We start from the raw sequence: 68,390 nt of genomic DNA, 5'->3' as shown, positions 1-68,390 counted from the left end.
CACCCCCAGCCTTCCTGCACCTAGACAGCCAGGAGCCTGGGGCAGAGATGGAGGGCACCCACAGGGCCGTTCTCACTGATTGCCGCAGACTGACTGGGAGAGCCGTCTTGGGGATGGAGGGGCGTCTCCCGCAGGGCTGCAGCTGGGGGTCCTTACCGGCGGGGGCCCCGGCGAGGGTCGCAGCCGGGGCGCGCAGCGCAGGCCAGGCCCAGGGCAACCAGCAGCAGCGGTGGCGACAGCATGGTGGGCACACGCAGGCGGTGGAGGCGCCGTGATGTGGCACTCGGGCCCGGCGTCCCGACGCTGCTGCGCGGCTCCACGGCCGGGCGGAGGGGGGGGGGCGGGGGGGCTCCCTCAGCGAGGAGCGCAGGAATCGGGTTACAGTGGGCAGCACCAGAAACCGGAGAAGGAATCCCGCCGCGCTGGCTCCCCCTGGGAGGGCGACCTGCCCGCGCAGAACCGGCCTCTCCCCACGGATCGGCGCACTCAGCCCCAAATTCTTGGCTGACCTGACCCACCTGAGAGCCCAGGTGTGGACAGAGGAGGCGCCGGAGCCAGAGGCAAGCGAGTGTCCCCTGCCTGCCCTGCCCTGCCCTGCCCTGCCCTGCCCTGCACACCGAGAGGTGCCTTCCGAGGAAGATTCCAGGTGGGAAGAGGCAGGCCAGCTCCGCCAGGGGCCACGGAGCCTGGGTGGTGGGTGGCACTCTGCCATGGCGGCCGGACCCAGCCAGGAGCTGAGCCAGGGCTCAGGGTCCTCACACACCCACCGAGGGTGAGGGGGTTCATGCAGGGAGGGTTCACAGGACTTGGGTCTGAACCCTAGACCTCAGCCACCACAGCCATGACCCTAGCCCTCTCCCCCTTGGTTATGGTGGGGCGCGGTGCAGGGGTGTCTGAGGCAGGAAGGGGTGTCTCAGGTAGGAAGGTGTGTTTCTTTCCCAGGTCAGCCTTGGACTGTGACCCCCTGCCAACACCCCCCGTGTAATGTAGCGGGGTGTGTGTGCGGGGGGGGGGGAGTCATAGGTGTGCACCATGCACAGTTATGGTGATTTGAGGCCGGGCTGGCAGCAGCTCTGGGGGTGCCCCGGGGAGAAGAGGGTGCCGGCATGGCCTCCAGACCTGGGTGCCAAGACCAAGTGGGGCTCCCTCAGCGGCTGCCCCACTTCCCAAGCCCAGGGCTCTGGGATGGGGGAGTTGGGGTCGCATGCAAGGCGTGGGCAACAAGTAGAGCAATGAAGGAGCCCTTTGTCCTGGCTCTCAGCAGGGCGGGGCAGCAGGTGGGCGGGGCAGCAGGTGGGCGGGGCAGCAGGTGGGCGGGGCAGCAGGTGGGCGGGGCAGCAGGTGGGCGGGGCAGCAGGTGTTAGGGCAGGGCAGCAGGTGGGCATGCTGGCTGGTTTGGCTGTTGGCTTGGTTGATGGTTTGTTTCCTTCCCTCCCTTCCTCCCTCCTTCTCTCCCTCTCTCCTCTCCTTCCCTCCCTCTCCTTTCTTTCTTTCTTTTTCTTTCTTTCTCTCTCTCTCTTTCCTTCCTTCCTTTCTTCCTTCCTTCCCTCCCTTCCTCCCTTTTTCTTCCTCCCTCCCTCCCTCCTTTTCTCCTCCCTCCCTCCCCTCTGCCCCTCCTCTTTCCTGCACTGCTGGAGGTAGAACCCAGGCCTTGCTCAGGCTAGGCCATCCCTCTTCCAAGCCTCCCCACCCCCCTGGCCCTTAACATTTTCAGCCGCTTCCCGGCTATGTGCCCACAGTTACTGTCATTTCTAAAATAATTTTACTTGAGTCACATGTGGTGATTTACTTGCTGCCCCTTTCAGGGAGCCTGAAGACTCTGGAGGGCGCCTGGCTGGGTGGAGAAGAGCGGGCAGGCCCACTCCTGCTGAGCCCTGTGGTTTCTTCCAGGAGGGGAACCGGCCGGCCGGCCGTGGAGCTGTAGATGTGCTGCACACGCAGGCTCCGTTACCCTTGAGGGGCCACTGTGAGGCCCCAACAGAATGCGCCATGGGCGGGTGCTCAGTCGTACAACCCACCCACGTTCTGCAGGGGACACATGCGTGTGTGCACACAGATACATCAGCAGACACCACACACACAGATCTGCTCACCTGTGTGCACACATGCACACCATGCAAGTGTGCAGATGCACACACTTGAACACACACACACACACACACACACACACACACACACACACGGGCTCTGGATGGTTGGAAGGTTCCAGAACCAAGCACAGCTGGGACACTTCACTTCCCAGGACAGTGGCTCCAGCACGCTCTCCGAGCTCCCGGCTCTCTGTGAGGTGTGACATGTCGGCTCCTGGGATGACGGACGGGCCCTGCAGCGCTGGCCCCGGGGGCAGACCCTGCCTCTCACCATGGTCCATGGCCTGCCATCTTTCCCTGCCTTTGCCTACTCCAAACCTTGGCCTGGGTTCTGGCAGCTGAGTTGCTGGTGGGTAAGGCCACCCAGGGGCCGCCAGGGCTAAGGGTTCCAGACCACCCAGCTTCTTCACCTGGAGCTCCTCCCGCAAATTGCTCAGGTCTCAGAGTGGGAGAGGGGAAGGACTGGGCTCCGGTGGGCGGAGCCAGCAGGGAGGGGTGGGGCTGGGCTCCGGTGGGCGGAGCCAGCAGGGAGGGGAGGGGCTGGGCTCCAGTGGGAGGAGCAGCAGGGAGGGGAGGGGCTGGGCTCCGGTGGGAGGAGCAGCAGGGAGGGGAGGGGCTGGGCTCCGATGGGCGGAGCCAGCAGGGAGGGGAGGGTCTGGGCTCCGATGGGCGGAGCCAGCAGGGAGGGGAGGGGCTGGGCTCCGGTGGGAGGAGCAGCAGGGAGGGGAGGGGCTGGGCTCCGGTGGGAGGAGCAGCAGGGAGGGGAGGGGCTGGGCTCCGGTGGGAGGAGCAGCAGGGAGGGGAGGGGCTGGGCTCTGGTGGGCGGAGCCAGCAGGGAGGGGAGGGGCTGGGCTCCGGTGGGAGGAGCAGCAGGGAGGGGAGGGGCTGGGCTCTGGTGGGAGGAGCCAGCGGGGAGAGGAGGGGCTGGGCTCTGGTGGGAGGAGCAGCAGGGAGGGGAGGGCCTGGGCTCCGGTGGGAGGAGCAGCAGGGAGGGGAGGGCCTGGGATCCGGTGGGCGGAGCCAGCGGGGAGGGGAGGGGCTGGGCTCTGGTGGGAGGAGCATCAGGGAGGGAGGGGCTGGGCTCTGGTGGGAGGAGCCAGCGGGGAGAGGAGGGGCTGGGCTCTAGCGGGTGGAGCCAGCAGGGAGGGGAGGGGCTGGGCTCTAGCGGGTGGAGCCAGCAGGGAGAGGAGGGGCTGGGCTCCGGTGGGAGGAGCCAGCAGGGAGGGGAGGGGCTGGGCTCTGGTGGGAGGAGCCAGCGGGGAGGGGAGGGGCTGGGCTCCAGTGGGCGGAGCCAGCAGGGAGAGGAGGGGCTGGGCTCCGGTGGGAGAGGCTGGCAGGGAGGGGAGGGGCTGGGCTCCGGTGGGAGAAGCCAGCGGGAAGGGGAGGGGCTGGGCTCCGGTGGGAGGAGCCAGCGGGGAGAGGAGGGGCTGGGCTCTAGTGGGCGGAGCCAGCAGGGAGGGGAGGGGCTGGGCTCCGGTGGGCGGAGCCAGCAGGGAGGGGTGGGGCTGGGCTCCGGTGGGAGGAGCCAGCAGGGAGGGGAGGGGCTGGGCTCTGGTGTGAGAGGCTGGCAGGGAGGGGTGGGGCTGGGCTCCGGTGGGAGAAGCCAGCGGGAAGGGGAGGGGCTGGGCTCCGGTGGGAGGAGCCAGCAGAGAGAGGAGGGGCTGGGCTCTAGTGGGCGGAGCCAGCAGGGAGGGGAGGGGCTGGGCTCCGGTGGGCGGAGCCAGCAGGGAGGGGAGGGTCTGGGCTCCGGTGGGAGGAGCCAGCAGGGAGGGGAGGGGCTGGGCTCTGGTGGGAGGAGCCAGCGGGGAGGGGAAGGGCTGGGCTCCGGTGGGAGGAATCAGTAGGGAGGGGAGGGGCTGGGCTCTGGTGGGAGAAGCCAGAGGGAAGGGGAGGGGCTGGGTTCCAGTGGGAGGAGCCATTGGGGAGAGGAGGGGCTGGGCTCCGGTGGGAGGGGCCGGCAGGGAGGGGAGGGGCTGGGCTCCGGTGGGAGGGGCCGGCAGGGAGGGGAGGGCAGGTGGGCAGACTCAGGGCTCCATGTTCTGCACACAAGTGTGGACAGCCTGAGGTGGAACCCTCCATGCCACAATAAAACAGAGCTGTCAGGAGTGTGCCCTCTGACCTGGAAGGGGTTAGAAGTCATGGGCCTCCACAGGCCGGGACTCCTCCCCCATCCAGATGTCACCCCACGCAGTTAACCTGTTCCAGGGTGCCCAGCCCCACCCAGAAGGACCGCCGCCACTCGGTGACTGACCACTCATGAGTTTGGAGACCACTCAGGCTCCCACCAACATGGCAGGTGCCGGGGCACCGATGGCTACTCTGTCCCCTCCCCAGCAGCCAGCCCAGGCAAACGGAGCCACTGCGCACCGTCCTGAGGCTGATGACGGGAAAGGGTGGGCAGGGCCATTGATTTGGCGGGCAGCCTCCAGGGGGACCTGCTTCTGGACACATCACTCCTTGCGGGCGAGGCCGGGCCATCAGGTCCCGTTTGGCTCCTGGGCGTGATGTGTGTGTGCCCAGAACACACCCAGCTCTCACCTACTCGTGTGGTGTGAGCCAACGCCCTCCACCAGGGCAGGGCCGGGCCGGGCCCCCACACCAGAGGCTCAGCAAAGGTTGAATGAGTTACCCCGTGTGTGCTCCAGCAGGGAGAGCCTCCCGAGGGTCTGGGGAGGGGGCAGCACAGGAGGCGAGCGGCCTCCCTCAGCCCACACCAGGCCGGCCCTCCCAGCTCTGTGCGGGCCTCTCCTCTTGTTCATGTGTGTGCTTTCACACACACACACACACACACACCAGATACACACATTCACTCGGAAGGTGACACCCACAAACCCACGGTGTTGCTGCTATCACTCCTACTCATTTACAGCGTCAGCTGAAGCCGGGCCGGTGTGTATGAGCCCATGAAGTCCTGCGCTCAGCAGAGCAGGCACACGCACGCACGCACACACACACGAGCCCCTGTGCAAACGTGTATTGGGTACACTGCTGGCTAGGGAGGGCAGGGGCGGCTCCCACCACGCTGCACCTGTCTGCTATCCGGGGGTGCCCTTCTGGTCTTGTGAGCCACAGGAAGCTGGGCCCGGGACAGCATGACCTGCGCCCCGGCTGCCGCTCCTCCCTGGGAGGTCTCAGAAGCAGGGCCGGTGCACCTGCTGTTTCCAGAACCCAGCAGCACCCAGAGCAAAGGCGCAGACCTTGGCTGCCAGGGCAGAGCCTGGAGGCCAGGACCTGGGGACGTGGCCGCAGCTCTGTCCAGGGTGCTGATCGCACGATTCCCGCGTCAGTCTCGCCCCAAGCAGGGAAGCGGGGCGGTGGGGAGAGCTGCGCCCCTCTGCTCTGGCCCAAGCAGGTCCCGGGGAGGATCGCCTCATCTCTGGGCTCATGCGCAATGGGCACCCAAGCCAACAGGTGGAGTGCAGTGCCCCTCGGCCTCTCCCCGCGGGCCTGCACTGCCGGGACCGCGGTGACCCAGGGGCTTGTGGCCACAGGAGGGTGGCTGAGGACACAGAGCAGCAGCAGCCCTCCGGAGCTGGAGAGGAAGAGCAGAAGAGCAGCGGGGTGTGGAGCCCGCTATGCCCCGGGCTGGGGGCTGGATAGACTCTGGGTGAACTGAAAGGGCAGAAGAGGAGCCAGGGTCGGGAGAATGAGGGAAGGAGGAAGAGGAGGATGGAAAAGTGAAGTCAAGAGAGGGAGAGGGAGGGGAGAGAGAACAGGAGAAATGTTAAACACCTTCAGGGCCAGCGCAGCTCCCGGAGCCCTGGGAACGGGGAGGCCTGCCCCCTCCCTCCACTCCCAAATGTAGCCCCCATGGGGCTCTCCCAAGACCTTTGGTGGCCATTTTGGCAGGACAGGGACAAGGTGAAGGTCCCTGGCTGCAGGGACGCGTTTGACACTCCCCTTGTGCCTCCTCACCCCCACGCCACCCTGACCGTGAGCTCTTCTCTTCCGTCCTTCCTTGGGAGTGAGTGGGGGTTCAGGGCTCACCCCGGTCCCCTGAGCCATATCCACAGGGTCATGGCTCACATCCATCGAGAGGCCAGGGCTGCTGGGCGGGGCAGGTCACCCCCTGCCCCTGGGAGGTGGGCTTTACCCCCCCACGCTGCTGCTTCAAGGGGGCCTCAGGTGGGGCTGGGGTCACAGAGCTGACCACAGCTGGGAGGGGCCTGGGCTGCCCTCACCCCATTCCACCCCCTGGGCGGGGCGAGAGTGCGGTTCTACTTGCAAGTCTCCAGGAAAGAGCTCAAATTCCAGCTGCTGGCTCCTCACAAAGCCGCTCATTGTTTCTACTCCAGTGGCTGCTGCCCCCCCCCCCCAACTCTGAAACTTTTGCTCATGTATCCAGGGAGCTGTCCCAGGAGGAGGCGGGTCAGCACTGCTCTGGGGGGGGGGGGGGGTCATGCCAGGGGAAGAGGTGGACCGACAGCAAATCAGGATCAGTTACCCAGGCCAGGTCCTCCACTCGGGGCTGCTGCAGACACAGTGCCAACCTGGGCAGCCAGTGTGTGGCAGAGCCAGCCGCCCTGGCTCGGATGCTGGTCACCGCAGGACCTTGGATGCGTTGTCATGTCCCTAAGCCAGATCCTGCATCTGCAGTAGCACAGGGCTAGCTTCCTAGGGTCCTTGGAGGATAAAACAAGCGGAAGCAGCTGAGCCTAAGCATACAGCAGGTGCCTACTAGAGCTGGGGCCCTGCTTGGCCCATGCCTGCAGTGAGCCCACGGGGAGAAGCTCCCTGCACAGGCCTAGGCTGGCCCGGGCTGGGTAATGTGGATCTCTGGGGTACGGGGTGAACCCAGCCCTCGCTGGGTCAGCTCTCATGGAGTCGGGAAACAAAGCAGAAGCCAACCCCCAAACAGCGTGAACTAAGAGGGCAAATGGAGCGCTGAGGGTCCCACAGAGATGGTGCAGATGAGCAGCCGAACAGGAGGGAGGCAGTTAGGGGTGTGACGATGGTAATGGTGGTGCCAACGACCCAATTAATCATCATGGATGATGGTATTGGCATCTGGCGGCGGTGGTGGTGATGTAGTAGAAGCAATGCTAACAGTGGTGATGTTGGTATTGGGTGGTGGAAACGGTGGTGGTGATCATAGTAGTTTGGTGATGGTGCTGGTAATGGTGGCGGCGGCAGTGATGATGATGGTGGTAGTAGTGAGTGGTAACGACGGCGGTGGTAGTGGTGGCGATGGTGTTGGTAATGGGGATGTGGATTGTGGTGGTAATTAAGAGGATATATACATGGAATAAGCTCTTGTGTGCCCGGGTTACCATGCCAAGCCTTTGCCCGTATTCCCCTGTTCAGTCCTCTCTCCAAGCCTGTGAGGCAGATAACACTATCTCCATTTTAAATACAGGACAGCTGAGGATTAGAACGTCCTCCAAGGCCTACAGGTGGTCAGAGGTGGGCCAGGCCTAGGGCTGGCTGGATGAGGCCGAGAGGAAGAGGAAGGGGCTGGCAGCCAGGGGGCTCCTTAAAAGACTGCAGGAATAGCCCCGAGCCTCACTCTGAGCAGCTAGGGAGCGGTGAGGTCAAATCTTTGTAAGACCCCTCCGCACTGTTGGAGGTGGAGACCATGAAGGCACCTGCTCATCCCAAGGGGCTCGGCCTTTCCTGAGCGCCCTGGGCTCCTGCCAGCAGCCCAGTGGGGTGTGACTACACCCAGTACCTTGGAGCCCTGGCCATGGGCCGTCTGGCTCCACTGGTGCTGGCTGCCCCAAGCAGGCTCTTGTGTCCACACTGGCCACCCACCAGCTGTGCCCTGTACCGTGAGGCCTGGGGCCCCTCAGGCACGGGGTAAGGTGCAAAGGTTGCACCATGAGCTCCCACGGGCGCCTCGGCCCCACAGGCCCCAAACCACCCTGGTCTCTGTGCTGAGCCTTGGCAGACAATGGCCTTTTGCAGCAGATGGATGTCATCTTGGCCAGTGGGCCAGGGTCACTGGATGCTCAGTGAAGAGGACCAGGCAGGGCTCACGCCCCAGACTGGCCACTGGGGGACGTAAGTCAGGATGAACGCAAATGCCACAGCAAAGGCTGAACACAGAACTGCAGCTGAACCCCACACAAGGCGGGGACCATCCCCTGCTGAACTAAACCCTGGAGCACCATATTCTACACTCAGGACGCGATCCCTAACGACCTGACCCCCTAAGCACCAGGAAAACCTCAGGCTACATGGGGAAGGCAGGTAGCTGCCACCCATGCCAAGACGATGCAGATGCGGGAATTCTCTGATAGAAATTCAAGAATGTATTATTAAACAAGAAAAAAAAAAAAGGCTGGGCACAGGCGGCTCACACTATAATCCTAGCTTCTGAGAAGGCCAGGATCAGGGCACCCTCATGGTTCAAGGGGAAGGAGCAACATGCAGAAACACAGCTCACATCCCTACCTCACAGCATATACAAAACCTAACTAGAGGTCTAAAACAGAAACAACTTAGAAGCATTAAGCATGAATGTTGGTGACCTCAGATATGGCAAATTTCCCAACCGTGAAACCCAAAGTAACATAAAGAAAACACTGACAAATTGGACTCCAAAGAAATTAAAGCGTGCTATAGATTTTTGTTGTTGGTTGTGGGGCTTGAACTCAGGGCCCAAGCGCTGTCCCCGAGCCTCTTATGTTCAAGGTTAGTGCTCTACTACTTTGCAGCACAGCACCACTTCCAGTTTTTGAGTGTTTTATTGGAGTAAGAGTCTCACAAGGACTTTTCTACCCAGGCTGGCTTCTAACCTCAATCCTCCCATCTCAGCCTCCTGAGTAGCTAGGATTACAGCTTGAGCCACTGGCACCCAGCACCCTATGATAATTTAAGACAAAATGTGAACAGGCAACACAGTGAATGCGGGAAAATGCTGCATACCGTAGGGTACAGGTCTGACTCCCAGAGTACAAACACAAATAACTTTTCAACTCAAAAACATAATTTGACTTTACAATGATCATCTGGTTAGACTAGCCATTTCTCCAAAAAAAAAACAAAAAAAACCATGCATGTGGCTGATGAGCATATGGGAAGGTTAGCATCAGTCGTCAGAGAAATGGGCATGGGACTGTGGTTCTCGGGCACGCAGAGCACTAGGCAGTGCCCACTGGGCTGGCCTGCCCGTTGCCTGCATCCTGGCCACTCGGAAGAACCTGGCCTCTCAGGTGTCAGCGTCTGCAGGGAGAGGCCCGTCATGAACACCCTCCACTTCAAGACTTGGCTCGGAGCCGGGCGCCAGTGGCTCACACCTGTAAATCCTAGCTACTCAGGAGGATGAGATCTGAGGATCACGGTTCAAAGCCAGCCCGGGCAACAATGCTGTGAGACACTCATCTCCAATGAACCACCAGAAAACTGGAAGCAGTGCTGTGGCTCAAGTGGTAGAGCGCTCACCTTGAGCTGAAGAGCTGAGGGACAGCGCCCAGGCCCAGAGTTCAAGCCCCACGACTGACCAAAAAGAAAAAAAGAAAAGCCTTGGCTCAGCTGTCTCCCCACTGCTGACCTGCTAAGAGCCTCAGGCAGGGCCCCGCTACCCCTCTGCCCCTGCCCTGGGGCCGTGGCCTTGTGGGAAAGCAGAAGTCTGGCCAGCCAGTCTCAGAGGCCTCTAAGGCACACATTTCGTCCTAGTGGTGTGGATATTTGGGATTCCACAGGAGCCCCATTGAACTTTCCAGAAAATATTTCCTGCTCAGCAAATTCCTTCGAGCCTCCTCTGAGATGCATCTTCCTCCTGCACGGCCCCTCCCTCTCCCAGGGTTCATGCCCACAAATATCTCTGGTCAACTGGGAAAGCAGGAGGGGCTCCCTGGAGCAGCTGGGAGGTGGGGGCTCCAACCTTTGGATGGGATTCCCTCAGCTCATCTGTGGGGAGAAAGAGCCCCCATGGGCCTAACCTGGCCCGTCCGACTCAGGCCGTTTTGCGTCCAGGTGGCGTGGCTCAGGGGACCCCACAAGGTCAGACATGTATCCCAGCCCTCACGCACATCGCAGGACTTTGCACCTCAATCCTCTGCGTTTGCGTGGGAGGACACAGGCTGAGCCGGGGCAGCAGAACCTCCGGGGGCCTTGCAGCATGTCCTCTCGGGAGGGGCCCTGGCCCCCTGGGACTCCAGTGCCGGCTGAAGGACCTGTGGAGGGCAGGGGCAAAGCAGCAGCTCCCACTGCTGCCGGCTGCAGGGTCTTTCCCCTCACCCGAGGTTGGGCGCCAGAAGAACGCGGGGAGAGGCCACGGGCCTGGGCTAGCCAGCTTCTCAGGGAGGACGCAGCCCCTCTGGTCCAGGGAGGGCACTCTGGCCCCCTGGCACTGGGAGGGGCCTGCGGGCCCCGAGGACCAGGCTGGATGCAGCATGGTCCCCACTCCCACTCAGGGGGGACCACCCAACAACTCTGCGACCATCACCACATGGACTCCATGCGGGAGTCTTGTCTCCAGGCAGAATGACGCCCCCAGGGCAGCCCGGCCTCGCCAGTTCTGCAGAGGCTTTGGAGTGTGACCCATCCCACCCCGACTCCCAACCGCAGCCCAACCCTCATGGATGTGGACAGTGGCCCGGCCCCACTGCCCGGGCTAGCCAAGCAACTGCTCAGACCCGAACCTCTGCTTGTGCTCCCAGCCAGAGGCCGAGCCTTGCTGAGCGGCCGCTGCCTTCCCAGCCTGCGCTCCCTTGGCACGGGAAGTGCACACGCAGCACTTGGCCGGCCAACCACAGAAAGAGCCTGGGCCAAGGGGCGGGGGTGGGGGGCAGGCGCGGGTCACTCCGGGATTCCAGCACCCAGCAACCGTCCAGAACTAAAGACTAATCGGGTCAAATGAGCAACGGAGGGGAGTGGGTCCGGGCCAGGACACAGGCGGGCGCAGAGCCCAACTCCTGCCTCCTGCCAGTGTGGGCAGCGGCCGTGGCTCTCGCCTTGCTGACCAGGCCGCCAAAGACGCAGGGGGCGCAGCAGTGGGCATGCGGACCGGGGAGGGAGGGAGCCGAGGAATCCTTCTGCTCCCCGTGCCTGGCGCTCATGGGGGGCCAGCAGGTACTGAGGGACGCCCCTGGCCTCCTCACAGCTCGGAGAGGGCGGCCTGGCCGGAGCACGCGTGAGGCGCCGTGTGGAGCACTCCTGCAGGCGGAGTCCAAATCCTAGGAGCACCAAGAACCAAACAAATGACAAAACCATTTAAGGTGGAAACGCCATTTCTGGGAGGTCTTCTGGAGCAGGGGAGGGGAGACGAGGTGGCAGCGTCCAGTCCGACGCCAGCAGGCGCCCAGGCACCTTCTCTGCACTCCCTGATCCTCATGGCACCTTTGCCAAGAAGAAGCCTGGGCAGCCCAGCCTGCAGCTTGTGCTGCCCTGGTCTCCACAGGGCTGCTGTGGAGATGTGCTGCAAACACACGCTGGCCGATAGGAGGCAGCCGCACGGAAATCGGGCTGTGAATAAAACAAGCCCAGCAACCTGGGGTGTCCCAAGTTGGGGAGTGCCTCTGGCTTCTGGCTGTGTATCAGGAATTCAGAGGAAGCAGGGCAGCCAGGAGCACAGCCTCTAGGCCCGGCCTCCGTGGGCCGGCTCACGGGGTGGGCCCGTGCTTCCTGCTGTCCGGGCCGGCCGCAGCTCCCCAGGCCCATGGGCAAATGGGCAGCTGGCAGCAGGCAGCACACAGCCATCCGGGTGGTGAGTGAAGAACCAACACAGGCGGGTCTTGAAGGCCCCCTGCCGCCTCTCCCTCTGTGGCTCTCGTCTCCAGTCTCGAATGCGAACTCGCCCGTGCAGAACTGAGGTTTGGAACAAAGACACAGCCACAGCTTTAACCCAGAAAGTCTCCAGTGCCCGGTCCTAAGCCCCCACCACACAGGAGCCCCGGGGCACGACGCAGGACCTGGCTCTGTGGAGGCCCCAGTCCCGGTCCTGGCGGGCGAGGCAGGTCATCAGGCAGGAGGCAGGGAGGCTGGGCGCCCCACCGGGCCTGGGGGACCAGCATGGCTGGGCCCTCACGCAGGAAAGCAGGTGCTAGGTGGCTGGTCTTCAAGGGCACTTCACAGGCAGGTGCCAGGCAGGCTGGGCTGCCTCCCATGCCCCAGCCCCCACACACTTGGTCCATGCACCCGTCCACCAACAGCCCTCAGGACCCGAGGCAGACTCCCCAAGAAGGACATCTGCAAAACCAGTGACAGACAGGCGGGCTGCTGGCAGAATCAGCCATGGGGGGGCTGGTGCCAGAGAGGCTGTTGTGGCTGAGGCGGACCTCAAAGCAGGGTGTGTGTGGAGGGGAGGGGTGCCCAGGAAGGAGGCCCACACAGGCCGCCTGTCCCCCGAGAGGAGGGGAGGGATCAAAGCACGGGATGACCAGAGTCAGGAGCAGTCCAGGGCTTCCTCTCGGCTGTCTGATCCTCAGAGGACAGTGGGGCCTCAGGAAACCTGGCCAAAGAGGCCCGATCCTTCCTGCTTCCCCTGGCAGCCGCAGGGCTGCCTGCAGACAGCGCGGCGGGGAGGAATAAAGGCACCTCTGAGCCGCCCGCCCTCACCCACTCCCGTGCTCCTGCGGGGGGGGTGAGGGGAAGGGTGGGGGCAGCGGGGGGGGGGGGGACAGGCCCATGGGCAGAGGTGGCTGACAGTAAATATTTGGCCCTGTTAACCACAGGCCTGGGATGCCCCCGGGGACGCCAGCCTGCTTCCTGGCCTGCCATCCCCAGAGCGGCAGCTCGGGGGACACAGGACACAGCCTGGCCACTGTGGGCACGGGACCCTATGTGGCAACACCCCCCACCCCTGCCCAGAGGCCGCTCTGCAGGCAGCGACCCTCCAAGGGGCTTCCACCCCAGACCCCACCCTGCTGGCTTAGGGATTTCTAAGGACACTGGGAACCCCACAGAGGCCGCCCAGGCTGCCAGCACTGCCGGGCTCCTGCCCTAGACCCCATCCAAGGCAGGGCGTGCCGGCGCCACAGGGGCTGCCCCAGGAGCACAGGCCGCCACCAGGCTCTCCTTGAGAAGTGTGCCCTCCACTTTGCCATGGATCACAGGAACCAGCACCCGCTTCTTGCGCTCACTTGTGTCTGACCTTCCGCTCCCACTGGGGTGCCAGCACGCGGCGGGGCTGGCTCAGGCCTCCTGCCCCGCTCAGAGCAGAGTTGTGTGGATAAAGAGGGCCCCGGGCACTGCAGTGGGACCCCGAGGCCGGAGCCCTGGACACCTCCCCCGCCCCCACCCCCGGAGCTGTGTCCACATCTTCCAGGTGGGGCAGGAGGGGGGTGAGTCCTGTGAGCAGAGCCGGCCAGCACTGGGACAGGAGTCCTTGCCTCCCCAGGACAGCTGCCCTCAGCCCAGGCCCCAGAGGCACACAACCCGGTCAGCACTCACGGCCCACACCACACACTGCTCACCACCAGCCACACTGTAGCTCACACCTGTAATCCTACTCAGGAGGCTGAGATCTGAGGATTGAGGTTCAAAGCCAGCCCAAGCAGGAAACTCTGTGAGACTCTTACCTCCAATAAACCACTCAAAAAAAGCCAGAAGTTGCACTGTGGCTCAAGCGGTAGAGCGCTCACCTTGAGCAGCAGCAGCTCAGGGACAGTGCCCAAACCCCAGGACTGGCAAAACAAACAAAACAAACCCCATTAAGCAAAAAGCCAGAGCTGCCTCCCACAGAGCAGAGGCCAGTGTTGTTACATATTTTTGCTGGACTCTTAGAAGGAAAGTTATGCACTGCCTCCCACACAGAAGCCATTCCAAAACTAACCATGCCCCCGCCCACCCAAAGCAAGACACGTGCTTGCTCCTAAGGAAAGAAGTTACTCCTTCACGAATTCAAAGGAAATGTGCTGGAAGCAGGGCCCAGCGGCCCGGGGCTGCAGTGCTTTCATGGGTTGAAGCTTTGTGGAAGGAAGTGCAGATTCCAGGAACCGCTGCCTAGCTTGGCTGGGCCACAGACTCGGTTCCAGCAGCTTCTTCCTGAGGGTCACCTTGGGTCTTCTTCCACCCCCACCTCCCCACACCCCAGCTCCAGCCTGCACCCCAGACTGCCCACCCTCCCAGCACCACCAGCGACTTCTTCCTGAGGGTTGCCTTGGGTCTCCTACTCCCCTACCCCCTCCCCCCAGCTCCGGCCTGCTCCCCAGCCTGCCCACCCCCAGCACCAGCAGCACCCACCCAAGTGGCAGCTGCTACCAGGAACCTAGTTCAGCTGCCAATGGCACCCGGCCTGCCCAAGGCAGTGTGCAGATCTTCAGAGGTGCTTGCACACACGGGGCTGAGCAACCTGTGCTCACACCCAGACAGCAGCTCGTGTACACTGTGTTGGGAGGGACACACGGTAGTGCATGCACATGCTCCGCACACAGAATCGTGGCGGCCTCTCCAGTTCCAGTCTAGGGCCATGGGCAGAGGCACAAACAGCGGTGCCTCTGACAGCGACCTGTCCCTGAACGAGCCCCCAGGCTGCTGCCCAACCTCCTCTCTGGGCCTCAGCACCAGGCTGAGGGCTCGCGCATCCCTCGGTCCTGCATGCAGAAGGCTGGGTCCACCTCGGGACAGACATGGAGAAGCTGGTGCAGGCCGCGGGCAGCTTCCTCCTACTGCCTACAACCACAGAGCCACGAGGTGGGGCAGAGGGGCGAATGGGAACCTGAGCCAGAGTGCAGCAGGCCCAGGGCGGGGACGTGGAGGCTGCCCCTTCCCACCCTGCTGGGCCACCTGGCCCACCCCCAGCCCAGCCAGTGCTCCCCTCCAGCATCGCTGGTTCTTCTCACCCTGTTCCTACATACGCATGTGAGTGTGGAAATCTGTGAACCCCCTGTGCATGCCAAGGTACCAGCCTCAGTGCACACCCAGTCCCTCACCCAACTAGAAACCCAGCTCAGACTGTGGAAGCGCCCCTCATCCTGCTGGCCCTGCACTTGGATCCTGCAGGTGTCCAAAGGCGCAGTGTGAGCCCACCCCAGCCACATGACTTTCTGATGGCAGCAGGAGAGCAGCCTCTGCACCAGAGGCCGTGGCAAGGCCAGGAAGGAAGGGCAGCCTCGGCCCACCCCGGCAGCCACGGCAGAACGTTGCAGGCTCCGCCACGACCCCTCGAGCAGCGGCTCTGGGCCCTTGCAGGCAGGGCGGCCATCCCGCGCTCACCTTCAAACACCTGGTGGCTGTTTCTGAGCAGCGTCTGCAGGCCTCCACACTCCTGCTTCAGCCTCCGCAGGGTCGCCCTGTCCAGCTCCCCGGCCACTTCTGCCAAGGAGAGGCTCTCTGTTGAAAAGTGGGCGTGCCCAAAGAAGGGATTACACACCATGGTGTGATGCAGCAGGACCAGAGGTCCTCAAGGAAACCCTGTCGGTAACTTCTCAATGGAATCCACACCTGACACAAGCCACCGCCCGCCTCGCCCTGACAAACTGTCTAAAGGGAGGAGGTCACAAAGCCTCAGGCACCGCCCAGGAGAGGGTCTCCACTGCTTCAAAGTCACGCTCCAACTGCCTGAGGGGAGAACAAACGGGGGGGCGGGGACAGACACCAGCAGCCTGGGACCCTGAGACGGACGACCGTTTCCAGGTCCTGCACCTTCTTCCAGTGGCCTTGGCTTCCTCTTGGTGAAGTCAACTCTTCACTACCTTCCAGTCCCCGTGTTTGCTGTTCTGACTTTGAACCCACTAGGCTCCTGCAGCTCCACCAGGCCGCCCAAGCCTGGGGTTGGCTCAGCCTCCTCCTTAAAGATCCCCAAAGTCTGGGGATGGCTCTGCCTGCTACCTGGGGACCCCCAAAGTCTGGGGGTAGCTCTGCCTGCTACCTGGGGACCCCAAAGTATGGAGATGGCTCTGCCTGCTACCTGGGGACCCCAAAGCCTGGGGGTGGCTCGGCCTTCTCCCCGAAGAGGGAGGGAGGGTATCAAGGCATCAGTGACATGCCTGCCAGCCACAGGACCCCGGGGTGCTCAGGCCTGGACTCCTGAGCAGACACGCGACTGGAGAACACACTTGCAGGTCCTGAGCTACACGTTACGTGCGCAGAGAGATGACAGAGATGGAGGGGGACACGGACCCGCCAGTCACTCGGCAGGTGACATGGCTCGGGGAGGAGGGTGTTGCCGCTCCACTGACTCCTGTGCCGGGGAGGAGCCAAGAGGCAGAGGTGGGGCACAGCTCACACTCTGGAAGCAGCAGGGGGCCCACACCGCCCTCTGGCGGCCAAGGGAGCTTTCTGGAGGTTTCCAACTGGAATCTTTACAACTGCCCTGGGGTTCCCTCTGGCCCCGCTTTTCTGGAAAGCCACTGGAATTCGAGGGGGTGGGGTGGGAGGCTTTGCAGCTGAGTTAAAGTATCAAATTTGTATTCAAGGGGACAGTGCATCTTTCTAGCATCTGGTGACCAGTTTTCTGGCTGTGTGATTTCTAGATTTGAGATGAGCCGTCATGATCAACCCTGATACCTCTGTAAGGTTAAGGATCAAAGGCCACCCCCAGTCCTCTATGCTAACAGGACTATAAAGACAGCTGTGAACAGCGTGCTTGCAGATGGCACATTCACTCTACCCCGGGTCTATTTAGCTACCAGGAGGTCGGGAGTGAAGCTGTGGCGTGTACGGGCCTGGGCAGGGGAGGGCCACGACCCACCTCCGCTGTTCCAGGCCTTCACACTTCCTTCTTGAGAACCCGTTGGGTTTAGCTTCTTTCCACCTAACAGCAACTCTGCCACTTGCAAAACCACCTGGTCAGCAAAGCCTGGAGGGAGGGTGGCACAATTCCTTGGGCGCTGGGCTCTCTCTCTGGGGCGGAATCCAGGCAGCCAGGGCCGGCCAGCAGTGGCAGGGTCTTCGGCTCCCCGCTCTGAGGGCCTGGCCTCAGCCTCACCCTTGGCCCCCACACCCGAGGCTCTGGAACCATCTTGGAGGCTGCTGCCAACCACTCGGGGTGCAGGAGAGGAATGCTGGCCACCAGGAGGGCTCGTGGGGCAGCCTTGCCGGCCACGAATGTACCGGGTCCTCTGCTCATCCATCCAGGCCTCTCCAGAGGTAGGGTAAGTTCTGGATTTCCCAATGAGACAGACCTGTGCTTGAAAAGAGGGCAAAATGGGATTCGAGTAGGCTCATGGGTTAATTCAAAGTTCTCCACTTGCTCTGGAGTAGTTGGTCATGAAAAACATCCTTTCTGAAATTCTTTGCAGTATTGGGGGTAGAGCCTAGGCTTCGTGCATGTTAGTTAAGTGCTCTGCTACTGAGCTACATCCCTAACCCCAAAGTCCCAACTTCAAAAACTAAAACCATGGTAAGTTATTTAAAAATAAAAACCTAAGTGTCTATTCTGACTTCGCAGAAGGCTGAGATCTAAAGGATCACAATTGAAGCCAGCCCAGTCAGTAAACCCTGTAACCCTTCATCTCTAAACGAATCCCAGCCAAAAGCAGGCTGGAGATGTGGCATATCAGACAAGTAAGTAGGCCTTGAGGTCAAACCCCAGTGAAACACAGAGAGACAGCTAAAAATAAAAAAGGACAACAGTGAACAGCCCCGGCAAGTGCCATCAATGATTTACAACCTGCCAACTATTCACTTACTGAGTTTAGCACCTGCACCCTAAAAATGTTCCATTCCTGTCTGCCCTGACCCAAGGCGCAGACCCTTCTACTACTGAAGCATTATCCAAGGCAGAGGGTGAGGCCTTACGTCAACCTGACAGAACAAAGATACATAGGAGCCTGGCAGGGGCCTCAGGAAGGTGGAGACTGTCCCAGCAACCTCGTGGGACATCTCAGGTCTGCCCCTCCTCCCTGGCATGGCCCACAGAGCCAGGAAGGCTGATCTAGCCATAGCCTCTGAGCCGCTGCACCTGCTCCATTGTGGCTTACACTGCAGAGCAGAGCAGCACCTGCCTTTGGCCCTGGGCACGGCTCAGATCACGTATAAGGCATGCGCATACCACGCTGCCCTCAACACCAAGCCCTGCAGCTCTGATCAAGTGAGTCCATGGTTTTTTGGGCCAGCACCACAACTTGTGCTCTCCCTAGGCTTTTTTGCTCAAGGCTGGCATTCTACCACTTGAGCCATTACTCCACTCTAGCTTTTTGGTGGTTAATTGGAGATACAAGTCTCATGGACTTCTCTGCCCAGACAGGCTGTAAACTGGGGTCCTCCTATCTCAGGCTGCTGAGTAGCTAGGATTACAAGTGTGGACACCAGTCCCTGGATGAGTCCATGGTTTCTTTTCCAGGCCTGACTGTGTCCACTGTGGCTCTCTGCGCCTGGTCCCAAGTGTCCTCCCTTCCCCCCAGTGCCATACCCCTCCAGGCAATGCTGTCCAGGACTCACCCTCTTGGTGGACGGGATCCGGAGGCAGTCCTCTTGGACGTGGAAGCCGCACGAGAGCCCCACTTCCTGGATGAAGTCCAGGTACTCCCGGTACTGTGTCTTCTGGCTCTGCCTCCGGCGGTATTTCCCAGCGAAGTCAAAGAAGCAGCAGGGAAGGACGAAGAAGCGGCAGTCATAGGAGGACCTAGAGCAGCGCGCAGGAGACAGAGCTGAGCATGCTCAGCACCAACATGGCAAGTGTGCCAATGACCAGTATGCCGCTTATATAAAACACGACAGCCTCCCCCAAGGGAACTTTAACATCCACATAGCAGTGTGTTTGCAGTAAAATATGCGTCTAATTAACAAAACAACTTCCTGGCCCTCCATTGTCAGCTGAGACCTGGGCTTTCCCCAGTAGCTTTTAAAAGACCTGTAGCTGGGGTTGGGAAGGTGGCTCAGTGGTAGAGCGCTTGCCTTCCATGCATGAGGCCCTGGGTTCAATTCCTCAGCACCACATAAGCAGAAAAATCTGGAAGTGGTGCTGTAGCTCAAGTGGTAGAGCACTAGCCTTGAGCTGAAGAGCTGAGGGACAGCGCCTAGGCCCAGAGTTCAGGCACCATGACTGGCAAAAAATAAAAAATAAAACAAAAGACTAAAGGAGCCTGGGTAACAAGTGCTAAGGCGCCTCTTAGCTTTAAAATGGGCTCCTGGGTCCTGCAGCATCACTGACAGTGCCCAGCCCCCAAGGGACACACTACCTGCCCTGACGCTACCAAGCCCCCACTTAGAAGAGACCAAGGTTGACGCCCAGTGCCTACATGCTTAACAGATTTTCCCTCTTGAAGACAAACCTTTGGTATTAGAGAAAAACCATCCAGAAAAAGACACACCTTTCCAAACTAGATAGAAATGTTCAGTGCTGGCCAGCAGAGATATGAGGTGAATCATACTCGTCGTTTTGCATATCCTAGCTAGCCTTCAGACGGAGCACCCCGCCAGCCGCTCACCTGGCTGCGATGACGGGCACCCAGGGCGTGAGCTCGTCTGAGTGGTTGCCAACCAGCCAGTCAACGCCAGGGAAGAGGGTCTTGTCGTCGGGGGTGATGGCACCTTCCTGGAGAAAGGCAGAGAATGAGACAGCACGGCCAGGGCCTCCGTAGCCGCCCAAGGCACTGGGAGCAAGGAAGCGACTGCCCACCGTCATGCCAGAACACAAACACTAACGGAGCTACGGGGTCGCTGAGACCACAAACTGTTTCTCTCTTGACTGAGGAGGGAGGCAGGGACTAGGAAAAATAGACAGGACCTGAACCTGAGTTCTCACTGGCAGCGGGCCCAAATGCAGGTTCTAGGAAGTTTCTGGGTGGATGGCTCCTGCCAGGGCCAAAGCAGGTGCTGGGAACCTCCAGGAAACAACTAGCACCTTGGTGCTCAGGGACCCATGCCAATTGCTTTCCTTGGGACTTCAGGGTCTTATCCAATGACACAGTATCTGGGGACTTGAAACCACCCGAGTCCTCCCACCCTGAGTGCTTCCTCCTTGTGAGTCCTCCCGCCTTGTGAGTCCTCTGTGAGTCCTCCCACTCTGCTCTCGGACCCCACACCCAAACTCCAAGCTTGACTCTGCTAACCGGTCTGAATCTGTGGTCCACATACTCAGGCCCAGAGCCTCCCGGGCACTCTTCAAGCCTGAGGTTTTAGAAGCAGTACGTATCTTACTGCAGTGTGTGCACACATGTGTAGAACAAATAAAGAATGTAAGTGGTTGAGAGGAGACAGGGGCGTCTTGAGCTTCACTTCTATGTGCACAAGAAATGGCTAGCACCCACGCGTGGTACTCTAGACCAGGCTGGGGTAAGGCTGGTATGGCAGTACTGGCCACAGGCAGCTGAGGCCACAGCCCACTACACTCGTCTTGACCTCATCTGACCTGGGCATTGAATTGTGAAAATGGAGATCCTAAAGCAAACCCACCAGCGGCACCACACCCATGGCGCCACGGGAGGGGAGCAGCTACGCCAACATGCTACCTTGTGGGCCACCACCTGCTCAATGTCTGAACAAGCTGGCCTACGAGAAGAGGCAGAGACATCCCCTGCAGAACGGCCCTCCAAAGCAGGGGCTCCCCCTTCCCCTTTCCTGTCCTCCCCTCCTGCACAACAGGCACAGGGGAGGAGGCAGGGCCTCAGCTGCAGGCCAGGTCCTGTCTTCCCTGCAACCAGCAGCTGTGCAAAATATAAAGCCCCTCCATCTGTCCTGGTCTGTCTGCTCTTCTTGCTGGTTCCTTGACTTGAACTCAGGGCCTTGTGCTCTTGCTTAGCCCTCTAGTTCAGGCTGGCACTTTATCACTTGAGCCATACCTCTAGTCCTCTTTTATCCTTGTTTCCATTTCCTGGAACTCATTTTGATAAATACTATTTTATATGGTCAGAGGCACAGAGAGCTCAGATGAACATGAATGCGGTCCTGGTAAGCAGTCTAGTTGACCCACCCAGAGGTGATGTGTTTAAACAGTTCCCACCAGGGGACAGACCCCTGTGTGGAAATCAAGGGAATGGCTAGGCCAGTACCTCTAGCCGAGTTTGGGGTCCATACATGTCCCAGATCTTCCTTCTTCGGACATCAATCCCTCTGCCTGGATGCTATAGGAATCAGGTTGAGAAATCAGAGGTTAGGCCTGGCATGGCAGGAGCAAGCCAAGGCCCTGCACAGGCGGGGCAGGAGGCCCTGGCGCTGAAGGACAGCGCACAGTCCAGCGCTCTGTGAGATGCTGTGCGGGGCACCCTGGTGGAGGCCTGCACTGCCAGCGGCCACTGTGAGTCTGAACGGAGGGGAGTCAAGGGAGCACACTAGCAAGGACAGGGCCCCACAGCTTTGGTGAAGGTCAAGCCCAGGACACTCCCACTTCCCTGCCCCAGGCCAGGCTCACTGGCTGACTCCGGACACACAAGCACAGAGGAGATCTCAGCTCCACAGGCCTCCACTCCCCTGCTCCCAAATTTCCCATCCCATGTTGGTCCTCTGGTGACCCAAGGAGAACAAATCCCCACTGAGTCCAGACCAGAGCAGAAAGAGAGGCAGGACCTGTGCTGACTTGAGAGCCTCCCGCACAGGCCCTGAGTCCGGCTCACCCCTTCACTGCACAGGATGTGGACCAAGAGGCCATTCCCACAGCCCAGGTCCACAAAGGACTGCTTCGCTGTTAATCCCCGCTCCACTCTTTCCTCTTCCCACAGGACCTGGATAAAGAGGAAATACAAAATAAAGCCAGCCAGTAAATCATTCTATTCAAGAACAATTCTAGCCAGGCATGGCAGGACCCCCTAGTAATCCCAGATACTGGGAAGACAAAGGCAGGAGAATCAACAGTTCTGATAGCCTGGACAACCTGCCAAGACCCTGTTTTAAAATAAAGATAAAAAACAAAGGGTTGGCCGGGTGACAGTGGCTCACACCTGTAATCCTAGCTACTCAGGAGGCTGAGATCTGAGGATCATGGTTCAAAGCCAGCCCAGGCAGGAAAATCTGTGAGACTCCAACTAACCACTAGAAAATTGGAAGTGGCACAGTGGCTCAAGTGGTAGAGCGCTAGCCTTTAGCTGAAGAGCACAAGGACAGTGCCCAGGCTCAGAGCTCAAGCTCCACGACTGACAAAAAAACAAAAACAAAAAACCAATGAACAAAAAACAAAAGGTTGGGGTATAGTTCAGTAGTAGTACCCCAGCCAGTATTTTCAAAACCCTGGGCTCCTCCCTAGTCCTTCAAGGAAAAAAATGAAGAATTAAGACACCAATCTCTGCTGGGATAGTGTGGAAAGATATCAGCTGGGCCCTGGGTCTCTAGGCCCAGCTGAGTGGACTATGACCAGGGCACTGGTCTGAAATGGCCAAGACCAGCCTTACTCTGGTCTGACCCTAGGGGGCACCAAAGCTTCTTCCCGATCAGGAAACCACGTTCAGAACTGGTGTGGTGGTACAGCCTATTTTTGCCCAGCAGGTATGGGGCCGTGGGTTCCATCCCCAGAGCCACCAAGTGCTCATCTCTGAGCACCAGTTGACAAATTAATGGTCACATGTTCATGCTTTCTCTATATATATCCTTAAAGTTTTGCATATTTAGATAATACAAAAGTTATACTATTAGCCGGGTACTGGTGGCTCATCCTATAATCCTGTCTATTAAGGAGGCTGAGATCTAATGATTGCAGTACAAACCCAGCCGGGGCAGGAAGGAAAGGCCCTGAAAGTCTTTTTTTTTTTTTTTTTTTTGGGGTGGGGGTCCGGTCGTGGGGCCTGAACTCTGGGCCTGGGTGCTGTCCCTCAGCTCTTCAGCTCAAGGCTAGTGCTCTACCACTTGAGCCACAGTGCCACTCCTGGCTTTTTTTTTCTTTTTGCTTATGTGGGGCTGAGGAATTGAACCCAGGGCCTCATGCATGCAAGCAAGCGCTCTACCACTGAGCCACCTTCCCAGACCCCCCTGAAAGTCTTAACTCCAATTAACCACCTAAAAACTGGAAGTGACACTATGGCTCAAAGTGGCTAAATGCTAGCTTTGAGCAAAAATGCTCAACAAACAAACAAACAAGCATATATTTATGCTATTGACCACTGCACAGTGACCTGTGGTTATGGCTATAATCTGGTCCAATCTGTTTCCCTAAAGTTCAATTTCACAGTTCAGTTTGTTTTACACCCTTGGAAAAGTACCAAGAAAGGCAAACCACCACACGTGTAACCCATGATTATGCATCTGGACAAAGTAGGGCCACCAGGAGCTGGGGACTTGGCAAATATTCTTGCTAATGGTGGATCTGCTATGGGAGCTTTTCTTTTTTTTGGGGGGGGGAGGGGGGTTCGGTCATGGGGCCTGAACTCTGGGCCTGGGCACTGTCCCTCAGCTCTTCAGCTCAAGGTTAGCGCTCTACCACTTGAGCCACAGTGCCACTTTCGGCTTTTTTCTTTTTGCTTATGTGGTGCTGAGGAATGGAACCCAGGGCCTCAGGCATACAAGGCAAGCGCTCTGCTACTGAGCCACCTTCCCAGCCCCTATGGGAGCTTTTCTACACTCATGTGAGTGTGAGTATGTGGACACTTACCAGCAGGTACGTAGCAATGGCCACGTCTTCATATACAAACTTTTCAGGGTCTGTTACTTCCGGCCATACCTAAGAAATGTTCACAAGTATGTGTAAATTACTCTTCAATAACCCCACTCCACAATACTTACAGAATCGCTGAAAAGCACAAAGTCAAACTGAACTAATTATGCAAAAAAACATAAGCCTATTCCCAAAGCACAGATTCCTAATTTCTTTTCTTTTCTTTTTTTTTTTTTTGGTGCTAGTCCTGGGGCTTGAACTAAGGGACTGGGTGCTGTCTCTGCGTTTTTTGTTCAAGGCTAGCACTCTACCACTTAAGCCACAGCTCCACTACCAGCTTTTTGGAGATAGGAGTCTCACAGTCTTTTCTGCCTGGGCTGGCTTTGAACTGTGATCCTCCAATCTTAGCCTCCTGAGTAGCTAGGATTATAGGTGGGAGCCACAATGCCTGGCCCTAGCTAATTTCTTATGATAAGAGACTGACAGGAAGAGGCTAGGAAGGTGCTCAGTGGTAGAGTGCTTGCCTTGCATACATGAGGCCCTGGGTTCAATTCCTCAGCACCACATAAGCAAAAAAAAAAGCCAGAAGTGGCGCTGTGGCTCAAGTGGTAGAGCGCTAGCCTTGAGCCGAAGAGCTGAGGGACAGCGCCCAGGCCCAGAGTTCAGGCTCCACGACCAGACCCAAAAAAAAAGAGACAGACAAGAAGACCGTCTTTATGTATCACTGGACATAACCAGTGCAATGTCACCCCATGTATTTTGCAAGAAAATGACTGTGAGCTGTTCGGACGGCCCCGCAGAGAGGGCTCAAGGTGCTCACCTGGTAACTACTGGAACACAGACAGTGGGCTAAAAAAGGCTGGCATCCACCTCCCAGTGCCTGGTGTGGGTGAGCCGGGGGTGAGCGGTGTGGAGCCAAGCCTGTGGCCTTGGGTGCTCAGTCGCACAGCAGCTGTGACAGACACCAAGACATTTCCTTCCTCCACACAGTCCACTCCGGTGCACTGCAGCTTTCTTTGTAGCTTACAGCCACGGTTGTGCTAATACAGTATCTGGCTCAGCGGCCAGTGACTTTCACACTGCAGATCTCCCTTTTGCCCTCCATGATGGCACGTGAACATGCTAGAAGGCTCACGGGCAGAGATTATCCTGGCAGAGTCTGGAGAAGCCCCTGAGTGTGTGAGGCCATCGCAGCCGTCCCCAGACGCCCCACTGTGGTTACCTTGACCATCTCTTTGTACTTCTCTTTAAGTTCCTGGTAGGTCCTGCTGTAGCTCATGATGGAAACCAGAGAGAGCGTGCTTTTGAATTCTCTCCTCTTGTTCTCCACAGCCCACCGGGCCAGCTTGCCCAGCAGCTCCTCTACAAGCCAGGTGGGTTTAGGGTGAATAACTCCATCTGAATGCCATCTCTCTGGACAGAAAATTAAAATAGACATGAACCTTTGAAAACAAGAGAAACAGGAATTAAGAAGGGCTGGTTTAAAAAAAATGGTGTTTGGGTGCAGGTTGTCCTGGGGCTTGAACTGAGGACCTGGGTGCTGCTAAGCCTTTTTTGCTCCAGGCTAGTGCTCTATTACTTGAGCCACAGCTCTACTTCCAGATTTTTTGGTGGTTAATTGAAGATAATAGTCTCACAGACTTTCCTACCCAGGCTGACTTCAAACCACAATCCCCAGATCTCTGCCTCCTGGAGTAGCTAGGATTTATAGGTGTGAACCACTGGTGCCCGGCTGTTTTTAATTTTTATTTATCGATTGTGTTTGAGTAGCAAAAGAAGAAAACAGGAAGAAAGACAATAACTACAAAATGTTTTACAATCTGGAGATGGTTACAGAACTGTCCCTTCTTGTGTGCAAACCTGCACTTCTGCCCAACCAACAGAGCGGAGAGCTGACCCCAAAGCTCCACCCCCTGCTCTACATGCCGGGTGTGCCCATCTACCACGGGCTTCCACACATCTTCCCTGTGCCACAGACAGAGGGCACACGTCTGTCTCTGTGGACTGCTCTGCAGGGGAACCACCTATGCGGCTCTTACCATTCTCCTTCCGTGCGACTGAGCTCAATTTGATACACATTGCTCATTGTCACCCTTAGGTTCCCCTCACTGTCTTCTTCCAAAGGTAAAAATGTTGCAGTTCCTCTAGAGACATCTGGGAAAAAAATGATAGGGGAGACAGGTCACCACTGCTTAGGTCAGGCCTATTGACAGCAGAATTAGCCACAGCGGTGGGTGCCTTCCATTCCTAGAATCCTCATGTTGCCGCCACAGGCCTGCTCCCAGAAACTGCAAGGCTCACATGCTGTGTCCAGGTGCCAGGGGCCGGGGGTTGGCATGAACCGACAGCAAAGAGAACAGAGCCTCTGCACAAGTGGAATACCTGCTGCAGACGACCTTCCGACAGGGGTGACTCAGAATGGTGCCCGGCCATCGCAGTCTGGCCTGTGTGCAGCCTGGCCATCCTACACTCACCTTCTCATGCAATGAGAGCGAGCAGCAGATCCTCGGCTACACTGAAGGCCCTGTATACATCTGTGTGGAAACTTAAGGCTTGATGTATTTACTTCTGATATAGGAAAATAGCAAAGTTGAAACCAAAACTGAATGTGCACCCTATTTCACAAACCAAGAAAACAGACTGAAACCACCTTCCACTGCAGGCAAAAGAACGTGATCTGTGGAGAGCAAGCAGAAGCAAAGGGCTCACTGGCTACAGAGGGAGAAAAAGGGCTGGGGAGGGCCAGGAAGTGGCAATCAAGGGCTGCTGTTGAGCAATCAAAGGGTGGGGGATGGAGGTGGGGTGCTAGGGAATCTGAATTCATCTAAATGCGTATGAATGACATCTGAGCAGAGCTGCAGTAGGTGACAGAGTGAGCCTGGGCCCAGGTCTCTAAACAGGGCCAAAAAATATACAAAAACTACAGAGAAAACCTACACTTTCCAAAAATGCTAGCACTTATTAAACACTTACCAAGAACTATTGTAAACATTTTATAACATATAATTTCACTTATCTTTCAAGAATTCTCAAGAGATTTTAAGTCTCCCACTTACAAATGAAGAAACTGAGGCACAGGGAAACCATATACCCTGCTGGTGGCCATACAACTGATGATCGGCAAAGCCAGATAAACCAGGCGGCTGTGCTCTACAGAGGACACACCTTCCGGGAGCCCAGGGCAGAAGCCTGGGGTGGACAGCTCTCACACCGGCTCTCTTGATGGAGCACCACCTCCTGAGAGGAGGGAGGAGGCACAGGGTCTCGGCCAAGGACAATGCTCCCTAGAAGCTTTTCATGTTGTGCACATTTTTGGTCACTTGAGGGTCACATTTTGGACTTGAGGGTGAGGACACAGCTGGCACCGGGTGGGCAGAGGCAGGGAGGCTGCTAGACAGCCTGCAGCAACCAAGACAGCCACATGGTGAACAAGCCACCCCGCGACAAAGAATCATCCGTGGCTGGGAAGGTGGCTCAGTCGAGTGCTCGCCTAGCACTCATGAAGCTCTGGGTTCAGTTCCTCAGAACCACATGCACAGAAAAAGCCGGAAGTGATGCAGTGGCTCAAGTGGTAGAGTGCTAGACTTGGAGCTCAGGGACAGTGCTCAGGTCCTGAGTTCAAGTCCCAGGACTGGGGAAGAAAAAAAAAAAGCATCCACATCTAGTGCTGGTGGCTCATACCAACAATCCTAGCTACTCAGGAGGCTGAGAGCTGAAGACCGAGATTGGGAGTTAGCCCAGGAAGGACAGTCCAAGAGACTGTTATCTCCTACCAAAAAAGCCAGAAGGAGCTGTGACTTCTGCGGCAGAGTGCAAGCCTTGAGCACAAAAGCTCAGGGACTGGACCCAGGCCCTGAGTTCAAGCCCCACAACAGGCAAAAAAAAAAGGGGGAAAAAAAAAGGAATCATCCAGCTCTGCATACCCTGCCTCCTTGGTATAGTGGGCACATTCTCAGTCTGCTGGGAAGATTAAGGTTATGACGGCACTGATGACAGATTTCTAGCTGGACTGGACTGGAAAATCATGGAGGGCCCTGAAGGAGGACCCAGCCTTAGGAAGGAGGACCTAGAGGACCAGGGAAGACAGCACAGGAACCTAGAGACAGGTCTCCCAAAGTTGTTTACACCCTGATGCTCAGCACTCAGCAGTGTTAACCAATGTGATTTGGGTAGCAGACCTTACGTAGGAGGGAAATCTGGTATCCCATGAGCAGTAAACAGCTGAGAACTTTGCAGGAGGAGACAGAAAAAGTCAGAGGTTCCAGGCCTGAGAAAACCCTCACCCCTCAAAACCAAGCTGTAAGAAAAACCATAGGGTGGCCTCTAGGAACTGACAGGCACCAAGGAGGAGGGACGGAGTTCTACAACCATGAAGAATGTAGTCTCGGTCTATCTGGGGGCATGGAAATGGACCTCCCTCCCAGTAGCTCCTAGTAAAAGCCATGCCTGCCAGCGCTGGGATTATGGCAGTGGGAGAGTGACCAGGGCAGGGAACCACAAGTGAGGATTTCTGACCTACAGAATTCAGAGATGGAATCAGGTTATATGGGTTTGGCCTTGAAGAGTGCAGGGAAGTTGTTACAGTGGCATCAGAAAACTCAAGGCAAACTGCTGAACCACCTTAGAGGCAGGGAGTGGCAGGTCTCAACTCAAGGTCCTGGGCAGGCAAAATGAATGTGTGAAAGTTTACCCACCCCGAGGAGTAACAGGTTTCCATCCATCCAAGTCACCAAGTTGACTCACCACTCTATCCAGAAACAGGTGCTTTCCTTTCCCTCCCTCTTCCAGACTCCTGTTTATCAGTCAACACCGAGTCCAGTCTGTGTCTTCGCTAGAATCTTTCCTGACCCCATCTGCCTGACTCCCCCACCCCCCTCAGCAATGCCCCCAGAAGCTTGCCGCTGAAGACACCCCCCAAACCTTACAGCCCCTCTGGCCCACCGCAGGGACCGGCACAGTAGGCGCCGTTCATGTTTTCCAGCTGCCCTGAAATTCGATTCGTGCATTTAGGCGAAATCGCACCTTCCACAACCCAACCTGCCCTTACCTTGCACGACCATCTCTCTCTTCGGGGCCGCGAGCCGGCACTGGGGGCTGGCTTTCGGGATGAGAGTTCTGAGAACCAGGTGGAGCTCGGCGGGCGCGGGCGGGCGCGCCGCCTCCCCAGAGCTGGTGAGGAAGGCCAGCATCTCCGGGTTGTCTCCGGCGGCGAGGCTGTGGGAGAAACGTTCCCACAGCAACTGCAGGTCCGCGGCCGGGTGGTCGCCGTCGCCGCCTCCGGCCTCCCCGCGTCCCTCTCCCCGCGGGCGGCGGCTCTGCCCGTCCTCGCGCCCGCCGCCGGCCGGGGCCGGTCCCGACCCCGGCTCGGGGTCGCCGCCGTCGGGGCAGCGCCGGCCCGGCCCCCCGGCCGCCCCGGGCCCGCGCCCCGCCGCGCCCCGCCGGCCGCCCGCGGGGTCGGGCTGGGGGCCCCGCGCCTCGGAGCCGGGCGGCGCGGCGCGCAGGCGGGCCTCGAGGCGGGCGCCGCACAGGCGCTTGTTGGCCACCTGCGGCCTCTCCAGCCACACGGCCAGGGCCGCCCAGAAGCCCTCCGGGAGCAGCGCGCCGGGGTCGCACACCCGGACGCGGCCCAACGCCACCATGGTCCCGGGCGGTCCGGGCTGGGGGCGCGGCGACGGCCGGCGCGGCGGCGCGGGAATGTGACGTGAGCGGAAGTGGGCGGGCCCTGCCGGCCCGGGTTCCTGGCCGGGAACCGGGCTGGCTGACGCTCAGGACCCGCCTTGCTCTTTTCTGCCAAGCCAAAGCAACCCGTCTTGTCAGCGGTGACCATTTTGTACCGGTATTTCCTGGAATTAGTTGCTTTCTGACTTGAGCCTGTGGCCTGCGTTCGTTTGCAGGCCTGTCAAGGCTTGCTGGGAACTCAGGTGACAGGGACGGCCTTTGGAGTGCAGATGTGTCGGGAGCTGTTAGGCCCTGCTTCCCTGATTGCCCCGGCTGCTCCCCTGGACAGTTTGCTCTGCCCACGGGTAACGCGTGTATTGTTCGCGAAATGCTAGCCCACGCCTCCCCTCTCCACAGCTTAGCACGCTCCCTTCCTAGGCAGCACCAGGCCCGCGTAGCAAAGGCAGCAAATCACCAGCCTCCAGCCCCCTCTACCTTGGGATGGCACTCCTCGGGGGCAGCTACCACCATAGAAGGCAACAAGAGCCCCTTAGATGACCTTCAGGTCTGGGCAGCTGCAGGACCCTTATCTACCATTTGGATAGCAGCCATCAATCCTAATCTGACATGATGAAGCCCCTGGCCCACAGGTCCACACCACGGTCTCCACCTCTTAGCCCCTCCTAAACCCCCTAGATTATATAGGTCACCCCAGACAATGGCGGGTGCTTCTTCTCATTCCTCCCTTGTGAGAAGGGCTTTTGCCGGCTCCCCTCTCCCTGCAATAAACCTCTCTTTGTTGTATGTACCTGGATGTTTGCATGGTTCTCTGCCAAAATCTAATTAATCTTAATTAGATTAGCTAATAAGTATCCTCATCTAGCTTGCTTGGTTTTATGCATAACACTTTCGTTAAGGTTTGGTTTCCACCCAGATGTGGATTTTGCCTTTAAATGCTTCGTGCAAGACACATTCAGGGCTGCAAGTCTTTGTGACAAGTTCACCTGCCATTGTCGGCTTTCTAATAGACTCCCAATCTGACCTCTCAAAATGTGGCTTCTCTTTTCTCTAGACTGAATTCCCATACAACAGATGCATGTTTCTTCAGAGTTGCTCATATGTCTCTAGTATCTTTGCTAGCCAGCTCTTACATATGCCACAGAAGTAGACTTTGGGGTAGCACATTCTGGCCTCACAGTTTCATTTTGGGGTGTGTAGGTACTCTGTCCTACAGAGGAGAATATTCTCTGTGTCCTTGCCCTAATAAGGTAGCTACAGTGGTTACTGTGCACTTGTAAACTGGATGGTATAACAAGGGAGCTGGTTTAAACTTCACAGGATTTATTTAATTCTGATGCATGTTTAAATTTAAACAGCAGCTTGAGTTCTTGGTGAGTGGTCCTTATGTTAGGTGGCTTAGCTTTGGAGACTCTGCAGGGGGCCTGCAGTCCCTCCCCATGCTGGTTCTTCAGCACGTAAGTGCTGGAAGCAGCGGGGGTGGGAGGGGGCACACTCTTGAGTGTCCCAGTGCCCATCCAAACATGGCTTCGGCTCCCAGCAGCAGCAGTCAGACACCGATGCCAAGATTCCTCTGGCAGCAGGCCTATGATAGTTGCCAGCAAAAACATGAGTCACTAAACAAACTACAAAGGTGGAGTCCATAGTCCATGGAGGAGGAGGCCCCAGCCTGGTCAGTCCTCCAGTGGACTACTCCCTGCAGGCCCTCAGTGTGGAGCTGCAACGGTGCTTCCGGCAAGGATGTTGTTTGGCATTCCAGAAGAGAAGCCTCCGCCTCCATAAGGACATCAGCTTAGCGTCACCAGTAACCTAATACTGACTCCAGCAGCACACCCTTGTAACCCAGGGCTTTTGGTACAAATGCTAGGATCATCTTCTCTAAACAAATGCTCCCAATGATTTAAGCCCTCCCAATGATCTAAGATTTGATCTCCTGGAGCTCCAGTGTAGCACACAGTACTTATAAGATTTGATCTCCTTTTGAAATCTGACAATCTTCTGTCTGTACCTGTCTCTTAATCACAATGGCACCTATGATTGCCCTGAAAGCTTTTGGGTTAGCTCTAGATGACCTCTCATATTAAAAATTCCCAGCAGGGGGTAGGGGGCTGGGAAGGTGCTCCGTAGTAGAGCGCTTGCCTTGCATGCATGAGGCCCTTGGTTCCATTCCTCAGCACCACATAAGCAAAAAAAAAAAAGCCAGAAGTGGTGCTGTGGCTCAAGTGGTAGAGTGCTAGCCTTGAGCTGAAGAGCTGAGGGACAGCGCCCAGATCCAGAGTTCAGGCCCCATGACCGCCGGCCCCCCCCCCCCCCCAAAAAAAAATTCCCAGCCAGGCGCCGGTGGCTCGCACTTGTCATCCTAGCTACTTAGGAGGCTGAGATCTAGAATCACGGTTCAAAGCCAGCTCAGGCAGGAAACTCTGTGACTCTTTTTTTTTTTCCCCCAGGGCTGAGGACCGAACCCAGGGCCTTGCACGCCGGGCGGGCGCCCTTCCACTGGGCTAAACCCCCAGCCCCGTGAGACTCTTATCTCCAAAAAATGACTAGGAAAGTGGAAGTGGTACTGTGGCTCAAGCGGTAGAGCGCTCGCCTTGAGCTGAAGAGCTGAGGGACAGCGCCCAGGCCCAGAGTTCAAGCCCCACAACCGACCCCCCCCCCAAAAAAAATAGAAATCCTTCACTTAAGATACAAGGTAACAAGATTCAAGATAACATTTATAGCTAGGCACTCGTGGCTCACGCCTGTAATCCTACTCAGGAGGCTGAGATCTGCAGATCATGGACCAAAGCCAGCCTGGGCAGGAAAGTCCTTGAAACTCATCTCCAATAAATCACCAGAAAACAGAAAGTGGTGCTGTAGCTCAAGTGGTAAAGTGCTCACCTTGAGATGTAGAGCTGAGGAACAGAGCCCAGACCCAGAGATCAAGCTCCATGAACAGTAAAAAAAAAAAAAAAAGATAACACTTATAGGTTCCTGGGAGATAACCTGGCTGTACTTTAGATTTGGAGTCTGTGTTAAAAGGCTTGGCCTGACCTGACCTTGGGGGACATAGTATAATCTTTAAAAAGTGGAATTTAGTAGGTGAGCTTGGATCACTGGGAGCATTTGTTTAGAAAAGATGGTGAAATCTAGATCCTTTCTCTCTGTGTTTTTGTTACCTGGCGGACATGAGGCTAATTTTGCTGTACCATACCTCTGCCAAGATGCACTGCCTCTTCACAGAAGCAACAGGCCAACCAACTGTGAACTAAAAATGCATGAGGCCCTGGGTTCAATTCCTCAGTATCACAGAAGCAGTAAAAGCCAGAAGTGGCACTGTGGCTCAAGTGGTAGAGTGCTAGCCTTGAGCTGAAGAGCTGAGGGACAGCACCCAGGCCCAGAGATCAGGCCTCATGATCAAAGGGGGGGGGGGGGGGGGGAAGAGAAGCAAAAACAAAGAAGCTGGAATTATAGATGTGTACTACCATATTGGGCTAGAACAACATTTTTTTTTTAAATGTGTGTGGGTTTTTTTTTTTTTGGGTCCGGTCATGGGGCCTGAACTCTGGGCCTGGGCGCTGTCCCTCAGCTCTTCAACTCAAGGCTAGCGCTCTACCACTTGAGCCACAGCGCCACATCCGGCTTTTTTCTTTTTGCTTATGTGGTGCTGAGGAATCGAACCCAGGGCCTCTGGCATGCAAGGCATGCGCTCTACCACTGAGCCACCTTCCCAGCCCCATGTGTGTGGGTTTTTTTGTTGTTGTTGTTTTGGCCAGTCCTGGGGCTTGAACTCAGGGCCTGGGCACTGTTCCTGATCCTCTCTACCACTTGAGCCACAGCACCATTTCTGACTTTATCTGTGTATATAGTGCTGAGGATTTGAACCCAGGACTCTGTGCATGCTGGGCAAGCACTCTACCACTGAGCCACATTCCCAGCCCCTAGAACAACATTCTTAAACAGGCACTAGGAAATGAAATTGAGTAAAATAAAAGGACCAAGATGTGTTATGTGCCCATCCTGGCAAGCAGGGCTGGAGGTCAGCAATGAGCAGGTGAAAGAAGGGAGGGGAGAGAGACGAGAAGGGAGAAAAGCGAGATGTCATTCCTGACCCTGAGTATCTGCTTCATATGTTTTCTCCACTACTGGCTGTGACGTAACCTAATCCTACCTAATTCTATAGAGAACCAACAGTGAAAAGTCACCCAACTTCTACCTATTCTCCAACTCCATGCCACAGGTTCCTCATTTCTCACCAGCTGCTCTGAGGCCTTACCTGACAGCCCTACCCTTGCCAGTGTATGCCTAAGAACATGTAATTCCTGCAGTAGATCTGGATGGTTTTGAGAACATTGTTGGGGTCATAGATACAGAATTACATTAAACCCTGGTAAAATGGGGTTGGGAAGCCATGGGAGGTAGTTCTCACGAATATGTCACTAATGGCAAGAGCTACCAGAAAAGATTGACAAAATAATAACCCTCTAAAAATTCCTTCCACTAGGAAGCCCATCCAACAGTTACCACAAGCCTTGGATGGACAACAGGCTTGTCATCAATCAATCGATGACAAGGGCATGTGTTCATGAGCATCTTGTGTAACTTTCATCTACTTTTTATTTTGAATTTGGGGCCTTGTGCTTGCTAGGTGAGTGATCTACCACCTGAGCCACTCTGCCAAACTCTCATAATCTTTTAAATGTTCTTCTGTGCCTCTGGCCCACCATGAGGTTCATATACCAGAGTACAATCCCTTGTTATTCCCAAATAAAATCTTCTTTTGAAGACACAATTTCTCTGTTGCTGATTTAAGTTGACAATTTGCAGGTAGAACAATTTTTCATAACATGTGAACCTAACTTATTAGTTGTTGTGGTTTGGGCAGATATTGTGATCTAGGAAGTAGCTGATCAGGGCCTAGCGTCAGGGCACCACTTAAACCCAATTCTCTATCTACCATGTGGCCAAGATGGCGCTGGTTAGACCCAGTATCCTCATTTCAAAGTCTGATTTGATAGCAGTGAGAAGTGTGGGATTTAGCTGTTTCAGACTGCAGAGAGAATAAAGAGAATTTCCAAACAGCAACTGGCATGGCCGTCTGGAAGTGTTACCAACACTAAAAAATTGACAAGTTTCTCAATGTATTAGCTTTGTCTTCTTTCAATCAATCATGCTGTCAATCTTTAGTTCACTTTACGTGAAAAACCTTTCTTGGCAAATCACCTAGTCCAGGAAATGTCACAGAGTGTGGGCATCTTCACTGCGAATACTCTTGCTCCACAACTGACGTGTACACAGGATTTGGGTGCAAGAGTGGCTAGCAAGATGCAGGATGGACAGCTGACATGGCCATTGAGGAAGGCCCAGTCTTCAGGCTTCACCCTGACCCTTGGTCCCAGGTCCTCTGGCCTTGAGGCTGCTACAGGCACAGCCCCCTCTCCCCCCTTGGTCCTCATTCTCCGGTCCCTGGTCCTTGGGGCTGAGGAAGGCCTGGTGCTGGAATTCAAGTTCACAGACACAATGACAGATTAACTCACAGTGGTCCACAGATGTAAACGAGGAGCTAAAGGGCAAGGGTGGGCTTTGTAACCTCGAATCAGCAAGACCTTGGAAGTGGCTTCAAAAGCACAAACAGAAGAAAACGTAAAACCGTACATGCCATCAAAAGTGAAACCCTGGGCTTCCAAGGAGCAAAAGGATTTCCTCAAAATCCCAGGATTGTAAGCAGTCCCTCTGGGGTCACCAGACGCCCGGCCCTCGGCACTGACCAAGGCCCGGTGCTCGGTCCCTGGACCCCGGTCCTCGGGGAGCATTTGTTTAGAGAAGATGATCCTAGCGTTTGTACCAAAAGCCCTGGGTTACAAGGGTGTGCTGCTGGAGTCAGTATTAGGTTACCGGTGACGCTAAGCTGCTGTCCTTGTGGCGGCTTCTCTTCTGGAATGCCAAGCAGCATCCTTGCCGGAAGCAAGTGCAGCTCCGCACTGAGGGCCTGCAGGGAGCAGTCCGCCGGGGGCTGACCAGGCTGGGGCCTGCCCCTCCGTGGACTATGGGCTCCACCTTCGTAGTTAGTTTAGGGACTCACATTTTTGCTGGCAACTTTCACAGGCCTGCTGCCAGAGGAGTCTTGGCATCGGTGTCTGCCGGCTGCTGCTGGGAGCCGAGGCCATGCATGCTCGGGTGGGCACTGGGACACCGCCCCACCGGGCCCGCACGGTAGACTCGGCCCCAGGCACCGCTGCGTGGGGCGGCCCGTGGACACACGTCGGAACAACCGCGCGCCGCCGGCCCCCGGGACCAAAGCCCCCCGCGAGGCGACGCGACCTCCAGGCCCGGCTCCTCGTCGGGTGTGTGGGGGGGGCGGGAGAGGAGACGCACGCGTCGCAAGCGACGGGGAAGGCGCTGTGTGATGACGGCAGGGAGAGGGGCTGCGGGCTCAGGGCGGTGCGATGACGTCATAAGTCGGCGCGGACCACGCCTCGGGTGGGCGGGGCCGCCCTCGGGTCCTCATCTTCCCGGAGGCCGGCGTCCGACCGCGGAGACCGGACCGGAGGAGCTGAGGTGGAGCGCGGGTAAGCTCGTCCGGGACCGGGGCCGGGGCCGGGGCCGGGGCCGGGGCCGGGGTCGGGGCCGGGGTCGGGGCCGGGACCGGGGTCGGGGCCGGGGCCGGGGCCGGGGCCGGGGCCGGGGCCGGGGCCTGGGGCTTCGCGAGCCCGGGACGCCAGGCCGGCGGCGGGGCCGCTGCCCGGGTCTGAACCCTGGTCCCCGGGGTCGCCGCCGGCTGTCCCCGGCCGAGAGGAGGCCGAGGCCAGGCCGCGATGGGCGCGTTGGCACGGTTCGGGCGCGGGCAGGACGGGCGTGGCGCGGGGCCGGCCGGGAACGGTCCCCACTCGAGGTCCCTGAACACAGAGGGGGCTAAGCAGTGCAGTTCGGTGCACTTCCGCTCCGTCCTGGTTGGGGCAAGTCTGCAGGAACTCAGACCAAAACTCTGGCTGCCCGGAGGAGGAAGACTGGACGGGGGTGGCTGTGGACCGGAGGAGAGAATCACAGCCGCCTCTCCGGTCCGAGGGAGGATCAGAAACGTTTGACACAGCTGGCAACTGCCCACGGAGCAGACAGAATGATGTCTTCGATCTCGCTGTGTGGGACAGCGGGTGGTGAGAGAGCCTGGGGAGCTCACCCAACTAGTCCCGAACAGTTGACTCTAGATGCGCTCCCCTGCAGTCTCGCTTGTCAAGTTTTTCCAGGCTTTGTTGGAGGCGACCCCGGGTGCTTCCAGGGGGACTGCTTCACAATCCTGGGATTTTGAGGAAATCCTTTTGCTCCTTGGAAGCCCAGGGTTTCACTTTTGATGGCATGTAAGGTGTGTTTACAGTTTCTTCTGTTTGTGCTTTTGATGCCACTTCCCAGGTCTTTCTGATCCGAGGTTACCAAGCCCACCCTTGCCTTTTAGCTCCCCGTTTACATCTGTGGACCCATGAGTCAATTTGTCCTTGTGTCTGTGAACTTGAACCTCATCCTTTCACATGTTGGATGTCCACTTGACCCAACACCGGCTGTTGAAAGTGTTCTTTCTCCTTGAATGACCTCAGCAGCTTTGTCAAAAAGCAACTGATGGATGAGCACAATGACTATTTGCAATCCTAGCCACTCAGGAAGTGGCTGTCAGGAGAATTGATATAAATATGGCTAGCCCAGGCAAATAATTAACTAGACCCCATCCTAACCAATAAGCAGGGTATACTGGTGTGCATCTGTCTTCTCAGCTCGTTGGGAATTGTAACTAGGAGGATGGTAATCCAGGCTAGCCAGAGCATAAAGCAAGCTTTAAAACAAAATTGGTGAACTTTTTATGTTTGTGTATGCATGAAAACAGAGAGGTTGTCCTCCTGCTGACTTGACCCTGGCAGCCTGGAATTTGGATTTCCAGGAACTCATCTGTTTGGGGGTTGGTTGTGTTAGCTTGCTTGTTCTAACAAATCCCAGCAATAACACACAGAGACATAACACCAGTGTGCCAGTTCTGAGGCCTTAAAGTCAGGGTCTGGGCACTGTCCCTGAGCTTTTTTTTTTTTCCCCCTCTAGGCTAGCGTTCTACCACTTGAGCCACATCTCCTCTTCTGGCTTTTTGGAAACAAGAATCTCACAGACTTTTTTTTGCCCAAACTGGCTTTGAATCACGATAGTCAGATCTCAGCCTCCTGAGTAGCTAGGATTATAGGCGTGAGCCACCGGTGCCTGGCTGGCTCATAGTTTGGAAGGTTACAGTCCTAGCACTGTTTGGTTAGTGCCATTGCTCTGAGCCTGTGACAACTGGCATGTGGCAGAAATGCCAGTCACATGGTTCCTGGGCTAGAAGCCAACTAGAGGAAGAAAAAGTAAGAGACTGATGTCCCACAATTTCCTTTGAGGGCCCACCAGAGCCTCCTGCTAGTTCCACCTCTTAAAGCTTCCACCATCTCCCATTTCATCTGTTTGGAGATTGTATTAGCTTCCCTCATGAGGCCAACTCTTTTTTGGGGGAAGGGGAGAGTGTTAGTCATAGGGTTTGAACTTGGAGCCTGGGTGCTGTCCCTGAGCTCTTTTTGTTCAAGGCTAGGACTCTACCACTTTGAGCCATAGTGCCACTTCCCGTTTTCTGGTAGTTGATTGGAGATGAGTCTCACAGAGACTTTTTTGCCCTGGCTATCTTTGAACGGTGATCTCAGATCTTAGCCTTCCTGAGTAGCTGGATTATGGGCATCATCCACCCAGACCAACTCTTTACCCCATTGGTGACTAGGGGGCATTTCAGATCCAGAGTGTAGCAGGGCTGCTTCAGTAATGTCTCAGCAAGGTGATGTGGCATTTAGCATTAATGACTCCATTCTGCTGTGGTTTGGTCTGCTGGAACCTACTGTAGAGCTCTGTCCACAGGCTCTGTCCCATGACACAGGTCTCCATTATTCTTGGGTGACTAATAAGTTTATTAGTTGTAAAAGGTTCGTGTGTGTGTGTGTGTGTGTGTGTGTGTGTGTGTGTGTGTGTGTGTGAGAGAGAGAGAGAGAGTGAGTGAATATATAGTGGTTTCTATAGATCATGTTATCTTCAAATAGAAATGTTTCAAATCTGGGTGCTTTTATTTCGCCCTCCTGCGCCATTGGCTGGACCTTCCATACAAAGCTGAATAGAGTCTTCAGGGTGGGCACCCTCACTTGGTGTGTTGGAGGAACCGATGATCAGTCCTCTGCAGTTAAACATCCCCCTTGCTGCCCATTGTCTTTCTTTTCTTCTGGTAGATATTATTTTTTTTGGGGGGGGGTCCAGTTGTGGGGCCTGAACTCTGGGCCTGGGCGCTGTCCCTCAGCTCTTCAGCTCAAGGCTAGCGCTCTACCACTTGAGCCACAGCGCTACTCCCAGCTTTTTTCTTTTTGCATATGTGGTGCTGAGGAATCGAACCCAGGGCCTCAGGCATGCAAGGCAAGCGCTCTACCACTGAGCCACCTTCCCAGCCCCTGGTAGATATTCTTTATCAAGGAGATGATGCTCATTCCTTTCAAAAAGGTTTTAAAATGACTACATGAAATTATATTTATGAGCTACCATGTGATAGTTCAATACATGTATACATTGTGTAGCACTCATTGAGTCTAAAATGCCTTTATCCTGCATTGCTTACCATTCTGTGTGAAACAACCTTATCTCTTCCTGCTCTGTGCCATTTTAACTGTGCCGACAGATTGCATTTTGTCATTTTTTTGTTTTTTGGTTTTTTTGGGGGGGTCCGGTTGTGGGCCCTGACTGAACTCTGGGCCTGGGCTCTGTCCTTCAGCTCTTCAGCTCAAGGCTAGCACTCTACCACTTGAGCCACAGCGCCACTTCCAGCTTTTTTCATTTTTGCTTATGTGGTGCTGAGGAATGGAACCCAGGGCCTCAGTCATGCAAGGCAAGCACTCTACCACTGAGCCACATTCCCAGCCCCATCGGGTTTTTTTAAATTGACATGACCGTGGAGGTTTTTATGCCTTTTCTCTATGATATGAATGATTATATCTGTTTATATGAATTACTTACATTAATTAATTTTCTAAAGTAGAATCCTCTTGTCTTCCTAGGATAGATAGATGCTGTGTGTGTGTGTGTGTGTGTGTGTGTGTGTGTGTGTGTGTGTGTGTGTTTGACAGTCCTGGGACTTGAACTCAAGGCCTGTGTACTGTCCTTGAGCCTCTTTTTGCTCAAGGCTGGTCCTCTACCACTTGGGCCATACGTAGCACCATTTCTGGCTTTTTTCTGAGTGGTTTATTAGAGATAAGAGTCTCACAGACTTTCCTGCCAGGCTGCCTCCAAACAGTGATCCTCAGACCTCAGCCTCCTGCTGCATGGCTGGTATTCTTCTTAAATTTTGAGGGTTTTTTTTGGTTTTTGCTTTTTTAAATGTGTTGCTGAATTTGGTGAGGATTTCCACATCTCTACCATCTTCACCGTGTGATTTTCCTGTGCTACCTTTGCTGGTTTGGGGTTACCCTGGCCTGAAGAGTGAAAGGAAAGCATGCTGTACACCGGTGGGTTTTCCTTCCTTCCTTCCTTCCTCCCTTCCTGATACTGGAACTTGAAATCAGTCTTCTGCTCCTGCTCAGCTTGCTTGATTACAGCTGGTACTCTACCACTTGAACCGTGCGCTCCATCTAGGCTTTGTGTTGGAGATAGTCTTTTCTTTCCCCAGGCTGGTTTTGAACTGTGATTCTCAGATCTCCTGAGTAACTAGGATTACAGGTGTGAGCCACAAGTGTCCTGCTGGTATTCTTTTTTTTTTTTTTTCTTAATTTTATTTTATTTGTGAACATACTGTACAGAGGGGTTACAATTACATAGGCAGGATAATGCGTACATTTCTTACCAAGCATTGCAGCCTCCTCCTTTGTTTACCCTTCACATCCCTTCCCAGCCTCCCCCCTCCCCCCCAATCCCAATCCTTCTCCTTCCTCCCCCTTCCCCCCCCCCCCCCCGCTGGTATTCTTAAGTTATGAGTTTGGCAGAACTCTCCGTTGAACTCCTCTGTTTGCCTTTGTGGGAAGCTTATCCATGGCTGCCTTAATGTCTTGAGTCACTACAGGTCTACTTGCATTTTTCTACTTCACATAGAACCACTTTTCACGGGTTGTGTGTCTACGAATCTGGCCTTTGAGTTGAAGTCCCTTAGATATTGGCAGCCTGTGACTCACTGTGCATCCTGGCGTGTTCCTGTTTCTTCACGATCAGTCTGAAAGGCCCCCCTTGGCCTCCCCACCAGGAATCTGTGTTGTCTTTCTTTTTCTGGATAGAAGCTTGCCAGGCTTGTGTCTGTTTCCCTGGCTTCACTCTTCTAGCATGTTCCCTTCCCCCTACCCTTGGTTTAGTTATGCATGTGTTTCCCCATGTTCCAGTTGATGCACCCCAAGCTGCTTGGGGTCCACATTGCTTGCTGGGTTCCAATCTGATCTACCGCCTCACAGCCGTGTCAGAAAAGGTGTCTGGGCCTCCAGGTCTCTGGGTTTGGCAGGGACTGGGTGCTTGGCTTTCTTTTGTCAAGAAGGCTTTGTAGCAACCTAGATGCCCCACCACAGATGAATGGATCCAAAAATTGTGGTATCTATACACAATGGAATATTGTGCAGCCATTAGAAATGACAAAATAATGGCATTTGCAGGGAAATAGATGGAGCTAGAAGGAATCATGTTGAGCGAGGTAAGCCAAGAACGAAGAGACAAACGGTACATGGTCTCCCTGATAAGTGGATGCTAAATCCAAAATGTTAGGTAATATGACAAAACTTACAGGACTTAAGAAACAAAGAACTCACACTCATCTGGTTGAACCACTACTAAATATCCCCATGCTGCTGATCACATATATGGTATATAACATGTGAGCACCGTTATATATTACAGACTGTGATAGACAATTTGCTCCAGGAAAGTTAGAATGAACTTGTGACTTTAAATGAGCATCATTATTCCACAATACTGTGAATTTCCGGAAATTATGTAATCACTTAATCACAATTATAAAAAAAAAGAACCTCGGGGAAGGTAGGGAGGGAAGGGATGGTAGGGGGAAAACAATGGAGGGGGTAACAACGTTCAAGAGGAAGTGTACTCATTACCTTGCTCATGTAACTGTAACCCTCTGTATAGTATCTTTACAATAAAAAAAAAAGAAGGCTTTGTAGAATTCCCCTTGGCAGAGTGCAGGCTCCCTGGCTCCTCTCACCCCTGTCACACGTAGAAACATCACCACAGAGTCTAACCCAAGATGACTATCTCAGCAGTCACCTCAAGTCACGGAGCTCCATTCCCCTCCCACCATGCCTTGAGCGGCCAGGACTCTGGGAAAAGCAGTTGGGCTATTCAGGAAAATTCCAGAACTTAGTCACGAGTGCTTGCTGTTAGTGGGAGGTCCGTGTGTCAGACCAGGACCAATGCCTGTGGCCAGCAACCCAGGTCCCCCTGGAGAAGGTTGTGTGGACAGGCCTGTGTGGCAGAAGGCACTGGGTCAGCTGCAGGGCAGCTCCTTGGGCACTGGGTTTGGTGAACCTTGAGGAGCCTGGACATTCTGTGTCCCAGAGGCTGCAGTGTCCTCGGGCACGGCTGTGCAACGGGACACAGAGCCCGGCACACTCTGACCTCTTCCTGCAGCCGCTCGGGCTTGTCCATGCTTATTTACCATGGCCACCTCCGTGTTGGCTCTAGGATGGTTTGCGTGCATGCGTGCGCACTGGGGCTTGAACTCGGGATCTCATGCTCTTGCTTGCCTTGTTCACTCATGACTAGCCCTCTATCACTTGAGCCACAGATCTACCCCCTCTTTTTGTTGGTTAATTGGTGATAAGAGTTTCACTGACTTTTCTGCCCAGCCACAATACCCACATCTCATCCTGCTGAGCAGCTGGGATGACAGGCGTGAGCTCCAGGCCTCCAGGACGGTTCTGGACTCTCTCCTGTTTCCACACTGTCCTTGGTGAGCCAGCTCGCCCGGCCCGCCGCCCCTGGTGAGGCAGCTCGCCCGGCCCACCGCCCCTCGGCCCCCCTGTGGCGTGGAGGGCCCTGCCTGCTCTTCTCTAGCCTCGGCATCGCAGCGCTGCCTCGCGCGCGGGTGGCGGGAGGCACACATTGCTTCAGTTGTGTTCTGTGTGCAGGTTGACATCACATGACAGACAATGGCACCCAAGCCGGAAGGAAGTGGTGATGCCCTGACCAGGCTTGAAGGAGAAGACAACGCCTCGTGGCCTGCCCTGCCCCGCGGGCCGCTCAGCGCACACCGAGCACGAGCCTCCTTCTGCAGCCGGGAGCTGCTGCTCTTCTGGGAGGGGGAGGAGATAGTCCGCTTCAAGGTGAGGCGCGCACTGCGGCGGACGCTGAAGATGGGTTTACAATGCTTAAGACCTGTGTTCTCTGCTTTGTAACACGATGCGGAACTGGGCATTGTGGCCCGGATCCTTCACTCCAGAGCCTGTAACAGGGTGCTCAGGACGAAGGGGTGGATGCACCTCCCACACTTTCTGAAACTCGGGCTCCTCTCTCAGCAGGGGACAACGTGCTGCTCTGGCTGTGTCTGGTCACACACGTGTGCCCCAGGCAGCTGTGGCCATGGGAGACCCTGGGAGGCTTTCTCCAAGATCGCCTCCATGTCCGCCATCCTCATCTCCCTTGGTTTCAGAAAACCATCTTCTCGGCTTTGGAGAATGACCCTCTCTTCTCCCGCTCCCCGGCCACCGACCTGTCTCTGGAGAAGTACCGAGAGCTGAACTTCCTCCGGTGTAAGCGGATCCTCGAGTATGACTTCTGCGGCCTGGACGACCTGTTTGCGAAGCCACTGAAAATCCCCGCGGCCATCCAGTGCCTGGGCATGTACGACTGGTCCCTGGCCAACAAGTGGGTCCTTCATATGCTGGTGAGTTTCCAGAGGCCTGGGCTCGTGGCGCTGAAGGCCCCCGAATCCCTGTTTCCCTAGAAAAAATACTGCCTCTACTACCAAGAAGTCTTTTCAGCTGTGTGTGCAGATTTGCACACATACGTTATTTTAGTTTTGGTGGTAATGGACTTTGAACTCAGCCTCGTGCTGAGTGCTCTACCATTTGAGCCACCTCTCTAGTCCTTTTTGCTTTTGTTGTTTTTCAGATAGAGTCTTACGTTTTGCCTGGCCCTGCCTAGGCCATAGTCCTATTTGAGTTTGCTGAGCTGACAGGCACACACCGCCATTCCTAGCTGTTTGCTGAGATGAGGTCTCGTGAACTTTCTGCCTAAGCTGGCTTTGAACTCCCATCCTGCAAACCTTCCCAATCTCTGCTCCTGAGTAGTTGTTAGTTACAGGCCTGAGCTACTGAGCCCAGCCTAACGTAGGTTCTTAAATAAAATACAAGGCTATGAAATATAAAGTCCCTTACAAAGAAGGGAAGATGAGGAGCCCTTGGGGTAGAGTGAAGTCCACTGTCGGCCGTGAGCTCTAGAGCAGCAGCCCCCCGCCTAGCATCGTCTGATTACGAGCTGATGTTCCATTGCAGGTGTTTGGGTCAACAATTTTGAGCTCAGGTTCTGAGAGACATCTGGAATACTTGGAGAAGATCTACAACATGGAGGTACGGTCGTGGTCGGGGGATGGGCAGGCCAGACTCCCAGGGACGGCCCCTGTTTCTCTGTGGCTGTCTTGGCAAGCCTGTAGCTCGTGGTCAGGGGGTACATTGGGTCCTGGTCTGCATGCACTTTCTGTCCAGGCCTAGGCCTCCATTTCCTCCCTTGCCTGGAGTAGTTCTGGCTGTGTGACCCAGCCCCGCGTGACGTGGCGAGGCCTCTGCACTGGTGTGCCTGCTCCTCACGGGTACCCTGGTGGCTTGGTGGGGGACAGCCGGTGGGGCTGTCCAGTGGAGGGGGGGCGCTGTCCTGCGAGGAACACATGGCACCCCAGGAACCCGCAGGGCATCTCTCCCCTAAACCTCACTTTGCATGTTTAGATTTTTGGCTGTTTTGCTCTGACTGAACTGAGTCACGGGAGTAACACCAAGGCCATCCGCACGACGGCTCACTACGACCCTGCCACGGAGGTAGGCGCCTCCCTCCCCCTGGGCCCTGGGCCCGCGCAGATGAACTGTGGGGGCTGAGGACAATGAGCCGGGTGTGCTTGTGAGAGGCCCACGGAGGCCAGTCCCCTCTCAGGCGAGAGGGAGCCAGTGGCTCCACCAGCTGCTCGGCAGTGTGGACTCCAGTGCGAGGGCTCCGTTTCCAAGGGTGGTTGCAGGTGTGGCATGTGGAGGAGGGGAAGCTCACCTCTCCTCCCACCCCCCTTGCAGGAATTCATCATTCATTGTCCCGATTTTGAAGCTGCCAAGTTTTGGGTTGGCAACATGGGCAAGACGGCCACTCACGCGGTGGTGTTTGCCCAGCTGCACACACCAGGGGGCCAGTGCCACGGGCTGCACTCCTTCATGGTGCAGGTGAGACCTTGTAGGGGCGGTGAGGGGAGGCAGGGACCCAGGGCCAGGCCCTCATGCATGCTGTCCACAAGCAGACCTGGACCTGGGGTGGACTGTGCGTACTCCGTACTCAAGACTCTGACAGTGTGGCCTGAGTGCCCAGGGCCTCACCACGTCACCCACCATGCTGGGCAGGGTCCACCGTGATACCCTCTCACAGCAGGGCCAGCCTGTGCCCAAGGAACTGCATCCTCTGCCCACTGCCCCCCAGGGATGGAGGGAGAAATGGAGATAGAAGAGAGAGAAGGAAGCGAGTTTCCCAGGTCTGTTTAGTTAGAGCTGGGTCCATGGCCCCAAGCCTTAAGGTTCAGGTATGGAGTTGGGGGGGGGGTGCCCTTCTGAGGGCACTGAGACCCGGAGTGGTACCCTGGGAAATGTGAGGTGTAAAAGGCCCAGTGAAGTGTTGAGAGCCGTGGGACTTGGACGTGAGCCATCCTCAGGTCCTGCCTGGGGCTAGGACGGGGACGTGTCACTGCAGGGGAGCAGGGGTGACCCTCAGCCGCCCAGATAGAGTCCCTGGCCCAGCCATCAGCCATTCTGGCACAGTCATTGTCTTTTCCAGCCATCCTAAGTTGATCTCTGTGGCTTTGCACAGATCCGGGACCCGAAGACCCTGCTCCCCATGCCGGGGATAATGGTTGGCGACATAGGGAGGAAGATTGGGCAGAACGGTCTGGACAACGGGTCAGTGTGATGCTGTACCGGAGGTCGCGGGCCGTCTCTCTGGGCCCCGATATTGCTCCTGAGGCAGAGGCCGCCTGCGTGTCACCCTAGGGGACCACAGTGCCCTGCTACCCTCAGGCTCCCAGGGGACCAGATCAGACACAGTGGCACCAGGCCTCCTGTCCGGGAGGCCATGCGCTATGTGGCCTTGTACTACAAGTTCCACTTCTGTACCGCCCTCTGGCCATTTCTCCCCCAGAGGCACTCCCAGCTCTCAGGCCACAGCTGCTGCCTGATGCCCTGGGTAGGGAGAATGGTTTGGCATAGGGTCTGCTTTCCCTCTGTGAGGTCTGGGGGCTCGACTCAATGTTGTCCACACAGAACGCTGAGGTGCATCTGATGTCTCGGGCATGGACATGGTTCTCCCAGAGGTGACAGTGCCGCCGAGCTCTCTTGATCTGTTTACCCCGCCCTGGATGTGGACTCGGCAGCTCCTGTGACCCGGGGCCCCACCACGAACCAGACGTCAGTCTCAGCCCCTGCTCAGCCAAGGCACCAATGGGGTTGATGGGCCAGGGCCTGTGCTGAGTACAAGAAGGGCAGACCCTGGCTCAGGGCGGAGCCCCAGTGAATGCTGGATGTCCCAGCTGAGGCTCTGGGTGTTCAAGCCCCAGGTCATTAGCGAGAGCTTTGGCAACAGAGGGCCTGGCTCTGCTCTGTGTCATTTGGACAGTTTTCTGGTTTCCTCATCTGTAAAATGGTGTGACGATGGTCTCTCCATGCTGGGGGTCTTCACGTATCCTGGGGGAAGCTAAGTGGTCTTCCTGGCTGTTCCCATGCCCACTGGTTCTGGATCCTCCCCTGGAAAGCCTGGCCCCATAGAGCATAGACCACTCTGGGCCTGACACCCGTGGCCATGGAGGAGGCCACAGCAGGGCATCCTGAACCTTCTGTTGGGAGTTATGTCTCAGGAGCCTCTGTCCACTCCACCCACCATGCCCCAGTATAGCCCCCAGAGCCCGACAGCGGCCTCACGGCTGCCCTGGCCCAAGGCCCCGGCCTCCTGGAGGAGATGAGGCACCAACACAGGGAGAGGCTGGGCCAGGGCATGTCCCAGGCCTCCTCTCGGAGAATCGCCTCCTACCTGCCCCACTGCAGAAGGTGCGTGCCGTGCTGGGTGCCGCTGGTTCCTCAGCAGCAGCTTGAGAAGAAAGCAAGGGGCTCGGAACTTACCAGAATGCCAGTCTATCTATGAAGAATTCAGTGGGCATGCAGCCAAGCCTGGGTCCTCACACTGGGACACATCGTGGAAAAACCCTGCCCATGGTTCCCACAAAATTGGCCCCTTTATCCGAAGTGACCATGTCCCACATAGGGTACATTTCGCAATGCTAGCTGAGGCGCATCACCATGGGCACAGTTGGTGACAGCCTTAGAAATCGGTCCACAGGCTGAGGCAGTGGTTCACCGAACCTGTCCTAAGGTCTTCTAGCAGGCTCGGCAGCAGGAAATGAGGGCTTAGGAGGAGCTACTGGATGTGGTCAGAACTGCAGGATCCGTTCCTTACCTCTGTGGAGTCGGCCCTTCCTCGTCTGCCTGTGGCCAGTACTAAAGGCCAGCCTCTACCGCCTCTGTCCTCCTATGCCCACTGCGACCGGTACTGTGGGCTTCTGTGGCCAGTACCGCAGGCCAGTCTCTGCCACCTCCATCCTCCCTGGTCCGCCACAGGCTGCCCGCAGAGGGCACCAAGCCTAGTGGTTTATCTGCTCGTCGCCCAATTCAAGAGGCTGTACTAAGTTCATCTTTTTTAAACCAATTTTTGTATTTATGGTGAAAAAAGCAATAGCTGGATTAACGTGTCACATCAGAGAATCCAACCTCAAGGGCTGCCCAGATTGCAGGGATCAATTTTAGCTTAATGGACCCCAGCCCAACATACAAAGTTCTGTTCAAGATGGTTCCAGCCAGATCCTCTTGGTGCTGCTGGGCCTTTTCATGATGAGTCTGGGTGCACAGGCCTCCTGGTCCCTCCCGAAGTAGAGTTCCGGCTTGCCCCTGGCAGATGGGGCTGGGCTGGTGGCAGCAGCACAAGAAGTTACTAGAACTTGCAGCAGGAGGCCCTAAGTGGAGTGTACATACAGGTTCCAGACACACACACACACTCCTGCACACACACACACACTCCTGCACACACACATACACACTCCACACACACACACACACTCCTGCACACACACACACACACACACACACTCCTGCACACACACATACACACTCCTGCACACACACACACACACTCCTGCACACACACACACAAAATCCTGCCCTCCGGAGCCCCTAGCTTTGGTGGGCAGATTGGCCGATCATTTGGCCCTGTCTGACTTTCAGGGACAGCTTTTTGGATACAAATGAATCCAAAGAGAACCCGTGAGATTCTGTGCTCAGGGAACCGTGGGCAGATGCATCACAGGCGTACAGGTATCACGGGCACACACACATGACAAGGCATGCACATTTGGACTTGTTCTGCGTCCTTGGCAGGAAAAGATAAAGATTTTCCCCTCATGTGACCCGTCGTAACTTGGAGCTCCAGTGAGGCTGGTGTTTCCCAACACAAGGCATTGTCTGCGCAGCCTTGGTGCTGGCCACGCGCACGGGTGCCTGCGGGGGCGGCCTGCTGCGGTTCCCCGCACTCCAGCATGCCCTTCCCACCCCAGCAAAGGCGTGTGAGGAACAGGGTGAGGGACCCGGCTGTCTCCCTGCCCGCCCAGCCAAGGGTAACGAAGCCCTTTCTCCGCAGATTCGCCCTGTTCCACAAGGTTCGAATTCCTCGCCAGAACCTCCTGAACCGCACCGGGGACGTGGCCCCCGACGGCACCTATGTCACCCCCTTTAAGGTAGGGCCGATTCTGTGGGTGTGAGTGGGCAGCGCTTCTGGTCCTGGCACTTGTGAGGGAGGAGCTGAGGGGTGCCCTAGCCCCCACCCCTTGTTTGGGTTCCAGTGTCCCCTCCAGAGGGGACTTAGTCACAGCGGGGTGGTGTGGAGGTGGCCAGGCTGCAGACACTGCCCTGACCCTGTCCACCCTGTGGACACCCCCATGCTGTCTCCTTGAGCATTCCCGGGGGGATGCCCTGGTGACCACACACAGATGGGGTGACCCACGGGCTTCCTGGAGTCCCGCATTCAGCATGACCAGGGAGGAGGTGCGTGGCGGTGGCCCCTGCATAGCTGCGGGCCCTCGGGAGGCCTGAGTGCGTGCCAGGCCTTCAGGCAGCTCCCTGGAGATTCCTTCCAGCTACCTCACATTCTATGCCTGGCACCTAGAGACGCCAGCCCACCATGATGTGAGTGTTAATTACAAACCACCCCAAAGGGAACGCACAGAAAGGCAGAGTACAGAGGGTGGCAAACGGTGCCCCCTGGAGGACGGCTGCGGAACTGAAGACTGCTGAGGCCCTCCAGGGACCAGTGTTGGTCCCAAAGGGGAGAGACAGAAGGTCCCGAGACACAGGAGGAACAAATGTTCATACCTGATGCCAGTGGAATATAAATCACTTTAACCGCAGATTTCTCAAGTACACACTGAACACAGAACCAGTGACCTGACACGACAGATCACCCAGGGAAACTGAGCCTTGCGCACATGCATGTTCATGTGTTTGCTTGCTTGCTTGAGACAGACTCACAATGGGCCTCGAATTTGAGATCCTCCTGCCTCAGCCTTACCTGTGCTGAGATTAGTCTTGGGTGTCATGGCTAAAGACATGATTTTAAACCCAGTGAAGATTTCCTTTCCACTCGAGCATGGGATAAATACTTGAAGGCAGGTAATGCTCAGAAGACTGCCACACGGATATCAGTGTTTTGGAGGAAGGCCTCAGAGAATATAAGACCCCTGAGGTGTCGGTGAGTGCTGGCCCCTCCTCTACCCACAATGCACCAGTGGCACCTGCTCTGGTCTGTAGCTTGGCCTGCAGAACCTAGAGTTCTAGGCACTGGGTAGAGCCAGGTCAGTACGCATTGTGGCTTACCTTCTCGGCTGCCGTCCGAGGCCCATGTATGACCCTGCTCTCCTTCCTAGGATGGCAGGCAGCGCTTCGGCGCCTCCCTCGGCGGCCTGTCCTGGGGCCGCATCTCCATCATTGGCATGTCCATCACCAACCTGAAGCTGGCCGTGTGCATTGCGATTCGTTTCTCAGCCACTCGGTGTCAGTTTGGGCCCTCGGAGGAGGAGGAAGTGCCGGTGCTGGAGTATCAGCTGCAGGTACAGGCACCAGGGGCCGTTTCCTGTCCTCTCCGTCCCCTTTGCAGATCTCTTCTGATTAGTTGCAGTTTGGTTACTGAGGGCTTGGCGGACACTTTTAAGACAGGAGACAGGACGGAGCACAGGTATGTAGCCTGGCAGGTGGCACAGCTTCCGGGGCGATGTTTTTAATGGAAAGCAGTTGGTAAGCCAGGGGATGAGCACCTGTGATTCCAGCACTTGGGAGGCCGAGGTAGGAGGGCTGTCAGTTTGAGGTGAGCCTTCATAGTGAGGCCCTGTCTCAAAGACAATAATAAAATGGAAATAAAGTATCTGCAAGTGGGGGCAAGAGTCAGCTCCGGCTGGTGGCAGGTGTCACAGCGCAGTCCCCGGCTGCCCATCCCAGCCCCGAGAAGTGCCCAGAGTAGAGCACAGCCGGGCTGCTTCTGGAACTGCAGAAGGGACACCCACCCTCACGTTCTTGGGGCTGAGCAGCTAGGTTTCACCCCAAAAGGCACAGAGGGAGGTCACACCCGGAGCAGGGAGGTGTGCCTCCGTTACCAGGACCTCCCGTGGCCCTGCAGCACGCGGTGCCCCCCAGTGGCAGCGTGAGGACCCCACCCCACGGGGGCTCCGACCAGACAAGCCCCGCCCGCCCAGCTCTGTGCTGAGCCTGGCTCACGTCTGGAGCATGGCACATACACACTGTGGTGGCAGTCTGAGGGAGTTTCCACTTGGGTCTTTACCTTTTGCTTTGAGCATGACACCGTTCTGGTAAGGAAGTGAGGCTCAATGTCCTGATATGTTAGGGTGTCCCTGTGCCGCCCACGCTTATGCCCATGGCCCCCATGGACACAGTCCGTCTGAATGCTCTGGATGGCAGGGGTGGCCTAGCTGTTGTATGCCCTCAGCCAGGTGCCCCGCCCCTGTGCTCTTGCCTGACACACTTGGGACTGTAGGTGGCGCCATTTCCTAAGAGACACAGCCTGGCTCCTCTGGGGCCTCCCCAGAGGAGGACCCTCCCATCCATCTGCCCATCCAGCAGGAGTGTGGCTTGTCCCGTGCTGGTATAAGACACTGCCTCCCGAGGAACTTCTAGGCATACACTGGGCTCAGAGTGGGCCCCGGGCAGGCTCTGTAGTCCACAGGGTCAATCTTGAGTGCCATAGTGAGAGAACAAGGCAGCTGGGAGAGTGGGGGAGGGTCTGCCCCCAGGACCTGGGATGGGGCAGCTGGGAGAGGAGGGGCGGATCGGCCCCTGAGGACCCAGGATGTCTTGCTTTCTTCAGCAATGGCGCTTACTTCCCTACCTGGCGGCCGCCTACGCCCTGGACCACTTCTCCAAATGGCTTTTCTTCTACATGTTCAAGCTGCAGCAGGCCCTGCTAGAGGGAGACCACAGCCACACACAGGTGAGCCCTTCTAGGCGTGGGTGGGGGACTCTGGGGTGGGTTCACAGGTGAGGGGTCTGTGCTGTTCCCCTGGGCAGCCGACGGCCTGGGGGCCAAGTCTCCCACACATTCCTGCTGCCCTACCCACTCGCGGCTGGGCTTGCGCAGAGACCCCCAGCCCCATTCTGAAGCTTGTGCTGACTCAACCCTAACCCTGGCCTGTGAGGTCAGCCATGGTTGTCCTGTGGCGAACATGCTGATTTTGCAGTCTGCAGCACCAGCCCCTCAGAGGATTTCACGGTTCTTGGTCCCTTCATAAACAATAGAACAAAGGCCCAATCCGCTCACTGGATCTGGGCAGCAGCCTGGGATCTGTGCCAGAAACGGGCACGCAGACTTCCTGAGGTCAGTGCCCTCTCTGTGGATGGTGTGCGCATTACTTTCTGCCTCCCCCTTGCTGCCTCCTGAGGGGGACAGCAGTGAGCGCCCAGGGAAGCAGATCAGTGGTGCGCAGATTGCATTGCACACAGCACCTCAGAAGCCTGGGTAGTCAGAGGTGCGGCAGGATCGTGCGCAAACGACCGGAGGCACTCAGCTAAGCAGAGGCCCAGCAAGGGACAGGGGGAGATGAGAGGTTAAGTGCACTCCTGTGGTTTGTCGGCAGGCACTGGCATTGCCTCCCTGGTACCAGTGGTAGTGGTGGTTGTTTCTTCAGGGGTAACGCAGCCAGACCCCATAGGACCTGAAAGCCCTTGTTTTCCGATGAAAACACTGGAATGAGCGGTTCTACTCAGTAGCTGTGCATACTGGCCCTCTTAAATTGTCCTCATTGCATATCGAGGAGAAGGATGTGTAGGAGACGAGATGCAGGAGATATGTGGGCAGGGCAGGTGGCCTGGTGGGCACCATGTCCTGGGATTTTTTTTTTTTTTTTGGTCTGTTGTGAGTCTTGAACTCTGGGCCTGGGCACTGTCCCTCAGCTCTTCAGCTCAAGGCGAGCACTCTACTGCTTGAGCCACTTCCAGTTTTCTGGTGGTTTATTGGAGATATTGTCTCACGGACTTTTCTGCCCGGGCTGGCTTTGAACCGTGATCCTCAGATCTCAGCCCGCTGAGTAGCTAGGATGACAGGCGTGAGCCACTGGCGCCCAGCGATTTTTTTTTAAAACTCAGTTCTGAGCACTGCCTCCTAGCTTTTTCCACTCTACCACTTGAGCCACACCCCCACTTGTGGCATTTTGCTGGTCATTTGGAGAGAAGAGTCTCACAAGCTTTTCCTGCCTAGGCTGCGTCTAACCTGGATCCTCAGGCCTCGGCCTCCTGAGCAGTCCGTTCGTTTTTGTTGCTGAGATGGAGGGCAGCTCAGTATTCTACTCTGGTTAACATGGGACTCCTTCTGCAATTAGGGGGTGTCTTGGATTAGCCCCAGGGCACACCATTCATCGATGCTGGCACTGGACCTGGGGCCTGGCGTGCAGTGCCGCACATCTCTCTTCACCTCTTCTCATGGGATTTCCCCACCCACAGGTGGAGCTCGGCCGTGAGATCCATGCTCTATCGTCGGCCGGCAAGCCCCTGGCCTCGTGGATGGCGCAGCAAGGAATCCAGGAGTGCCGGGAGGCGTGTGGGGGACACGGCTATCTAGCTAGTAGGTTTGGGGGAGCCCATGGTGGCCTCCGGTCCTCAGCGTTACCATTGGGTGTTAGGCCAGGGATCAGCCCCTGGGCCCTGGGCCCTGCCCTCTGGCTGTTTTGGTAAATGAATAGCCATGCATGTTCCCTCCATGCTTTTCATGCAGCAGCAATGGTGCGTCGCCCAGACCACCTGGCTTACGAATGGAGCCTGGAATATTTACCTTTTGGCCTGTTGCAGAGCAAGTTTGTTTACCACTACCCTAGACAGATCCTGCCTCTTTCCAATGCCTGAAATTTCTGGGCTAAAACTTCGGGTGATGAGGAAGAGGCCAGTAGGAACTGGAGCAGAAAGCAGGTGTTGTTTAACTCACTTGGGATGTTTTGGTTATTGACTTGGTAGAAAGCCAGTACTAAGTCTTTTTCTCTTTTCTTGTTTTGTGCTGTTTCTGGGGCTTGAACTCAGGGTCTGGGTGCTGTTCCTTAGCTTTTTTTTTTTTTTTTTTTTTTCACTCTACCACTTGAGCCACATATCTACTACCAGCTTTTTTGGTGATTAATTGAGGTAAGAGTCTTGGGACTTTCCTGTCCAGACTGGCTTGAAACCTTGACCCTCAGAGCTCAGCCTCCTAAGTAGCTAGGATTACAGGTGTGTCACTAGTGCCTGGGCCCAGGTTTGTTCTGATAGAACTTCTGAAACAACACTGATGGTATCTGTCTGTGGCTTTTTTTGTGGACAGGCAGGTGCCAAGGCCATATGCAAACAAATAACTTGTGGACCAGCACAGAGACCCAGCTCTAGTGCGGAGGGGCCCGGCTGCTGGTTCCTGTGCTAGAGCAGCCACGCTAGAACTGCCAGGATGGGCGACTCGAAAACTGCCACGGGAAAGCACACAGCTCCACAGGGCCAAGAGTGCTCCCACAGGTCCCTGCGGACCTGTGAGCCTTTGCTACCCAGCGAGCACCTGCCTTTGGGAGCCAGGTCTTAGCGAGTATTTTTAAGGTTGGCACAGAGGGAATTCTGCAGGGGAGCTGCAAGCAGTGCTGAGGATAATAAATAATTAATAAATAACTCTAGAGATAACATCAACTATAGATGCACATGACCGGCTCTGGTTGTAGGTGGAGACGTGATATAAATTTCATCAACTAAGGAGAAGGTGTGCTCACCCTTCCTGTGTATAACCGGAGGCCAGGGCTCTGCCCACTCACCCTTTTGTTTGCATGTTCTGTCCCTTGATGCATATTCTTTTTTTTATTATTAAGTGTTATTGTCATTATGAAGGTGATGTACAGAGGGGTTACAGTTACATAAGTGAGGTAGTGAGTGCATTTCTTTTTAGACAATGTCGCCCCTTCCCTGCCTCTCTCCCCGTTTTTCCCTCCCATCCTCACCCACAAGCTGTATAGTTCATTTTCAACATAGTGTCCAGTGAGTAGCACTAGCTGTATTTGTGAGTAATGCTCTTCATAATTTTGTATTTGTTGCTGTAGCTCCTAGGAACACTATAAAAGTTTAGCTTTAATAGGGTTTTTAGTGGGATTAGGAAATTGAATCTTGCGGACAACAAAAACACCTGACTCACTCTTCATGACTTGTGGACACTGGGCCAGGAGGAGGGCGACTGAGGTCAGCTGAGGCCATCAGGGCCATATGCAGATACCATGTCTGCTTAAAAGATCAGTTGTGAGCCAGGTGTCGGTGGCTCACACCTGTCATCCTAGCTACTCAGAAGGCTGAGATCTGAGGATTGAGGTTCAGAGTCAGCCTGGGCAGCAAGTCCGTGAGACTCTCATCTCCAATTAACCACAAAAAAAGCTGGAAGTAGAGTATGGCTCAAGTGGTAGAAAGTGAGCCTTGTGCTCAAATCCAAGCAAGAGTATGGGGTCCTGAGTTCAAGCCCCAATACTAGCAGAGAGAAAAAAAGACCAGTTGCAGATTTTTCTCCTCCTACAGTGTCTTCTCTCTTGTGCCCAGCAGCTTACTTGCGGCCAGGGAGTGGGCGGGAAACGGGACTCTTTCCCCCATATACACCCCCCTCCCAGGCAGGGAGTGCTGCCTGTCAGGGCAGGGGTCCAGGGGAGGACCAGGAAAACAGCCTGGTGGGACCCATGGAGACAGGAGAATAAAGAAAGCTGTCTTCAGATGTTCCAAGTTTCTTATTAAAAAGAAACTCAGGCAGTGGTTCATGCCTGTCACCCCAGCTACCTAGGAACCTGCATTCTCAGGATCACGTTTGAAATCAGTCTAGGCAGAAAAATCTCCAGTTAATTACCAAAAAGCCAGAAGTGGAGCTATGGCTCAGGTCGTAGAGCTAGAGCACCAGCCTTGAGTGAAAAAATTTAGGGACAATGCCTGAGTTTAAGCCCCAGGACTGGCACGCACACATGCGTGTGAGCACACGCGCACGCGCGCGCGCACACACACACACACACACCCTCCCTCATTGTAGAGGGAAGAAGAGCAGCCCTCCCCCTCTCTGGAGGCCACTCCCCTCCCCATGGTCTCTACACCCTGGGTCTCTACCAGGCGCCCATGCTGGTGATGCCAGGCCGATAGAGAAGGCCCTGTGAGTGTCAGCAGTGCCCGCCCTGGCCCTCCAGAGAGCCCATGTCTGCCCTTGGTTCACCATGGGAGGAGGAGGCTCCTAGGAGAAGTCAGCCAGCTTCCTCTTGGCTCTGCTGGCATCTTCTGCTGCTGTGGTTTTCTTGCAGTGAATCGGTTGGGTGAGCTCAGAAATGACAACGATCCGAATTGCACCTACGAAGGGGACAACAACGTGTTGTTGCAGCAGACCAGCAACTACCTGCTGGGCTTCCTGGAGCGCCCGGCCTCGGGTAGGCCCCGCCAGGTCCTGGCCATGCCCGCATGCTGGCCCAGCCCCGCTATCCACAGCTTCTGGACGGGCGGGTGGAGAGGTGGGGGAAGAGGACACTCTGGGTTCAGAGCCCTGCCTTTCTTTGAAGTGACAAGAGCCTATATCCTAGATGGATCTCGCTTCAAAAGCCCTCTGAAGACGGTGGACTTTCTGGAGGCCTCCCCCAGCATTCTAGGCCAGACATTTACAGGTTCCTGCATGTCTCACTGGCTGGAGCCGGCAGGTACGGACCCCAAGGGGCAGGACGCGGGGTTCCCTTGCTCCCTTGTTTTCAGGAAAGGCTCTGGGCCTCTGAGGGGCCATCACACTGGGTTAGTGGGACAACAGAGGCCCCTCCGTCCACTACTCCACCGTTTTCGGAGCCCCCTGTGCCCCACAAGCTCCAGGATGGGGTCAGTGTGGTTTGAGTGGTGAGAACCTGCAGGGATTACTTACATTCACTGCAGGTGTGGTGAGAGTGGACAGGATGTGGCCAGTACCCCCTCGAGTGCCATGGGGCAGAGTTGGAGGAGGAAGACCTGGAGCTCTTCATTCAGGAGACCAGAGTAGGGTCCCCTGGGGTCAGGAGGTCCCTGGTTCCTCAGGGTCAAGGAGCCTCCAGCCTCCTCTGGTTGAAGGCCAGCCCATGGTTAAAGTTAGTGAGATCCCACCTCAACGAAGAAGCTGTTCGTCTCAGTGCCTGTGTCCAGCTACACAGAGCAGAGAGGCATCTCCAAAGCAAAAAGGGCTCAGAGTGCTAAGTTCAAACCCAGTGTGTGTGTGTGTGTGTGTGTGTGTGTGTGTGTACATATATATATATATATATATTTTATTTAAACCAACAAATCAAAACCAGAATAGTAAGATCTATCTCATAATTGACAGAAGTCCAAATGTAAGCTGTGGCAGGGCCCAACCCCTTCCCTGCCCCCCGCCCCTGAGCTGCCTCTCTGTCCTTGGCTTGGGGCTGCCTCCGGGTCACAAGGCCTCCTCCTTTGTCTCCTCTTCTATTTCTTGCTATACTCTTGTTTTACTTAGGGCCACCCCAACCTAGGGTGACCTTCATGTCCTCGCACACCTGTTCAGAAGAGGCCACCTGCTCCCTGGAGCCCTGGGGTCTGTCTGGAAAGTCATGGGGACGGCCTCTCTACCCATTCTGCTTCCTGGTTTCTGTGTGACCATGGACAGGCAGCTTGAAATCTCTGACATGGTTTTGTCTGGCTTGTAATGGGCTTTTCAGTTGTGCCATGAGGGTCAGCTGATAGTGTATCAGGGACAGAACCAGATGTGCTGTGGCTTCTTCTCCGGGATCAGTCTGTGATGCAGGAGGTGGCCAGACCCCGTCTCCCTCCTGGCAGCTCTGCACTAGGATCAGCTGCCAATCCAGGGCTTGGTCCCTCCTCCCTGCAGCCAATCAAGGGCTCTGTCTTCCTCCCATAGCCTACCGGTCCTGCAGGGCCAGGACGTTGGCGTCTGGTAGCTGTTCCGGCCTCCACTCCCCATTCATGCCCTGTGCCCCGTGCCCTCGGTGGCAGGGCACCACCGTGGGAAGTCAGCTCAAGTAATGACAGGAGTGGGGACAGGGCCTCAGGCATGGCACTTGGACAGGGTCCATGGAAGAGGGTGCCCTCCTGCTTTGTGTCTGCCACCTCCAATCCATGTGGCACCTGGCCTGGCCTCCCTTATCTGGAGCTTTCTTTCCCTCGAGTCTGCCAGGGGCCTCGTGCGGCCCAGGCTTCGGGCCGGCCCTGCTGGCAGTCCACAGCAGTCGTGGGTGGGTGAGGCCCGAGATCGCCACGTGGTGGCGGGGACACAGGCGCCCTTCTCCCACATGCTGGACTGCTGCTGTGCAGTGGTCTAGCCTCTGCGCTGCCGAGGGACCAGCACCACGCTGTGCACAGCCCTGGAGGCTGTGAGCCCAGGGATGCCATGCCTGCCCCGCGCGGCCACCTCCGGCTAGGTGCCTCAGACGGTTACCCTCAATTTCCCTGTCTGTGAGCTGGCCCAGCTCCGGCCCCCCTGGCATGCACACAGCCCGCGGCGGCGGCCTGCCCCAGGTAAAGCACACAGGATGTGACGTGACCCCGTCTCTCCTGGCAGCCGCCCTGGCAGCGTACCAGTGGTTGGTGTCCTACCTGCTCCAAGAGAGTCAGCAGAAGCTGAGTCAGGAGAGGAGATCGGGCACCAGCGACTTCGAGGCCAGAAACAACAGCCAGGTGTGTGTTCCAGCCGGCTCCGTTTGCTCACTCCCCGTCCCCGCCTGTCCCTCCTGGTCCCTCAGCGGTAATGGCCTGGCAGTGGCAGGCCCCAGCCTGGTACCATCACAACCCCCCCCCCCCCCCGCCTTGGTCAGGTCGGCGGCCTCTTGACATCTCATTGCACCTCTGCAACATGGGCATGCTAGCATCTGCCTGGCGGCTGGTCATGGAAGAGGTCAAGGGTCACATGCAGGCGAACCCAGCTGTGGTGGTTGGGTGGGGAGGTGGGGAGGTGGGCTGCCACACCAGTGAGGGACCTCCACCTTCTGACGCCCACACTCTGGTCAGCGCACCCCCACGCCGCTGCTCTGTGCCCCACTCACTGTCCTCCCCGTCCCCAGAGGTCTGAGTGGGTCAGGGCCAGGGGTGGCTTGTGCTGGTCGGGGGGGGGGGGGGGGCTGGGTGCACGCTCGCAGGTCGGGCTGCTGCGGGTGTCCTGATAGCCACAGCTGGGCCAGCCCTCGGGGCGGGTCCTGCCGTGGAGCTGGTGGGACCTGCCGTCCCTTGTCCATGCTGTTACTTGGGAGGAGCTGCCCCGGGAACCCAGGCCCCTCCCCTGCTGTTACCAGGCCTAGGAACCTGTGGGGCCCCCTAGGCCCAGGGTGGGGGGTCAGAGGACCTGAGGGGGCACCTCAGAGCTTGAATAAACCCAGGACTGTATGGCTGGGAAAGGGTGAATCAGCAGATAGCAGGGTCACCCATCTTTTACCTCTGGGCCCCAGAGGCCAGAAGTAGGAGTCTAGTTCTAGACTGGTTCTGGATCAGGTTTTCTGCCCCCCCCCCCCAGCCGGGTTCTAGATCGGGTTTTTGATCAAGCTGGATTTTTTTGTTTTTTGTCGGTCGTAAGGCCTGAACTCCTGGCCCAGGCGCTGCCCCTCAGCTCTTCAGCACAAGGCTAGCGCTCTACCACTTAAACCACAGCATCTCTTCCAGCTTTTTCTGCTTATGGGGTGCTGAGGAATTGAACCCAGAGTCTCATGCATGCGAGGCAAGCACTCTACCACAGAGCCACCTTCCCAGCCCCTCAAGTTGTTTTGCTCTGCCCCTGCCCAACCCCTCAGCTGGTTCTAGATCAAGCCGTCTTCTGCCCCTCCACCACCGCCACCCCCCACCCCCGGCTGGTGTGTGCTCAGGCCTGGTCATTTGGAAATGATGAGTGACCACTAGCCGTAGTTCTGGCGTCAGTCCTGTGACCACAGGGCCGAAGATGCATCTCCCAGCTTCACTGAGGCCTCCGAGGTCACCCAGCATGGGGGTTCCTTCCAGCGCCTAGCTAGGTTGCGGCACGGCCGCCTTCCACCAGTCACCCGCCCGTGGGGTTCTGTCTTGAAGGTGTACTACTGCCGGCCTCTGGGCCTGGCCTTCATGGAGCTCACCGTGGCACAGCAGTTCCACGAGCACGCACACAGCCCTGGCGTGCCGCCCTCCCTGCGGGCCGTGCTTGGCCGGCTCAGCGCGCTCTACACCCTGTGGTCCCTGAGCCAGCACCAGGCCCTGCTCTACCGAGGTGAGGCCCAGACCCGGTGCCACTACCCCGCAGCCCTGCCAGCCGGTGTGGGGTCAGATGGGGGATGCGGGGGAGATGCCTGTTCCCCACACGCGGCCTCCATCGGGTTGGCATATGCTTCTGGAATGCCTGCTCTTGATGGGCAGAGGGATGGGTCCAGAGAGCTAAGTCCAGGCCTTGGGGCTTGTAGCACAGACAGATTGGCACCTGGGCTTCAAGAGCCACATCACTGGGAAGCCCGGACAGCCAGAATGACCTCAGCTGATCCTGGGCTAGGGGAACAGGGCAGGCCAGTGCTCTAACCTGAGGAGCCTTCTCAGACCCTCCCTCCTTCCCTCCCCCCCTTCCTCTCTTCCTTCCTTCTTTCCTTCCTTTTCTTCCTGTATGTGCTAGTTTTGGGGTTTGAACTTAGGCCTGGGTACTGTCCCTGAACTTTTTCAAGGCTAGCACTCTACCATTTGAGTCTCATCTCTAATTCTCACTTTCTGTTGGTCAGTGGATGTACAACTCATGACTTTACCACCCAGGCTGGCTTTGCACTGCAGTCCTCAGCTCTCAGCCTCCTGAGTAGCTGGGATTCAGGCGTGAGCACCAGCACCTGGCTCCGACTGTTTCTGATCCCCACTCAGTGGTTAGGCAGAGTGAGACCCTGACCCCACCAAGAGCCAGCTCAGGGCACAGCGGCCAGCGGGCAGCTGAGGTGGCTGCAGGGGGAGGGCTGGCAGGAGCCCCTGGCTGGGGGGAGGGCTGGCAGGAGCCCCTGGCTGGGGGGAGGGCTGGCAGGAGCCCCTGGCTGGGGGGAGGGCTGGCAGGAGCCCCTGGCTGGCTGGCCGCTTTGCCCCAGCGAAGTTACCCCTCAAGTGGCTCCTGCACACTCAGGGCCACCGAGGCTGCAGGCTGGGGACACAAGGTGACAGGTCCCCACTCCATGGGCGGCCCCAGGGTCTGAGTTGTCCACCCCTGGCCTCGCACCCCTGCCTGGCGGGACAGGGCCTCAGAACCGGGCCGAGCCTGCACTTCCTTCACCAGGGTCACGGTGGGCGGGGGTTGGGCCCTTCGGGACGGGCGGGAGAGGGCCTGAGCCGCCAGTGAGGAGGGCCATGCTTCTAGGTGGATACATCTCCAGTGAGCAGGCCGGAAAGGCGCTGGAGGACGCCATCCTGCACCTGTGTGCTCAGGTGAGTGTGTCTCCGTGCTCCTCAGCTCTCTGCTGGGGGAGCGGGGAGGCAGAGGTGGAAGGGCCAACCTCGTGCAGGTCCACGCAGCCACCGACCATTCCTGGCATCTCCCGATGGCTCCCATGCCAGCATGCTCAGCAACAGGTATGTGGAGTTATTAGTTAACTGAAGAAAAAACTGTTACCGCATTTCAAGAAAATGCGTGGCCTGGGTATGATGGCTCCTGCCTGTAATCCTAACTACTTGGGAGGTGGAGATCAGGAGGATCTAGGTTTGAGGCCAACCAAGCAAAAAGTTAGCAAGACCCATCTCAATCAGTAAGCGGGGGGGGGTGGGGGTTCCTAGTGTAATCTGAGCCACACAAGAGGGAGAGGTACAGGGTCACAGTTGAGACAGAAATAGGAGAGTGTTTGAAAAAAAAAAACTAAAGCAGAACAGGGCTGAGGGCATGGCTCAAGTGGTAGAGTACCTGCCTAGCAAGAGAAAGAAGGAAAGAAAAGAAACTTCCTGGACATCTCCTCAAGAGGTTGCTTCCTAGGGTGGCGTTTGGGGAGACTTGAAACTTCCAAGTGCAGTTGGAGCTCATGGGCATCCCTTTCAGTCTGGACAGTGGCAGCTTGCTGGCCCGGGTGGGGGGACAAGCCTCTGGGGACTGCTGAGTAACAAGCCACACCCACCGCCCCACCAGGCCCCTGCCTCCGCCGAGCACACCCTGGGAGCCGAGTGCTGGCGGCATGGTGGAACTATGTGGGCTCCTGGCCCAGACGTCTGCCGCCCAGCCCCACAGAGAGGAGCAGAGGAGCGAGGGCTCGGGTTTCTGGTTGTGAACAGGGCTTAGCAACCAGCCAAGGCCCTGCCGGAGCTGTTGCTCCGAAGTCACCATGGAGACCACGGGCCTTGCCAAGTGTGTGACTCTGTTTCCCAACAGTTGAAAGATGACGCCGTGGCCCTGGTGGACGCGATCGCCCCTCCTGACTTTATCCTGGGCTCCCCGATCGGCAGAGCCGACGGCGAGGTGAGTGGGGGGGGGGGGGGGAGGGAGGCTGCCTCAGTGGGGGTAAGGACAGGGAGCCAGAGCATCTTGGGAAAGTGTCACATGGCGTCATGGCGGGCGGGGGGGGGGGGGGGGCGCTGTCTGTTCACGCCAGCACATCCCTGCCCAGCCCGCCCTGACCCCTGGGGGTGGGAGCTGGGCTCCAGCAGGAGGGCCAGCCCAGCCTCCCTGCCCCCGGCTCCCCACCCGATCCCACCCACCTCCCAGGCAGACCCAGAACACCGGACGTGACAGCCACCCTCGCCACCCCCAGCCCTCCCCTGCAGCCATCCCTGCTGTGCGGTCACTGTCCCCTCCCTGCCCACCCCTGTGGCCCCCACCTGGCTCCCAAGACTCAGCCACTCCCCTGGCAGGGTCCTCCACCAGGGCCTAAAGTAGAGTGGGGTCCTCCTGCTCCTGCACCCCGCTGAGCCCCGCTGGTCCTCGTGTCCCTCACGCCTTCCGGCCCCCGGCACCAGTCCCTGTCCTCCACTCCCCACCCCCCCTTCAACGACGATGAGCCTTTGCCCCGCGGTCCCAGCTTCTGGAGCTTCCCCTGTCCATGGAGCCGGGCGCGGCGCGGCCTCTCTTCTGCCAGCCTGGCATCTCTCTGTGGGACTCTTATCTGCCACATATTGACATCAGGGCCAGGCATGAGCCCTGAACCCCGCTGCCCACAGGGCATTGTCCCGTGATATAGGCCTGCCAGTTCAGTCCTTGGCTTCTGTGCATGAGGTCCTACAGTTGTGAACCTGGGATAAGATACCACTGCCAAGGACCAGGGGTGGGACTGAGCCGGTGGCAGCGGGGTGGTGGGCCGCCGGCCCCGCCCAGGGCTGCGCCCAGCCACGCCGGCTAGCGCTGCCACAGGGACAGGTCTCAGACCAGTAGCAGTGTGGTCCGGGGAGTATGGGGGGCAGATTCAGGGCGCCCACTTCCCAGACAGGGAGGAAGGGAATGTTCTCATCCAACTGACTTTATAATGCTTTCTAGTTGCATTTTCCTAATTATCTTCTACTGAAGAAATGAAGAGCTATATATGTTGGACTTAAATCATTTCCAGCATTTCTAAAACTTGACAGTGGAGGATTTCCTGTGTCCACAGCGGAACGTGAGGGTCACCATGGCCTCGGCCCTGGGGCCTCTGTCCTTCCTGCTCATTTCTGTCGGGTTTCTTGCCCACAGCTCTACAAGAACCTGTGGAGCGGCATCCTGCAGGAGAGCCAGGTGCTGGAGCGGGCGTCCTGGTGGCCAGAGTTCATGAACAAGCCCGAGGTGGGCAGCCTCAAGGCCAAACTGTAGCTGCATCGCCGGCCAGGCCTCACCGCACCGCTCCGCCTGCAGAGCGGACCCCACACGCTGGCCCCGGCTCCGGACGCGGCCATTCCCGTACCTCGCCAGCCCCACGCCCTGGCACACCCGTGGCTGCCCCGGGCCACACTGAACCTGCCACGTGACAGGGAGTGACCCGATGGCGTCCGCACGCTCCCTCCCGGGCCGGGCGGCTGGAGGGGTGTGTATCTTCTTCACGGTCACAATGAATGCGTACTGCTCGCCTGGGCCTGCTGCCCTTTAATTTGAGATTGCGCGTGCTGAGTCGCTGAGGGGTCAATGCTGCGCGGGCCTTAGCTCCCACCCACGTCTCCAGGCAATCGCCGCACCCCACCCACCTGCGTGACAGGTGAATGTCTTTAAGGGAACAAAGCCTTTTCTGGCTTTCCTTGAGGAACTGGAAGTTTCCAAAGAAGGACACTCTACTCCCCCTCCCCCATATGTACAAACTGCTTGTGTGTGGCGGGCTGGCCCAGGTGACATGCCACATGCTGCTGATACCCCTTCCCCCCCTCCCCGCTGCGGGGACACCCCGCACCTGTGTCTGTGTGTGGCCAGTCCCAGGATAGCCTGCTGGGAGGCGCTGCGCCCTCCTGGGGGAGGTGCGTGGGTGGGGTCAGCAGCCTGGCAGAACCCAGTCACACCGAGACTGGATGTGTGATGATGTCTGAGGAGGCCCCAAAGCCCACCATGGTGCTTTGTTCTGAGATTAAAGTGGGTGAATCCTTGGGATTGGCCGGCCAGAGCCTGGCTCACAGTGCTCACAGTGCCAAGGCCTGCTGTCCCTTCCCCAGGACCGCAGGGCCGCTGGTGCTCAGGACAGCAGTGGCTGGCGGCCAGCCCCTGTTCCTCTGCCTTTGCAGCGCTCTCCCGCAGGGCTCCTCCCTCCCGAGGGTGCGTCTGCCGGCTCTGGTCCCTCTCTGTGTCCTGCTGCCTGTCCTTATTCTTCACCCATGGGACACAAGCTTCCGAGTGTTTTTATTTGTAAAAGGATCTTAACCAGTCAAATGCTGGCGCCTCACTTCTATAACCCCAGCTACTCCGGAGGCTGAGATCTGAGGATCATGGTTTGAAACCAGCCCCTAGCAGATAAATCCCCAAGACTCCTATCTCCAGATAAACAGCCCAATGTTGGAACGAGAGGTGTGGCCTGGGAAGTGCAAGGCCCTGAGTTCAAGCCCCACTACCAGCCCAGAAAAACAAAAATGACTTTAACTTTTACGAAGTAGACGTTTGACATATAGATTGTAAATCCTTTTTTAATTTTATCATTTGCCTTCTAATTGTATCAATGTTTTTCTTATTGATTTAAAATAGCAGCACTTAAACTTTTTTGGGGGGGAGGGGGTCTGGTTGTGGGGCCTAAACTCTGGGCCTGGGCGCTGTCCCTCAGCTCTTCAGCTCAAGGCTAGCACTCTACCACTTGAGCCACAGCACCACTTCCGGCTTTTTTCTTTTTGCCTGTGTGGTGCTGAGGAATCGAACCCAGGGCCTCATGCATGCAAGGCAAGCGCTCTACCACTGAGCCACCTTCCCAGCCCAGCACTTAAACTTTTGAACCAGGGGCTGGGAAGGTGGCTTAGTGGTAGAGTGCTTGCCTAGCACGCATGAAGCCCTGGGTTCGATTCCTTAGTACCACATACACAGAAAAAGCTGGAGCAAAACAACAAAAACACCTTTTGAGCCAGAAATAGATCAAAATTTATCAGCAATGAATCAAATCATTTGCACTTCAGATCTCTGAGCTCCAGCTTGGAAAGTCTGAGCTGTCAAGATGGTTTCATTTCCATCTGTTTGGCACCGGCACTTTTCAGGATGAATCATGGGAATGGGCACTGAGGCGCGGTGTGAGGTCCCGTGTGCCTGGTGCACTGATGCAAGCTGTGGTCTGCGTCCAGTGTGGGAACCTTGCATTCCCTGGTCTGATTCCGCACCCTCCTCCTCTTTGCCTTTCTGTGTCTCAGTGTCTGTCCTCACATGTCTGATATCCGTTGGGGCAAACAGAGCCTCCTCTCTCGCCTCTTACCAACATCCCTGGCAGGTGTTTGTGCTTTGGTATTTATTACTTTGAAGGCCAGGTGCGCTCTCGCCGGTCAGTCAGCGCATCTAGCTTGGAGTGTCTCTGGAGGTCGTATTTGTCTTTTAAATTAGTACCAGGATATCTTTTTTTTTTTTTGGGGGTCCGTTCATGGGGCCTGAACTCTGGGCCTGGGCGCTGTCCCTCAGCTCTTCAGCTCAAGGCTAGCGCTCTACCACTTGAGCCACAGCGCCACTTCTGGCTTTTTCTGCTTATGTGGTGCTGAGGAATTGAACCCAGGGCCTCAGGCATGTAAGGCAAGCGCTCTACCACTGAGCTATCTTCCCAGCCCCAGTACCAGGATATCTTTATAGAAAAGTAGCCTCTATCTACAGCTGTGTCTTCAGGTTGTTTAATGAAAAATGATCTGGCTTTTGTATACAAATTTGTTATTAAAACCTGCTTTAATGATTATGGTCTGCCAGTGGTTCACTTTGGCTTTCCTTCTGCCTCATCAGCAAATAACGATGGTTTTGCTTTGGCCTTTCCCTGCCGCTTAGACTCTGCTATCTCATGGCATCTGCCAGCCTGGCGACACGCTCTTCTCCTGGTGACGGGCTCTGTGGCCTCGCTTGTGACATTCAGGAAATGCCTGTGGCAGGCTGCGTCTGTGTGACGCCCGTGCAGGGCAGATTGGAAGGACGGCCGGGGAGCAGGGCTCTGGAAGCCACCCTCAGCTGGGGGTAGGTGCAGGTGTGTGCCACGTGCCAAGGTCGGAGCTGGGGCTGGTGCCACGCCGGGCGGGAGCGCGGGGGCGGGGGGCCTCCTGCAGCCGGCAGGGCAGCTTCCAGCGGAACGCAGTTAGAGTCCTGCAAGTGAAGGTCGTAAACCCAGGGGTTGGAAGCGTGGCTCAGCCAGTGAGCATAAACGACAGGTACTGAGTTCAAGTACTGTTCTGGAATCTAAAAGAAGGAAAATCCAGCCTCTTCTCTTCTCCCCCCCAACCCCCCCGGGTACCGTGGGCTGGGACATGGTGGCTTTGAATTCTCCACCGCAGCCAGTCAGTCATGGAAACTTCCATTAGGGTATTTTGTTTGGGCCCTGAGCTTTGATCCGAAGTCTGGGACGTCGGTGTGGTGTGGCTCTGGGTGGCTTCCAGGAACACTTGGGGGCTGACCTCAGCCTCTCCCCCTCCCCCCCACGGCTGCCGGGAAAGTGACTCAGTTTGCTTTGTGATGGGGAGGGGTGGTCAGGTCTCACTGCAGCCCGTTCACCGGGTGCTCGGCCTTCCCCTCTGTGCTCAGCCCGGCGCTGAGCTCGGGCTCGTGCGGCTTGACTGCTCCCAGGCGAGGCCGCCACACTGGCCCAGCCGTTGCCTCTGCAAGGAAGCACAGGGAGTGTCCGGGGGCCGGTCGGGCGCGTGGGGTAGGGAGACGGACCGCGAGAACGGGAGCCGGGCGCCTCGGCTGCTCACACCGCTGCCCGGCACTTGACTGCGCGGCGTGGGCTCGCTGCAGAATCCTCCATGTTGCTTGAAAGTTCTCTCTGCTCTTGGGTACGATGTCTAAACATGAGGCAAAACCTGAGGAGCACTTTCTTACGCCATCAGCCTTCCTGTGCGTCATGGTGCGTGTGTGTGTGTGTGTGTGTGTGTGTGTGTGTGTGTGTGTGTATGTGTGTGTGTGCGCACGCACATGTGCGCACGCGTGCATGCACATGTGTGGGTATGTGTGTGTGTGACTGCAAGAAGGCTGGGCGTGGGTGGTAGGCCCAGGCCTGAATCCCACTTGCCGTGGGGCCGTGGCACCCTCTCCCCATCTGTTCATGTGTTCCCCTCTTTCCAGAGTTGTGCTCACAGGATCTTAAGGTGTCACTGTCACCACGCGGGCTGGGGGGGGGGGGCGGTTCCTGGGCCTGTGGAGCTATGGCCTGACCCCTCCAATCGGAGCATCGGGACCACTGGCAGTCCTGGCCCAGATCTAGGGGAAAGGCCCTGGGCCGTGGCCCTGGAGCAGGGAGAGGTGGCTGGACAGGAAGGCCCACCAGTGTGGTTTGTGGCCAGGCCTGGTGTGCCCTGGCACCCACCCCGTGACGCACCCCATCCGGAATCCAGGCGGCCCCCGGACGTCATCCCTGGGCCCCAGCCGAGGAGCCCCCGGCCCCTCTGCACCCTTCCTGTGCCTCCCGCCCGCAGCCCTGCGGGAACGTGGGCGCCCGGTGCGTAGACAGGACAGGGCACACCTGACAGCAGCCCGCCGCGGCTGGCACCGCCACACAGCGCTGACCTCTGCCAAGGGGCGGCGGCGGCGCGCGCTCACACCACTGTGGCTGTCTGTGGTCAGCCACCCGACCCCAGCTCCCCGTGGAGTGCCACCCACAGGGGAAGTGCGAGGCAGGACCTGAGGACTCGGGGAGGTGGGTGGGGACAGGTGGGCACACGGGAGGACGTGTGTGAATGTCCGTGGATGGTGGGCAGGTGGATGAGAACAGACAGACGAGCAAGTTGAAGAAAGCAGGGGAGGGTGGACGGGGAGAAGCTGGGCCGGGCGCTCTGGGGGCTAGAGCGGGAGAAGGTGCTCTGGCGCTGCCCCGTGGCCTGGGGCCTGGTTCTCGCCCCCAACCCAGGGCTTATGCCGTTGCTTTGTGAGCGGGCGCCAGTTTGTCTCAAAGTCAGGGCCTTGAGCTCTTGCTTAGCTTTTTCCGTGAAGGCTGGTGCTTTACTACTTGAGCCACACAGCTTTTCTTTGCTGGTTAAGTGTTTCTGCATTTGTCTGCCTTGGCCAGCTTCCAACTGCAAGCCTCTGATCACGGCCTCGGAGCAGCTGGGATTACAGGCGTGGGGGACAGGTGCCAGTGCGTCGTTTTGGCCCAGGCTGGCCCCTCCGTGCACTCAAGGTTGGCTGGAGTGTGGCGGGCGGGGCTGCGTGTTCTCTCCCTGAGGTGGGGCCACTTCCTCTGACCTCTGGGAAGGGCGGTGTGGACACAGGCTGAGGTGTGGACACGGTGACCGCCTGTGGTCACCGGACGGGCGGGTCAGCTCTCAGCAGAAGGTGTGGTCAGCCAGAAGGACGGGGTCCAGGGGACACCTGCTGGGCGAGCCGGCGGGAGAAAACACTGCTCTCCACCCCACAGCAGCAGCGCTGCGGTCCAGATCCTTTAAAAACCATCACAGAGGGGAAAAAATAGAAGGAAACCCTGCCGTTGCCCACACTTTCAGCACGAGCCACGTGGTTTCCAGCGTGCTCGCCAGCTCAGCGGACCGGAGGGCTTAGCGCAGCCATCTCTGTTCCGCAGAGCCAGGTATAAGGTGATGGGTGTGGAGGAGGACTTGGGGTGCGGGGCTCAGCTCTGCCCGGCTCCAGCCCCAGCTGCACAGCCATGGGAGTATCGGGGGGAGGATTCGGTGGGACATTTGGGGGCTGGTCCCTGGTACCTGTGGAACGGGGGCAAGCTGCCCAGGGCATGGGTACCCCCTGCCCCAGCGTCTCCTGAAGGAAGGTCAGGACAGCACCACAGGAGTCAACACCAGCTCCCTACACCTCCCTCTGTCCCCACTTTGTCCCTGCATTGTCCTGGGAATCAGAGTGAAAGGCCCGACCTGCCCCAAAGAGCTCTAGCATGTTCCTCGCTGTGGAACCTACGCAGAAGGCCTCACCAGGCTACCCAGCCTCCCCCCCCCAACACGGAGCTTGCTGGACAGCGGACA

General features: G+C 57.1%; 3 protein-coding genes across 5 annotated transcripts in view; 1 reads left to right on the top strand and 2 right to left on the bottom strand.

Annotated features, from left to right (window-relative positions):
• The window catches only part of Cpz (carboxypeptidase Z), a gene marked incomplete at its 3' end in the record, with an annotated part of 14,426 nt that extends 14,214 nt beyond the window's left edge, over positions 1-212 (bottom strand). Inside the window, 1 exon segment of the mRNA XM_042672696.1 lies at positions 157-212.
• A 9,293-nt stretch (positions 213-9,505) lies between these two features.
• On the bottom strand, positions 9,506-29,075 carry Trmt44 (tRNA methyltransferase 44 homolog). 3 transcript variants are annotated; one of them, XR_006146468.1, is made up of 12 exons: positions 28,484-29,075; positions 25,476-25,590; positions 24,659-24,878; positions 23,434-23,502; positions 21,470-21,577; positions 20,909-20,980; positions 19,346-19,452; positions 18,357-18,540; positions 16,666-17,098; positions 15,189-15,305; positions 9,974-11,840; positions 9,506-9,527 (listed from the first exon to the last, which is right to left on the bottom strand). XR_006146468.1 is itself a non-coding variant. In XM_042672703.1 (11 exons), the coding sequence occupies exons 1-11, from the start codon at positions 29,073-29,075 to the stop codon at positions 11,611-11,613; spliced, it is 2,247 nt and encodes a 748-aa protein (XP_042528637.1). In that variant the 3' UTR covers positions 9,519-11,610. The 3 variants fall into 3 exon arrangements, 2 of the variants coding, with proteins under 2 accessions (XP_042528637.1, XP_042528638.1); XM_042672703.1 differs by having other exon boundaries at positions 9,519-11,840; XM_042672704.1 differs by lacking the exon at positions 28,484-29,075 and having other exon boundaries at positions 9,519-11,840; positions 24,659-24,849; positions 25,476-25,586.
• Positions 29,076-35,576: 6,501 nt separating this feature from the next.
• On the top strand, positions 35,577-62,896 carry Acox3 (acyl-CoA oxidase 3, pristanoyl). The gene is made up of 18 exons (XM_042672700.1): positions 35,577-35,660; positions 42,243-42,437; positions 42,764-42,997; positions 43,608-43,682; positions 44,055-44,144; positions 44,391-44,534; positions 45,169-45,257; positions 48,037-48,133; positions 49,319-49,501; positions 50,770-50,892; positions 52,398-52,518; positions 55,217-55,339; positions 55,490-55,603; positions 57,460-57,575; positions 58,950-59,124; positions 60,235-60,302; positions 61,231-61,317; positions 62,521-62,896. Exons 2-18 carry the CDS (start codon positions 42,264-42,266, stop codon positions 62,635-62,637), a joined length of 2,130 nt encoding a protein of 709 aa, XP_042528634.1. The 5' UTR covers positions 35,577-35,660; positions 42,243-42,263; the 3' UTR covers positions 62,638-62,896.
• Positions 62,897-68,390: the final 5,494 nt, after the last annotated feature.

The sequence above is a fragment of the Dipodomys spectabilis genome, unplaced genomic scaffold (genome assembly GCF_019054845.1).
Source record: "Dipodomys spectabilis isolate Male_0828 unplaced genomic scaffold, ASM1905484v1 ptg000760l, whole genome shotgun sequence".
In the NCBI taxonomy this organism is placed as follows: Eukaryota; Metazoa; Chordata; class Mammalia; order Rodentia; family Heteromyidae; genus Dipodomys; species Dipodomys spectabilis.
The sequence above is the reverse complement of the archived record's forward strand: the minus strand, read 5'-3'. Positions and strand labels throughout refer to the sequence as shown.

Bases quoted from the DNA above. Each gene is read 5' to 3' on its own strand.
- Acox3 (XM_042672700.1), top strand. From the start codon at position 42,264: ATGGCACCCAAGCCGGAAGGAAGTGGTGATGCCCTGACCAGGCTTGAA. The intron at 55,604-57,459 runs GTACGGACCCCA...CTCTCCTGGCAG, and splicing joins TCACTGGCTGGAGCCGGCAG to CCGCCCTGGCAGCGTACCAG. The intron at 59,125-60,234 runs GTGAGGCCCAGA...CCATGCTTCTAG, and splicing joins CCAGGCCCTGCTCTACCGAG to GTGGATACATCTCCAGTGAG.
- Trmt44 (XM_042672703.1), bottom strand. From the start codon at position 29,075: ATGGTGGCGTTGGGCCGCGTCCGGGTGTGCGACCCCGGCGCGCTGCTC. The intron at 24,879-25,475 runs GTAAGAGCCGCA...TTGTTTTCAAAG, and splicing joins AGTCGCACGGAAGGAGAATG to GTTCATGTCTATTTTAATTT. The intron at 23,503-24,658 runs GTAACCACAGTG...AACATTTCTTAG, and splicing joins AGTACAAAGAGATGGTCAAG to GTATGGCCGGAAGTAACAGA.